The 72,089-nt window shown below is 36.9% G+C and overlaps 1 long non-coding RNA gene and 1 other non-coding gene across 2 annotated transcripts; one reads left to right on the top strand and one right to left on the bottom strand.

Annotated features, from left to right (window-relative positions):
* Positions 1-40,417: 40,417 nt before the first annotated feature.
* Positions 40,418-54,371, bottom strand: LOC130706512 (uncharacterized). The gene is made up of 4 exons (XR_009006742.1): positions 54,330-54,371; positions 49,711-49,807; positions 41,874-41,989; positions 40,418-40,473 (listed from the first exon to the last, which is right to left on the bottom strand). It is a non-coding gene; the product is annotated as an uncharacterized LOC130706512 (long non-coding RNA).
* A 17,567-nt stretch (positions 54,372-71,938) lies between these two features.
* Positions 71,939-72,045, top strand: LOC114237613 (U6 spliceosomal RNA). The gene has a single exon (XR_003623139.1). It is a non-coding gene; the product is annotated as a U6 spliceosomal RNA (small nuclear RNA).
* The last annotated feature ends 44 nt before the right edge of the window (positions 72,046-72,089 follow it).

The following is a 72,089-nucleotide window of genomic DNA, read 5'->3' as shown; positions in this document are numbered from 1 at the left end:
GTAGAAGCGTGCAGTACCACTCTGAAAGATGATATTCTCAGTAGGGTAGGCTAAAAATCAATTTATTCTTGAGAAGTTAAATCGTTTTTTAAAGGGTATCAGACTGAGACCATAAACCAGAGTCCTCAGTGATTTGTTTGGAAAGCGAATTGATTTGTTTTGGTTTTTTTGGTTTTTTAGTTAGTTGCCATCATTTAAAAATTATTGTATTTCAAACAAAAGAAAAGTCTGACATATTTTTAAAACTTTTAAGCTGTGGCCTATAGGACCCACAGTCACTGCCATTTATGGCTGGGGTACACATTCTCCAGTTCACCATGGTTTTTACCGTTTCATATTGACCTTTCAACATGGCCGACCTCAAGCATTTATTGACCTGCCTTCAAATCAGAATGCAAGTAGCCCTAGGGGTAAATGGAATCTCCTATTAACTTAAAGGGAGTTTTAATGCTTTTGTCACAGAATGTGGCTTTGTTTCCTTCTGTTTAACATAAGTAATACAATTTTTATAGGAGACTTTGAAAATAGAGACTCATACAAAGAAAAAAGTATGAATGTCACCCTTAGATAACAGTTGTTAGCATTTTAGTGTATGTGCATCCAATTTAACAAAAGAGCTCAGTGTTTTTTTAATCTACATTCCAATGGGATCTTAATTATGGAAAAATTTAAAGAAACAGAAAAATACAAGTCAAAATCAAACATTCCAGTACTCTCCACTGTATGAATCAGGATTCTCCAAAGAAAAAGAACCAATAGGATATTTGCCTATATATCTATATAGATATCTATGCCCATCTATATATTTGTCTGTCTTTGTCTGTCTAGAGAGATTTTAAGGAATTAGCTCATGCAACTGTAGAGGCGGGCAAGTCCAAAATCTGTAGGTTGGGCCAGGAGGCAAGAGACCCAAGGAAGAGCTGATGATGCAGTTCAAGTCTAAAGGCAGTGTGCTGGCAGAATTCCCTCTTCTTAGGGGAAGGTCAGTCTTTTTCTATTAAGGCCTTCAACTGATTACATGAGGCCCCCCACATTATTGTGGGTAATCTGCTTTATTCAAAGTCTGCTGGTTTAGATGTTAATCTAGCACAAAACTACTTTCACAGAAACATTTAGAATAATGTTTGCTCAAGTATCTGGGTACCATGGCCTAGCCAAGTTGATGCATAAAATTAACCATCATACCCACTGAATATTAATAAAAGCCATGTGAGATATTCCATAGTTTGTATATGTGTAAGTACTATGGGCTTCCCGTAAAACAAAATTTAATTTTGCCTTGGGTGTGAGAGTAGTGAGTTAGAAGCTGATATTGTACTTGATGCTTGAAGATTTTGGCAGAAACCAGGAAGTAGGGAGGTTGTAATTGATGAAAAAAATATAGAATGAGGGACCAAAGTAAGCAAGATTTACTAGGTATGAAAGTATATAAGATATAAGATGCTTAGAAACTATGATGGAACAAAAAGAAGGGTGTTCTGGTGTTGAGGCTGAAATGGTCCTAGGCTTGAGGTCTACCTCTGATTTGTGTTTTAGAAAAGCATTGGTAAAAACTTTTACAAACAGTAAAGTTTTCTACTAAAATAAGAAATTACTACGTATTTGGAGTGTTTCAATGGAACTTGTCTGCTTTTGCATTTTTATTGTTTGCTTTAGTTGGTGGTCTTTTGATGGTCCTTATCAACCAAGTGTGAAGATAACTATATCTCCTTTTTTCAAAGTAAGTGCAGTTAAGGGTTTTGCACTCTGTAGCATATTGTAAAATGGAATATTTTCCCCAAGAGACAAGGCATGGAAGTATTTAAAATTCTCTTTTATTTATACTCACACTATTTGAGGAATCAGATTCATAGTGAACAAATCTGAGGATCACTTTAAGACAAGATTTTCATCCCCAAGGGAGAATCAGTGAAGATCCATTTATTCTTACAACATATAATATATAAGCTCCTTGTTAACTAATACTTTTATGTTATGATTGAATGACAGTTAATTTGACCAAATATTCTATATTTCTTTCAAAAAGTTATCTGTCAGAAACTCTCAGAACATAGGGCTCAATCTAGCATTTAAAAATTCAGTAGCGGGCTTCCCTGGTGGCGCAGTGGTTGAGAATCTGCCTGCCAATGCAGGGGACACGGGTTCGAGCCCTGGTCTGGGAAGATCCCACGTGCGGCGGAGCAACTAGGCCCGTGAGCCACAATTACTGAGCCTGCGCATCTGGAGCCTGTGCTCCGCAACAAGAGAGGCCGCGATAGTGAGAGGCCCGCGCACCGTGATGAAGAGTGGCCCCCGCTCGCCGCAACTGGAGAAAGCCCTCACCCAGAAACGAAGACCCAACACAGCCAAAAAATAAAATAAATAAATTAAAAAAAAAAATTCAGTAGCGTAAAAAAGTGAGAATTTTAAATTTTTATTATTTTAAAAGTAGACAAGGATTTGGAGGGTTGGGAGCATGTGTGTGTCTCTTTTAACCTTAGGATCTATATATTCCTGGAGACAGTATGTCATGGGTTTCTTGGAGGTCATAATTAGGAGATTTTCAAGAATATGAGACTTAAAATGAGGTAGAAGACACATTAAGATTAGTATATTGACAGTCTAAATCATCCAGGGATCAGAGTCCAATACCTCATGGGCTTTTCAGTATACTCAGGGCTGACTAAGAAATGACCAATGAAGCTGGGAGTTAGAGTTGACAAGGATGATAGCTGGGAGGAAAACTGTATTGACTGAATATCATCAGACCCTAACTTTCTAATGTTGCTTGGAGAAGCCAAATCAACTTACAGAATATAACAGGGTTTTAAATGATGGATATGGCTTATAGAGAGGTAATCAATCAAAGCCGATTTTGCATAAAGCAAATATAGGAAACGTCATTGCCAATATTGTATTCATATCTTCTAAAATGCTACTGCATGTCCAATACTTCAAAAATGAACAAATTGGCTCTTGGCAGCCAATGAATCCACGTACAATTTGATAGGGGGTTAAAGCCTGCAAAATTTGTTTCATAAAAAGAGTGGCTTGGGATGAATTTTTTTTCTGATGTATTTGAGAGTTGCAAAAGTAATATCTCTTTACCTCTAATTAGTTCCTTAAAAAAAGACATTCTCTTACATCACCACAGTACAATTATTTAAATCAAGAAATTAACTCTGATATAATACTATCAGCTAATTCACAGATCTGATTCAAATTTTGCCAATTGTCCCAACAATATCTTTTTCAGAAGATAAAAGTTTCTCCCTGGTCCATTATCCAATCCAGGATCACATGCATTAAGCTGTCATATTTCTTTAGTCTTCTTTAATCTGGGACAGTTTCTTAGATTTATTTGCCTTTCATGACTATGACATTTTGGAAGAGTACTGGGCAGTTACTTTGTAGAATGCCCCTCAGTTTAAGTTAGTCCAGTGTTTCTTCATGATTAGTTTCAGGTTATGCATTTTTGTCTGGAATACCCCAGAAGTGATTTTGTATGATATACATTTTAGAAGAAGCAATTACTAGATACACTGTTGTTTCGGGTTTTCAGAAAATGTTGTCAAATGATGGCCCCTACTTATTTTTGAAGAAGTGATATAAGGATAAATAATATTGTGAAAATGCATTTCTGCAACTTACTGGTCTTTTAGTTCGCTAAGTAGTTGGATTTTTTTTCCTTTAAACATGAGAGGTTTTTTCCTGTGGTTATATATAACAGCACAGAGTTTTCCATCTAAAAGGGTATTGTGCTCACACTTTGGGTAAATTTAGGTCTACATAATCCAACATGATGCTCAAGTGAGTGGATGGTCTTAAAATTCTATTTTTTTAAACATCTTTATTGGAGTATAATTGCTTTACAAAGGTGTGTTAGTTTCTGCTTTATAACAAACTGAATCAGCTATACATATACATAAATCCTCATATCTCCTCCCTATCCCACCCCTCGAGGTGAACAAAAAGCACCGAGCTGGTCTCCCTGTGCTATGCGGCTGCTTCCCACTAACTATCTATTTTACATTTGGTAGTGTATATATGTGCATGCCACTCTCTCACTTCGTCCCAGCTTACCCTTCCCCCTCCCTGTGTCCTCAAGTCCATTCTCTACGTCTACGTCTTTATTCCTGTCCTGGCCCTAGGTTCTTCAGGACGATTTTTTTTTTCTTTTTGATTCCATATATATATGTGTTAGCATACGGTATTTGTTTTTCTCTTTCTGACTTACTTCACTCTGCATGACAGTCTCTAGGTCCAACCACCTCACTACAAATAACTCAGTTTCGTTTCTTTTTATGGCTGAGTAATATTCCATTGTATATATGTGCCACATCTTCTTTATCCATTCATCTGTCGATGGACGCTTAGGTTGCTTTCATGTCCTGGCTATTGTAAATAGTGCTGCAATGAACATTGTGGTACATGACTCTTTTAGAATTATGGTTTTCTCAGGGTATATGCCCAGTAGTGGGATTGCTGGGTCATATGGTAGTTCTAGTTTTAGTGTTTTAAGGACCTCCATACTGTTCTCCATAGTGGCTGTATCAATTTACATTCCCACCAACAGTGCACGAGCCTTCCCTTTTCTCCACACCCTCTCCAGCATTTGTTGTTTGTAGATTTTTTTTTTTTTTTAATGGCTGTGTTGGGTCTTCGTTTCTGTGCGAGGGCTTTCTCTAGTTGTGGCAAGCGGGGGCCACTCTTCATCGCGGTGCGCGGGCCTCTCACTATCGCGGCCTCTCTTGTTGCGGAGCACAGGCTCCAGACGCGCAGGCTCAGTAATTATGGCTCACGGGCCCAGCCGCTCCGCGGCATGTGGGATCTTCCCAGACCAGGGCTCGAGCCCATGTCCCCTGCATTGGCAGGCGGATTCTCAACCACTGCGCCACCAGCGAAGCCCTAGATTTTTGATGATGGCCGTTCTGACTGGTGTGAGATGATACCTCATTATAGTTTTGATTTGCATTTCTCTAATGATTAGTGATGTTGAGCATCCTTTCAGGTGTTTGTTGGCGATCTGTATATCTTCTTTGGAGAAATGTCTATTTAGGTCTTCTGCCCATTTTTGGATTGGGTTGTATGTTTTTTTGATATTGAGCTGCATGAGCTGCTTGTAAATTTTGGAGATTAATGGTTTGTCAGTTGCTTTGTTTGCAAATATTTTCTCCCATTCTGAGGGTTGCCTTTTAGTCTTGTTTATGGTTTCCTTTGCTGTGCAAAAGCTTTTAAGTTTCATTAGGTCCCATTTGTTTATTTTTGTTTTTATTTCCATTTCTCTAGGAGGTGGGTCAAAAAGGATCTTGCTGTGATTTATGTCAAAGATTGTTCATCCTATGTTTTCCTCTAAGAATTTTATAGTGTCTGGCCTTACATTTAGGTCTTTAATCCATTTTGAGTTTATTTTTGTGTATGGTGTTCGGGAGTGATCTAATTTCATTCTTTTACATGTAGCTGTCCAGTTTTCCCAGCACCATTTATTGAAGAGGCTGTCTTTTTTCCATTGTATATTCTTGCTTCCTTTATCAAAAATAAGGTGAGCATATGTGCATGGGTTTATCTCTGGGCTTTCTATCCTGTTCCATTGTTCTATATTTCTGTTTTTTGCCAGTATCATTCTCTCTCAATTGCTGTAGCTTTGAAGTATAGTCTGAAGTCTGGGAGCCTGATTCTTCCAGCTCCGTTTTTCTTTCTCAAGATTGCTTTGGCTATTCGGGGTCTTTTGTGTTTCCATACAAATTGTGAAATTTTCTGTTCTAGTTCTGTGAAAAATCCCATTGGTAGTTTGATAAGGATTGCATTGAATCTGTAGATTGCTTTTGGTAGTATAGTCATTTTCACATTGTTGATTCTTCCAGTCCAAGAATTTGGTATATATCTCCATCTGTTTGTATCGTCTTTAATTTCTTTCATCAGTGCCTTATAGTTTTCTGCATACAGGTCTTTCGTCTCCTTAGGTAGGTTTATTCCTAGATATTTTATTCTTTTTGTTGCAGTGGTAAATGGGGGTGTTTCCTTAATTCCTCTTTCAGATTTTTCATCGTTAGTGTATAGGATTGCAAGAGATTTCTGTGCATTAGTTTTGTATCCTACTACTTTACCAAATTCATTGATTAGCTCTAGTAGTTTTCTGGTGGCATCTTTAGGATTCTCTATATATAGCATCATGTCATCTGCAAACAGTGACACTTCTACATCTTTTTTTCTGATTTGCATTCCTTTTATTTCTTTTTCTTCTCTTATTGCTGTGTCTAAAACTTCCAAAACTATGTTGAATAATAGTGTTGAGAGTGGGCAACCTGGTATTGTTCCTGATCTTAGTGGAAGTGGTTTCAGTTTTTCACCATTGCGAACGATGTTGGCTGTGGGTTTGTCATATATGGCCTTTATTATGTTGAGGTAAGTTCCCACTCTGCCTACTTTCTGGAGGGTTTTTATCATACATGGGTGTTGAATTTTGTTGAAAGCTTTTTCTGCATCTATTGCGATGATCATACGGTTTTTCTTCTTCAGTTTGTTAATATGGTGTATCATGTTGACTGATTTGCGTATGTTGAAGAATCCTTGCATTCCTGGGATAAATCCCACTTGATCATGGTGTATGATCCTTTTAATGTGCTGCTGGATTTTGTTTGCTAGTATTTTGTTGAGGATTTTTGCGTCTATGTTCATCAGTGATATTGACCTGTAGTTTTGTTTTTTTGTGACATCTTTGTTTGGTTTTGGTATCAGGGTGACGGTAGCCTTGTAGAATGAGTTTGGGAGTGTTCCTCCCTCTGCTACATTTTGGAAGAGTTTGGGAAAGATAGGTGTTAGCTCTTCTCTAAACGTTTGATAGAATTTGCCTGTGAAGCCATCTGGTCCTGGGCTTTTGTTTTTTGGAAGATTTTTAATCACAGTTTCAACTTCATTGCCTGTGATTGGTCTGTTTATATTTTCTGTTTCTTCCTGGTTCAGTCTCAGAAGGTTGTGCTTTTCTAAGAATTTGTCCATTTCTTCCAGGTTGTCCATTTTATTGGCATATAGTTGCTTGTAGTAATCTCTCATGATCCTTTGTATTTCTGCAGTGTCAGTTGTTACTTCTCCTTTTTCATTTCTAATTCTATTGATTTGAATCTTCTGCCTTTTTTTCTTGATGAGTCTGGCTAATGGTTTATCGATTTTGTTTATCTTCTCAAAGAACCAGCTTTTAGTTTTATTGATCTTTGATATCATTTCCTTCATTTCTTTTTCATTTATTTCTGATGTGATCTTTATGATTTCTTTCCTTCTGCTAACTTTGGGTTCTTTTGGTTCTTCTTTCTCTAATTGCTTTAGGTGTAAGGTTAGGTTGTTTATTTGACATTTTTCTTCTTTCTTGAGGTAGGATTGTATTGCTATAAACTTCCCTCTTAAAACTGCCTTTGCTGCATCCCGTAGGTTTTGGGTCGTCATGTTTTCATTGTCATTTGTTTCTAGGTATTTTTTGATTTCCTCTTTGATTTCTTCAGTGATCTCTCAGTTACTTAGTAGTGCATTGTTTAGCCTCCATGTTTTTGTATTTTTTACATATTTTTTTCCTGTAATTGATATCTAGTCTCATAGCATTGTGGTTGGAAAAGATACTTGATATGATTTCAATTTTCTTAAATTTACCAAGGCTTGATTTGTGACCCAAGATATGATCTGTCCTGGAGAATGTTCCATGAGCACTTGAGAGGAATGTGTATTCTGTTGTTTTTGGATGGAATGTCCTATAAATATCAATTAAGTCCATGTTGTTTAATGTGTCATTTAAAGATTGTGTTTCCTTATTTACTTTCATGTTGGATGATCTGTCCATGGGTGAAAGTGGGGTGTGAAAGTCCCCTACTGTGATTGTGTTACTGTCGATTTCCCCTTTTATGGGTGTTAGCATTTGCCTTATGTATTGAGGTGCTCCTATGTTGGGTGCATATAAATATTTACAATTGTTATATCATCTTCTTGGATTGATCCCTTGATCATTATGTAGTGTCCTTCTTTGTCTCTTGTAATAGTCTTTATTTTAAAGTCTATTTTGTCTGATATGAGAATTGCTACTCCAGCTTTCTTTTGATTTCCATTTGCATGGAATATCTTTTTCCATTCCCTCACTTTCAGTTTGTATGTGTCCCCAGGTCTGAAGTCAGTCTCTTGTAGACAGCATATATACGGGTCTTGTTTTTGTATCCATTCAACCAGTCGCTGTCTTTTGGTTGGAGCATTTAATCCATTTACATTTAAGGTAGTTATCGATATATATGTTCCTATTACCATTTTCTTAATTGCTTTGCATTTGTTAATGTTGGTCTTTTCCTTCTCTTGTGTTTCCTGCCTAGAGAAGCTCCTTTAGCATTTATTGTAAAGCTGGTTTGGTGGTGCTGAATTCTCTTAGCTTTTGCTTGTCTGTAAAGGTTTTAATTTCTCCATCGAATCTGAATTAGATCCTTGCTGGGTAGAGTAATCTTGGTTGTAGGTTTTTCCCTTTCATCACTTTAAATATGTCCTGCCCCTCCCTTCTGGCTTGCAGAGTTTCTGCTGAAAGATCAGCTGTCAACCTTATGGGGATTCCCTTGTATGTTATTTGTTGCTTTTCCCATGCTGCTTTTAATATTTTTTCTTTGCATTTAATTTTTGATAGTTTGATTAATATGTGTCTCAGCATGTTTCTCCTTGGATTTATCCTGTATGGGACTCTCTGTGGTTCCTGGACTTGATTGACTATTTCCTTTCCCATATTAAGGAAGTTTTCAACTATAATCTCTTCAAATATTTTCTCAGTGCTTTTTTTTCCTCTTCTTCTTCTGGGACCCCTACACTTCAAATGTTGGTGCGTTTAATGTTGTCCCAGAGGTCTCTGAGACTGTCCTCAATTCTTTTCATTCTCTTTTGTTTATTCTGCTCTGCAGTAGTTATTTCCACTATTTTATCTTCCAGGTCACTTATGTGTTCTGCCTCAGTTATTCTGCTATTGATTCCTTTTAGAGATTTTAAATTTCATTTATTGTGTTGTTCATCATTGTTTGCTCTTTGGTTCTTCTAGGTCCTTGTTAAACATTTCTTGTTTTTTCTCCATTCTATTTTCAAGATTTTGGATCATCTTTACTATCATTACTCCGTATTCTTTTTCAGGTAGACTGCCTATTTCCTCTTCATTTGTTTGGTCTGGTGGGTTTTTATCTTGCTCCTTCATCTGCTGCATATTTCTCTGTTTTCTCATTTTGCTTAACTTACAGTGTTTGGGGTTTCCTTTTAGCAGGCTGCAGGTTCATAGTTCCCGTTGTTTTTGGTGTCTTCCCCCTGTGGGTAAGGTTGGTTCAGTGGGTTGTGTAGGCTTCCTGGTGGAGGGGACTGGTGCCTGTGTTCTGGCAGATGAGGCTGGATCTTGCCTTTCTGGTGGGCAGGACCACATCCGGTGGTGTGTTTTGGGGTATCTGTGAGCTTATTATGATTTTAGGCAGCCTCTCTGCTAATGGGTGGGTTTGTGTTCCCATCTTGCTAGTTGTTTGGCATGGGTTGTCCAGCGCTGTAGCTTGCTGGAAGTTGAGTGCAGCTGAGTCTTACCCTTGAGATGGAGATCTCTGGGAGAGCTTTCGCCATTTGATATTACATGGAGATGGGAGGTCTCTGGTGGACCAATGTCCTGAACTCAGCTCTCCCACCTCTGAGGCTCAGGCCTGACACCCGGCTGGAGCACCATGACCCTGTCAGCCACACGGCTCAGTAGAAAAGGGGGAAAAAGAAATAAAGAAAGAAAGAAACATAAAATAAAATAAAGGTATTAAAATTAAAAAAATAAAAATATAAACAAAATAAAAAATAGAAAGACAGAAGAGAGCAACCAAACCAAAAAACAAATCCCCCAATGATAACAAGCGCTAAACATATCCAAAAAACAAAAAAACACACAAAAAAAATGGACAGACAGAACCCTTGGACAAATGGTAAAAGCATAGCTCTACAGACAAAATCACACAAAGAAACATACACATACACACTCACAAACAGAGAAAAAGGAGAAAAAGTATATATCCATTAAAAAAAGAAAGAGAGCAACCAAATCAATAAACAAATCTACCAATGATAATAAGCTCTAAATACTAAACTAAAATAAACCTAAAACCAGAGACCAATTGGACGCAGAAAGTAAACCCCAAGTCTACAGTTACTTCCAAAGTCCACCACCTCAATTTCGGGATGATTCGTTGTCTATTTAGGTATTCCAGAGATGCAGGGTAGATCAAGTTGATTGTGGAGATTTAATCCGCTGCTCCTGAGGCTGCTGGGAGAGATTTCCCTTGCTTTTCTTTGTTCACACAGCTCCTGGGATTCAGCTTTGGACTTGGCCCTGCCTCTGCATGTAGGTCGCCTGAGGGCGTCTGTTCTTTGCCCAGATAGGACGGGGTTAAAGTAGCAGCTGATTAGGGGGCTCTGGCTCACTCAGGCTGGGGGGAGGGAGGGGTACAAAATGCGGGCCGAGCCTGCGAAGGCAGAGGCCAGCGTGACATTGCAACAGCTTGAGGCGTGCTGTGTGTCCTCTCAGGGAAGTTGTCCCTGGATCATGGGACCCTGGCAGTGGCAGGGTGCATAGGCTCCTAGGAAGGGAGATGTGGTTAGTGACCTGTGCTTGCACACTGGTTTCTTGGTGGCGGCAGCAGCAGCCTTAGCGTCTCATGCCCATCTCTGGTGTCTGCGCTGATGGCTGTGGCTCGTGCTCATGTCCGAAGCTTGTTTAGGTGGTGCTCTGAATCCCCTCTCCTCACACACCCTGAAACAATGGTCTCTTGCCTCTTAGGCAGTTCCAGACTTTTTCCCAGACTCCCTCCCGGCTAGCCATTGTGCACTAGCTCCCTTCAGGCTGTGTTCATGCAGCCAACCCCAGTCCTCTCCCTGGGATCTGACCTCCAAAGCCCGAGCCTCAGCTCCCAGCCCCCACCCGCCCCAGCAGGTGAGCAGACAAGCCTCTCGGGCTGGTGAGTGCTGGTCGGCACTGATCCTCTGTGTGGAAATCCCTCCACTTTGCCCTCTGCACCCCTGTTGCTGCGCTCTCCTCCGTGGCTCCGAAGCTTCCCCCCTCCGCCACCCGCCGTCTCCGCCAGTGAAGGGGCTTCCTACTGTGTGGAAACTCTTCCTCCTTCACAGCTCCCTCCCAGAGGTGCAGGTCCCGTCCCTATTCTTTTGTCTCTGTTTTTTCTTTTTTCTTTGTGCCCTACCCAGGTATGTGGGGAGTTTCTTGACTTTTGGGATGAGGTCTTCTGCCAGCGTTCAGTAGGTGTTCTGTAGGAGTTGTTCCACATGTAGATGTATTTTTGATGTATTTGTGGGGAGGAAGGTGATCTCCACATCTTACTCCTCTGCCATCTTAAATGCCCCCCTAAAATTCTTAATGTGTACCACGTTCCTAAAAAGTAACTCAATACAAATGAAAAGGATAATAAAGTTTGAAGAATTGGAAGGATTTATGTTCCTGCATTGTAATCAAGGATAAGATGATCATAACAGTTCTATGCACAAGTCATTTTAAGTACCTCTTTTACTTTGCAAGAGTAGTAGAATGCCGGAATTAAACACATTAACTATGGAGACAGACTGCCGGGGGGAAAATCCCAGATCTGTGATATCCTAACAGGGAGACTTTGGATCTCACTAATATCAGTTTGCCCATCTGGAAAGAGGATCATAATGGTACTAAATTAATGAGGGTATAAAGGATTAAATGGAACACTATAAGCAAATTCCTTACCATGGTTCCTACCATACTGCCATCATGTGCAGCTGTGATCTAATTCTGAATGAATTAGTTCAGATCCAGGCTTCTCCACTTTTGTTATCTTGGGCAAGTACTTCAATCTCTCTAAATCTCAAGTTCTTGTTTGAAATGAAGATAATGATAATATCTACCTTATAGAGTTCTTATGAGGATTAGTAATTGTTTAATATATTGTTATTATCTTTCTTATTAATATCTTTATTAATATTGTTAATATAGTACCATCTTTCTTAGAAATGTCTTTCCAGACTCAGTGGAAAATGCAGTGCTTTTAAACCAATTTGCAAGTTTTAAAGTGCCATTTAAAACTAGAGAAAATACTGGGACATATACCTCTAGGAATATTTGCTTTTCTTCCAAAATATAGTTGCTGAAGAAATTTCTTCTTCAGGGACTTCCCTGGTGGTGCAGTGGTTAAGAATATACCTGCCAATGCAGGGGACACAGGTTTCAGCCCTGGTCCAGGAGGATCCCACATACTGCAGAGCAACTAAGCCCGTGTGCCACAACTACTGAGCCTGTGCTCTGGAGCCCAGAAGCCGCAACTACAGAGCCCGAGTGCCACAACTACTGAAGCCTGTGCGCCTAGAGCCCATGCTCCACAACAAAGAGAAGCCACAGCAATGAGAAGACTGTACACCACAATGAAGAGTAGCCCCCACTTGCTGCAACTAGAGAAGGCCTGCGTGCCTCAACAAAGACCCAATGCAGCCAAAAAGAAAAAAATAAAAATAAAATTTATTAAAAAAAAAATTTCTTCTTCCGTGAACATGAGCATTTTATAGGTAACCTCAGGTCTGTTTCACTGTTTGGATTATGCACAGATATAGGAATTTAAATTTTATTATTAATTATAGACAGACATATTGACATTGAAGTGTATACAATTTAATGTTTTAAATATGGTAGAATAGGAATCATTATTACCTTGGCAAAATATCAGAGTTGTGTGTGTGTGTGTGTGTGTGTGTGCGCACACATGTGTGTTTGTTATGTTGACCTTAAGTCTGCTGGTAGTGCATCTAACCAGGATTTTACCAGGCTTGGTTAATGTTCCAGAGCAGTAGCTACTTATTTCATCTTCTTAAACTGGACACTAGAATGATCACTGCCATTGTCACTGGGACAGAAAGTGTTCATATATCACATCCAGAGGATTGGTGCAATACATCGTTTCTTACTATCCAGTAGAAAAATCCAGTTTGTGCAAGCCCCCTCTCTGTCTCCCACAGATATCTGTCCCTGTAGATATTATAAGCCCCATTTTATAGGAGAATCACTAGGCCCTAGGGGTCTTTAGCATTTTTTGTGACATGGACCCCTTTTGTCAGCCTGGGTTTCATTTAATATTCATTTATCTCCTTCCTTTCAATGCAGGAATAATTCTTCTTATAATATCTACAGAAGTGGAATTCATTACGTTAGAAGACAGATTACTCTGTTTTCTGGGCAGCTTAAATTGTTGAGAAAAGTCTTCTTTACACAGAAGATAGGTTGATGACTATGTTATGAATTAGGTTTTTAACTTGGGCAACCACTTTTTCAGTATCTTTTTTAGAAAATTAGGAGTATTTTCCTTATATAATTCATAGGGTGGTTTCAATAATAAAATGATAAATGACAAAAATAATACAAATAAAATGATAAAATATATCTTAAATTTGTAAAACATTATAAGCTTTAAAAATTTTAGATAACTTCATAAATAATTTTTCCTTCGTTATTGCCCATTTCCTCTTTTTGTTCTATTTACTATTACCAAATGTTTTATATAATTTATATAATTTGATACACCTAAAAGCCCTCTTAGATAGGCAGTGCAGGAATGATTTCCCCTGTGTATAAACAAGGAAATTGAGCCACTAGATGCTGAGTTACTTATAGGGCTCCCATAACTGTTACTACCATAACAAAGAGCTGTCTCCTGACTCCTGGGCCATTATTCTTCTTAACACGCCAACCTGTCGTTTGGTGTGACTTCAAACCTTATAGCCTGCCAAGTCAGTTCCATGAGTCAATTAGGATATGTATTTCAGTGTTGAGAACAGTCAGTTCTCTAGCTAGAAATTGACTTGGCTGTGGTTAACTTGAGTTTCACTTTCCCCAGGAGACTGCTGTGGACTTTTTGGTAGTTCTTTAAGATGCGCAGAGCACCAGGAAACAGAATAATAGTTCTCAGATGTGTTAAAATTTTAAAGACAACAATTAAGAACCTAGACAAGGCTGGAATTTACAGAAATATATAGCTTTAAAACTGCACAATTCCTTAATTAGTCTCCATAGGATCATTTGAAATTCTTTTGTTTGTTTATTTGCTTTACCTCCTCTGTATTTCTATTTGCTTTAGCAGCTGCTAAAATATATTTGAACAATTTATCTTGCCTGTTTGAAGGTATATGATAATATCTTTTATCTGCCATCTGTTGCCTAGCATTGAAACAGGTTTTGCTCATCTCCCTCTAGATCTACCTACCAATGTAGAAATTTTAAAGTAAACACTATGTTAAAAATGTTTAATGGAAATTTAAGAAAGAATTTTTTTTTTGGACTTACCAAAACTCCCATTGAGTTGTCGTGAGATTTTTACTTTATTCAGTAATTCGTGAACTTCTGTAAAATGCCTGGTTACTGATATTGATATAAAACCCGAGAATTTCAGTTTTATAAGAAACTTGATGATTGTAACAGCCATATTTTACACCATTCATGAATACCATCGAAAGTATTAACCAAGAGTTGGCAAACAGTTTGACAATTTTCAGTGACTGGAAACTAAAATCTAGACTTCTAGTAATGTTCAAGAATTAAAATCTTCTAGTCCCAATTCCTCTTCACATATCTGAGGAAAATAAAGGTCAGAAAAGGAAAAAGATGGATAGTGATCATAATTCAGGTTTCAGTTATTCACCCTATTTTGTTGTTTTCAGTTATGTTATTAATAGTAGCCTCTTATTAACCCTAAAGAATATTCTTAGTTCTGAAATCTACTTTTTATGGTATCAATATAACTGCTATGGCCTTCTTTTGATTAGTGTTAGTGTGGTATATTTTTTCTCATTCTTTTAGGTTTAACCTATTTTTGTCTTCATATTCAAAATGAGTTTCTTGGTTTGGCCTGTGGTTTGGTCTTCCTTTTTATATTATTCCATCTGACAATTTCTACCTTTTATTGGGGTATTTAGACCACTTAAATTTAATGTGTTTATTGATGTGGTTGGGTTTAAGTCTACCATCTGGCTATTTGTGTTCTAATAAATATATCAATTACATCTTTCCTTTTTTGCCCTCCTATTCTGCCTTTTTTTTTTTTTTGCATGGGTATTTTTTAAAAATTTATTGAAGTATAGTTGATTTACAATGTTGTGTTAATTTCTGCTGTACAGCAAAGTGACTCAGTTATACACATATATATTCTTTTTCATATTCTTTTCCATTATGGTTTATCACCGGATATTGAATATAGTTCCCTGTGCTATACAGTAGGACCTTGTTGTTTATCCATCCTATATATAATAGTTTGCATCTGCTAATCCCAAACTCCCAATCCTTCCCTCCCCCACCCCCTTCCCCCTTCCCCAACACAAATCTGTACTCTATATCTGTGAGTCTGTTTCTGATTTGTAAATATGTTTATTTGTGTCGTATTTTAGATTCCACATATAAGTGATATCCTATGGTATTTGTCTTTCTCTTTATGACTGACTTTGCTTAGTAGGATAATCTCTCGGTCCATCCATGTTGCTGCAAATGGCATTATTTCATTTTCTTTTATGGCTGAGTAATATTCCATTGTGTGTATGTATTTATATATATATATATATACATATATATATATATATATATATACACACACCACATCTTCTTTATCCATTCATCTGTTGATAGACATTGAGGTTGTTTCCATGTCTTAGCTATTGTGAATAGTGCTGCTATGACCATAGGGGTGCATGTATCTTTTTGAATTATAGTTTTGTCTGGATATATGCCCAGGAGTGGGATTGCTGGATCATATTGCAATTCTGTTTTTTGAGGAACCTACATAATTGTTTTCCATAGTGGCTGCACCAATTTACATTCCCACCAACACTATAGGAGGGTTCCCTTTTCTCCACACCCCCTCTAGCATTTGTTATTTGTAGACTTTTTAATGATGGCCATTCTGACCATAGTTTTGATTTGCATTTCTCAAATAATTAGTGATGATGAGCATCTTCTCATATGCTTATTGGCCATCTGGATATCTTCTTTGGAGAAATGTGTATTTAGGTCTTCTGCCCATTTTTTTTTTAATTTAATTAATTAATTAATTAATTTATGGCTGTGTTGGGTCTTCGTTTCTGTGTGAGGGCTTTCTCTAGTTGCGGCAAGCGGGGGCCACTCTTCATCGCGGTGCATGGGCCTCTCACTATCGCGGCCTCTCTTGTTGCGGAGCACAGGCTCCAGACGCGCAGGCTCAGTAGTTGTGCCTCACGGGCCCAGTTGCTCTGCGGAATGTGGGATCTTCCCAGACCAGGGCTCGAACCCGTGTCCCCTGCATTGGCAGGCAGACTCTCAACCACTGCGCCACCAGGGAAGCCCCTTCTGCCCATTTCTTGATTGAGTTGTTTTTGTTGTTGTTGAGTTGTATGAGCTGTTTGTATATTTTGGAAATTAATACCTTGTTGGTCACATAATTTGCAAATATTTTCTCCCAGTCCATAGGTTAAATTTTCATATTGTTTATGGTTTTCTTTGCTGTGCAAAAGCTTATAAGTTTGATTAGGTCCCATTTGTTTATTTTTGCTTTTATTTCTATTGCCTTGGGAGGCTGACCTAAGAAAACATTGGTATGATTTATGTCAGAGAATGATTTGCCTATGTTCTCTTCTAGGAGTTTTATGGTGTCATGTCTTATATCTAAATTTTTAAGCCATTTTGAGTTTATTTTTGTGTATTGTGTGAGACTGTGTTCTAACTTCATTGATTTGCATGCAGCTGTCCAACTTTCCCAACACCACTTGCTGAAGAGACTGTCTTTTTCCATATTGTATATTCTTGCCTCCTTTGTTGAAGATTAATTAACCATAGGTGTGTGGGTTTACTTCTGGGCTCTCTATTCTGTTCCATTGATCCATATGTCTGTTTTTGTGCCAATACCACACTGTTTTGATTACTGTAACTTTGTAGTATTGTCTGAAGTCTGGGAGGGTTATGCCTCCTGCTTTGTTCTTTTTCTTCAGAATTGCTTTGACAATTCTGGGTCTTTTATGATTCCATATAAATTTTAGGAGTATTTGTTCTAGTTCTGTGAAAAATGTCATGGGTAATTTGATAGGGATTGCATTAAATCAGTAGATTGCTTTGGGTAGCATGTCCATTTTAACAATATTAATTCTTCCAACCCAAGAGCATGGGATAGCTTTCCATTTCTTTGAATCATCTTCAGTTTCCTTTATTAATGTTTTGTAGTTCTCAGTAGATGTATTTCATCTCCTTGGTGAGGTTTATTTTATTCCTAAGTTGTTTGGTTTTTTTTTTTTTTTTGCTGTGATTTTAAGAGATTGTTTATATTCTCTTTCTGATAGTTCATTGTTAGTGTAAAGAAATGCAACCAATTTCTGAATGTTAATCTGGTATCCTGCTACCTTGCTGAATTTGTTTATCAATTCTAGTAGTTTTTGTGTGCAATATTTAGGGTTTTCTATATATAGTATCATGACATCTGCATAAAATCACAATTTTACCTCTTCCCTACTGATTTGAATACATTTTCTTTTTCTTGTCTTATTGATGTGGCTAGGACTTCCAATACCATGTTGAATAGAAGTGGTGAGAGTAAGCATCCTTGTCTTGTTCCAGATTTTACCAGGAAGGCTTTCAGCTTTTCACTGTTGAGTATTATATTGGCTGTGGGTTTGTCATAAATAGCTTTTATTATATTGAGATATGTTCCCTCTATACCCACTTTCATAAGGGTTTTTATCATGAATGGATGATTAATTTTATCAAATGCTTTTTCTGCATCTATTGAGATGATCATGTGGTTTTTGTCTTTTCTTTTGTTGATGTGGTGTGTCACATTGATGGATTTGCATATGTTGAACCATCCTTGTGACCCTGGGATAAGTCCCACTTGGTTGTGGTGTATGATCTTTTTTATGTGTTGCTGGATTCGGTTTGCCAATATTTTGTTGAGGATTTTTGCATTTATATTCATCAAAGATATTGGCCTGTAATTTTTTTTTTTCGTAGTGTCTTTGTCTGGTTTTGGTATCAGGGTAAATGAGTATTTTTCATGGTTTAATTTTATTTCCCTTTTTGGCTAATTAGGTATAATTTGTCTTTCTAAGTGGTTGCTTTAGGATTTATAGGACACTCATTTAACTTAATAAGTGTCCTTAAGTTAACATTATACTACTTCAACTATGGTAAAAGAAACTTAGAACCATTTTCCCTGTCTCAGCTGCTGTGCTATGGTCATTGTGCATTTTACTTCTATATATGCTATTGGCTTTAAACTGATAATTATATTTAAAAGAGACTTAAAAGTAAGTTTAAAAGTCTTTGTATTTACCATTTCTGGTGCTCTTCATTCCTTTATGAAAACCCAGATTTTCATCTAGTATCATTTTCATACTACTTGAAGAATTCTTTTAATATTCTTTTGTAATGCACATCTTGGTGAGGAATTATTTTAGCTTTTGTCAGTATGAAAAAGTCTTTTTTTTATTTTTGTTTTTCCCTGGGTATATAATTCAACCATTGCTTTAAAAATGCTGCTCCAGTGTCCTCTCACTTGCAATGAATCTGGTGGAAAATCTACTGTAATTCTTATCTCTGTTCCCCTGTATATAATGTGTCTTTTTGTCTCTGGCTCCTTTTAAGATTTTTCTCTTTATTACTGGTTTTAACAATTTGAACGTGATATGCATGGTGTATTTTTCTTCCTGTTTCTTGTGCTTGTGGGTTGTTAAGCTTTGCGGATCTTGGGTTTATAGTTTTCATCAAATGTAGGAAAATTTTGCTCATTATTTTTTCGAATTATTTTTTCTTTTCATGTCCACCCCCTTACTTTTCAGGACCCCAATTACATATATATTAGATAACTAGATATTGTCCCACAGCTCACTGATACTCTTCAGGTTTTGTTCAGTCTTTTTCTCTTTTTTATTTTGGATAGTTCCTTTTGGTATGTCATCAAGTTTACTACTGTTTTTCTTTTGTTTTCTTCTCTGCAGTGGCTAATAGCCTGTTAACACAATGCAATGTATTTTTTTGTCTCAGACGTTGTATTTTTAATTTATATGAGTTTGTCTCTGCTTAATATGCTCAATTTTCCTCTACTTTCTGGAACATATGGAATATAGTTATGATAACTGTTTTAAAGTCCTTATTTACTGATTCTAACATTTATGTAATTTCTGGATCTTTTCCCATGTATTTGTTTTTCTCCTTATTATGGGTAGTATTTTCTTGCATCTTTGAAAGCCTAGTCATTTTTCTTAATTGAATGCCAAAAATGCCAACTATTACCATGTTAGGCCCTGGATATTTTTGAACTTTAAAAAAATTTTTATTTATTTATTTTAACATCTTTATTGAAGTATAATTGCTTTACAATGTTGTGTTAGTTTCTGCTGTATGACAAACTGAATCAGCTATATGTATACATCGATCCCCATATCCCCTCCTTCTTGCACCTCCCTCCCACCCTTCCTATCCCACCCCTCTAGGTGGTCACAAATCACTGAGCTGATCTCCCTGTGCTATGCGGCTGCTTCCCACTAGCTATCTATTTTACATTTGGTAGTGTATCTATGTCAATACTACTCTTTCACTTCATCCTAGCTTACCCTCCCCCCATGTCCTCAAGTCCATTCTCTACATCTGCGTCTTTATTCCTGTCCTGCCCCTAGGTTCATCAGAACCATTTTTTTTAGATTCCAAATATATGTGTTAGCATACGGTATTTGTTTTTCTCTTTCTGACTTACTTCACTCTGTATGACAGACTCTAGGTCCATCCACCTCACTACAAATAACTCAATTTCATTTCTTTCTATGGATGAGTGATATTCCACTGTATATATGTGCCACATCTTCTTTATCCATTCATCTGTTGATGGACACTTAGGTTGCTTCCCTGTCCTGGCTATTGTAAATAGTGCTGCAATGAACATTGTGGTACATGTCTCTTTTTGAATTATGGTTTTCTCAGGGTGTGTGCCCAGTAGTGGGATTGCTGGGTCATATGGTAGTTCTATTTTTAGTTTTTTAAGGAACCTCCATACTGTTCTCCATAATAGTACCCATTTACATTCCCACCAACAGTGCAAGAGGGTTCCCTTTTCTCCACACCCTCTCCAGCATTTATTGTTTCTAGATTTTTTGATGATGGCCATTCTGACCAGTGTGAGGTGATACCTCACTGTAGTTTTGATTTGCATTTCTCTAATGATTAGTGATGTTGAGCATCCTTTCAGGTGTTTGTTGGTGATCTGTATATTTTCATTGGAGAAATGTCTATTTAGGTCTTCTGCCCATTTTTGGATTGGGTTGTTTTTTTTTTTGATATTGAGCTGCATGAGCTGCTTGTATATTTTGGAGATTAATCCTTTGTCTGTTGCTTCATTTGCAAATATTTTCTCCCATTCTGAGGGTTCTGTTTTCGTCTTGTTTATGGTTTCCTTTGTTGTGCAAAAGCTTTTAAGTTTCATTAGGTCCCATTTGTTTATTTTTGTTTTTATTTCCATTTCTCTAGGAGGTGGGTCAAAAAGGATCTTGTTGTGATTTATGTCATAGAGTGTTCTGCCTATGTTTTCCTCTAAGAGTTTTATAGTGTCTGGCCATACATTTAGGTCTTTAATCCATTTTGAGTTTATTTTTGTGTATGGTGTTAGGAAGTGTTGAACTTTCTTCTGAGTTGCAGTTAAGTTACTTTGAAATACTTTGATCCTTTCAAAGCTTGCTTTTAAGTTTTGTTAGATAGAACTAGCACAGCCTTTAATATAGGGCTAAATTTTCTCCATTACTGTAGCAATATCATTCTGAGCCCTCTCCCCATACCCTGTACAGGGTTTTCCATTTTGACTGGTGGGACCATGAACTATTGGTGGTCCTGTGGGAGATATGGTGATCTAATTCTTTTGGGTGGTACTTTTGAAAATCTGTGAAAGGGCTCAGCTTTGCCCTACTTGCTAGTTAACAGCTTAACTGCCACAGTGTCAGGAATGCTGACAGAAGTCACAAGACCCTGGACAAAGTTCATCAGTTCTGTGAGTCCCAATTCTCACAGGATAGTGGGAAGAGGACCAGATGACTTCTGCACATGCAGAAGGTTACATTATAGGAAGGAAACCCTAAGCTTAGTGAATCTAGTTCTTTTTTTACTAAACAGTAAGCAAGATTGTTCTTTGCTTCCAAAGGAGACATTATATTTATACTCTAAGAGAGTTCACTATAAAAATTCTTGAAAAGATATACTAGAACAAAGGCAGTTAGTGAATCTGTTTGTAAGACATGTAGAAACGAAAGAGACTGTTATGGACTGAATTATGACCCCCCCCCCCCAGTTAGTATGTCGAGGCTCTAATCCCCAATGTAAGTTTATTTAGAGATAGCACCTTTAAAAAGGTAATAAAGATCAAATGAGGTCATAAGGTTGGAGCTCTAATTCCATATGACTCATCTCCTTATAAGAAGAGGAAGAGACACCAAGGATATACACTCACAGGAAAAGACCATGGAGGGACACAACAATAAGGTCTGCAAGTCAAGAGAGAGGCCTCAGGAGAAACCAATCTTGCTAGCACCTTGATCTTGGACTTCCAGCTGCCAGAGCTGTGAGAAAATAAATATCTGTTGTTTAAACTAATACTGAGACCCATGGAGAATTGCCTCTGAACAGTTCTTTCTCTGACATCAGTTAATTTCCTCACATATATGCATTGGTCTATACTTAGAAGAAGACTTGGGGACCCTCTGCAGATCTCTGGACTTCTCTCTTTGTGCAGTTCTTTTCTCCCTGGTATATTTCCCTGAAAACTCTAGCTGCCTTGGTATATCCAGACTCTAGCTGCATCTTCTCAACTCAGTGTGACCTCCAGGTTCTGCCGAGGCTCTCCATCACTGTGCTGGGGCCTAGGAACACTCTCTAGACAGTAAGCTGATGCAGTCACAGGCTCACCCCATTGAATTTCCTGATCTCAGGGATGATTGTCCTTTGATACCTGATGTATAGTGTCTAAACGAGTTTTTAATACATAATTTGTCTTGTTTTTAGTTGTGTCACACAGGAAGGTAAATCCAGTCATGGATAGAAGTTTCTTACCCTAAAGAATAATGGTTTACTTTTAACATAGGAAAGAGTCAAAGCTGAATTGATAGTTTGGAACTTAAGAAATAGATGCATTGTAGTTTTGACACAACAACTTCTCAGACTTATGAATGCATATCAGATATCCTGAGTCTTTATGTCTCATTTTCTTGTTTGTTATTGGGAATAAAATAAATAACTAAGCCTTCCAAGTAGAATATTGGCATGGTTAGAGGAAATGTTATAAAGGAGATTTTAACTCTCCAAAAGGAAGTTTATATACAAATATGAGGTTTCTGCATTATTAACAAGGCCTGAGAAATTCAAACTATATTATACAGTTTGGTGAAATATCAAAAAAAAAGTCATAGTAAACATGACACCCTTCTTCTGCTACTGTGGGTATTGCAGTAAAACTCCAGGACACTGTTTATTTTCTTTACTTTTAATTGTTGAGTACTTAAAGCAACTCCATTTTTAATCTTTATATCTCTTCTTACAACCATGAAGATTTGAGCTTTTTATGTTTCTTTTATTGAAAAGAAAAGAAAACCAGGCTGAAATGGTTAACTAAAACATGTATGGGAAATTAAATCCAGAAAAAAATTGAGTCCTGTTACCTAGAATATTTTTCTTTTTGATTTCAAAATGAATGGCACCACAGAATTAAGTACTTCATTTGGTCCAGCCCACTAAATAAAATATTGGGAAATTGTATCAGTAGTGCTGAAAGACTTGAAAAATAATGAAGAAGGGCAAAGAGCTGAAAAGACATTAGAATGAGGTACCTTTGCCTTGGGGAGAACAACTATTTAAAAACTACTTTTTTTAAAAGTCACTCCTCTGCATCAAAGGAAAGTTGTCATCCAGGAGAGTACACTGTGAAACTGTTTTTAAATGCTTTTTCAAAATCTGTAGCTAGAAAAAATTATTTAGAAGTCTTTCAGTAAAACAGTTTCTCTTCCCACACACTCACACTGGCAAAAGAAATGCTAAGGAAGAAACTGACTTTTAAGGGACCTAAGTTGCTTTTTAAATAAAACTTTTTATTTTTACTTTTTAAAAGTCTTTATTTTTTAGAGAAGTTTTAAGTTTATAATAAAATTGTAAAAAAGTAGAGATTTCTCATATACCCCCTGACTATACATATGTATAACCTCCTCCATTAACGACATCACTTACCAGGATGGTACTTTTTTTTTTTTTTTTTTTTTTTTACCATGGATGGACATACATTGATACATCATAATCACTCAAAGTCCACAGTTTGCCTTAGGGTTCACTCTTGGTGTTGTATATTCTATGAGTTTGGATGAATGTATAATGGCATATATCCATCAATTTAATATCATACAGAGTATTTTCACTGCTCTGAAAATCCTCCGTGCTCTGCTTTTTCATCTCGTCCCCACCTCCTGGCAAACACTGATATTTTTATTGTTTTCACAGTTTTGCCTCTTTCAGAATGTCATATAGTTGGAATCATACAGTATGTAGTCTTCTCAGATTGGCTTCTTTCACTTGGTAATATGAATATAATGTTTCTCCATGTCTTTTCATAGCTGGACAGCTCATTTCTTTTTAACGCTGAAAATATTCCATTATCTGGATGTATCACAGTTTAGTTATCCATTCACCTACTGAAGTACATCTTGGGTGTTTCCAAGTTTTGGCAATTATGAAGAAAGCTGCTATTAATGTCTATGTGCAGATTTTTGTGTGGATATAAGTTCTCAACTCCTTCTGCTAAATACCAAGGAGTGCAGTTGCTAGATCATATAGTAAGAGGATGTTTAACTTTGTAAGAAACTGCTAAACTGTCTTCCAAAGTGGCTGAACGATTCTGCATTCCCACCAGCAATGTACAAGAGTTTGTGATGCTCCACATCCTTGCTAGCATTTGGCGTTGTCCATGTTTCAAATTTTGGCCATTCTAATAGGTACATAATGATATTACATTGTTTTATGTTGCATTCCCCTCATGACATATGATGTGGGACATCTTTTCATATGCTTATTTTCCATCTTTTATCATATCTTTGGTGAGGTGTCTTGTCTTTGGCCTATTTTTTTACTTGGGTTTGTTTTCTTATTGTTGAGTTTTAAAAGTTCTTTGCATATTTTGGATAATGATTCTTTATCACATGTGTCTTTTGCAAATATTTTCTCCCAATCTGAGGCTTGTTTTCCTATTCTCTTGATACTGTCTTTCATGGGACAAAAATTTTTTAATTTTAATGAATTCTAGCTTATCAGTTATTTTTTCATGGATTATGTCTTTGGTGTTATATCAAAAAAGGTATCACTACACCCAAGGTCATCTAGGTTTTCTCCTATGTTATCTTCTAGGAGTTTAATACTTTTACATGTTACATTTTAAGTCTGTGATCCATTTTTGAGTTAATTATTGTGAGGTGTGTAAGGTTTCTGTCTAGATTCTTTTTTTATTTTTGCTTGTGCATGTCCAGTTGTCCCAGAAACATTTGTTGAACAGACTGTCTTTGCTGCATTGCATTGCCTTTGCTCCTTTGTCATATATTTATGTGGGTCTACTTCTGGGTTCTCTCTTCTGTTCCACTGATCTATTTGTCCATTCTTTTTTTTTTTTTTTTTTTTTTAAACAGGATTCAACAGTACTAACAGCCTTTTTCTTTACCAATTATCTTCCTTTTTCTTTTTTTTTTTTTTTTAAGGATTTTCTTTTTAATTAACTAATTTTTATTTATTTTTGTCTGTATTGGGTCTTCGGTTCGTGCGAGGGCTTTCTCCAGTTGCGGCAAGCGGGGGCCACTCTTCATCGCGGTGCGGGGACCGCTCTTCATCGCGGTGCGCGGGCCTTTCTCCATCGCGGCCCCTCCCGTTGCGGGGCACAGGCTCCAGACGCGCAGGCTCAGCAATTGTGGCTCACGGGCCCAGCTGCTCCGTGGCATGTGGGATCTTCCCAGACCAGGGCTCGAACCCGTGTCCCCTGCATTAGCAGGCAGATTCTCAACCACTGCGCCACCAGGGAAGCCCAATATTTGTCCATTCTTTGCACCAATACCACATGTCTTGGTTATTGTAGCTTTATAGTAAGTCTTCAAGTCAGGTAGCATCAGTCCTCCAATACTGTTCTTCTCCTTTAATAATGTGTTGGCTTTTTGGGGGGTTTTTTGCCTCTGCATATAAACTTTAGAATCAATTTGTCAATATGCATAAAGTAACTTGGTGGAATTTTGATTGCCATTGCATTGAATCTATAGATCAAATTGGGAAGAACTGACATCTTGACAATTGTGAGTCCTCCTATCTATGAACATGGAATATCTCTCCCTTTATTTTTTGATTTTGTTTGCCAGGGTTTTTTAGTTTTCCTTGTATAGATCTTATGCATATTTTTAAGATTTATACCTAAGTATTTCATTTTGGGGGCACTAATAATAATCCAGGAAAATCACACTATTCTAAGCTAAGCTGATTAACAACCTTTCTGCAACCTTAACTTCCCTTTGCCATGTAATAGAACATGTTCAAAGTTTCTGGGGATTAGGACATGTACATCTTTGGGGGCCCATTAATCTTTCTAGTCTAGCACAGTACCTAACACATGAAAGGCTTTCAAATAATAGTTGTTGCATGAATGAGTGCATGGGTGAATGAATAAACAAATAAACATTAAATGAAAGGCACTGTAATATTGGAGAGACTTGGGATGATGTCCGGGAAATAGACTATTTACCAGCCTCAAGTAAAAACAAAGTAAACAAAACCTTGAATAAACTTAACAGAAACAGTGTTTAAAGTTCAGGGCTGTCTTTGGGGCTCACAGGACCCAATTTCGAAGAGGAACAGTATCTAAAGCTGGATCAAAGATATTATCTGTTTCTTTTCACTGGAAAAAAAATATACCATAGGACAGACAGTCTCAAAATTTAGCATGGTTCAGAAACATTTGAAGGACTTGTTAAAATACAGATTTCTGGGCCTAATTCTGGCACTATCTAGGTAAGTAAGTCTGGAATCAGGTACAAGAATTTGGACTTCCAACAAGTTGTGAGGTGATGCCAATTTTGCCAGTCCAGGGACCATACTTTGAGAAAAGCTGGTGTAATAGAAGGGCACAAACTTTAAAAGACCAGTCTTTGGGTTCAAATATCTGTCCAGTCATTTATTATTTGTGAGACTTCTGGGAAGTTATTTAGCTTCTTTTAACTCGAGTTTCTTTTGGCTGTTGAAAGAGAATAAATATTTGATAGGCTTATTTTAAAAGATCACAGATGTGAAAATTTACTACTTCATTAATACATGTGTAGATTTCCTGCTTTCTAAAAGATACTAAACAAATATTGATACCCTCCACTTTCCCCTTGCAATGAAATTACTATTGCTTTCAATAATGAGTGGAAGTAAGAACAGTGGAGTGGAACAGTGTTCAGTGTGTCATTAGAAACTGAAGCACGAAGCTCCCAGATCCTACATTACATGGTATGGAAGGATGGCCACTCTCATTTACATGTGGCATAAGGAAGAGAAAGATGCTAAGAGGTAAGGTCCTTGGATTAAGACTGGGTAGTGAGGGACCTTCAAGATGGCAGAGGAGTAAGTCGTGGAGATCACCTTCCTCCCCACAAATACATCAAAAATACATCTACATGTAGAACAACTCGTACAGAACACCTACTGAACACTGGCAGAAGACCTCAGACTTCCCAAAAGGCAAGAAACTCCCCACGTACCTGGTAGGGCAAAAGAAAAAAGAAAAAACAGAGACAAAAGAATAGGGATGGGACCTACCCCTCTGAGAGGGAGCTGTGAAGGAGGAAAAGTTTCCACACACTAGGAAGCCCCTTCACTGGCGGAGACGGGGGGTGGGCAGAGGGGGGAAGCTTCGGAGCCACAGAGGAAAATGCAGCAACAGGGGTGCAGAGGGCAAAGAGCAGAGAGATTCCTGCAGAGAGGATCAGTGCCGACGAGCACTCACCAGCCTGAGACACTTGTCTGCTCACCCGCTGGGGTGGGTGGGGCCTGGGAGCTGAGGCTCGGGCTTTGGAGGTCAGATCCCAGGGAGAGGACTGGGGTTGGCTGCATCAACACAGCCTGAAGGGGGCTAGTGCGCCACAGCTAGCCAGGAGGGAGTCTGGGAAAAAGTCTGGACCTGCCGAACAGATGAGACCATTGCTTCGGGGTGTGCAAGGAGAGGGGATTCAGAGAACCACCTAAATGAGCTTCAGAGATGGGTGCAAGCCGCGGCTATCAGCTCAGACCCCAGAGACGGGCATGAAACACCAACGCTACTGCTGCAGCCACCAAGAATCCTGTGTGCAAGTACAGGTCACTATCCACAACCCCTCTGGGAGCCTGTGCAGCATGCAACTGCCAGAGCCCCATGATCCAGGGACAAGTTCCTTGGGAGAACACACGGTGTGCCTCAGGCTGTTGCAGTGTCATGGTGGTCTCTGCAGCCACAGGGTTGCCCCGCATTCCAATTATGACTACTGTGCCCCTCCCTCTCCCCAGCTTGAATGAGCAAGAGCCCCCTAATCAGCTGCTGCTTTAACCCTGTCCTGTCTGGGTGGGAACAGTTGCCTTGGGGTGACCAACATGCAGAGGTAGGTCTAAAACCAAAGCTGAACCCCTGGAGATGTGCGAACAAATAAGAGAAAGGGAAATTTCTCTGTTCAGCCTCAGGAGCAGTGGATTAAATCCCCACAATCAATTTGAGGTGCCCTGCATGTGTGGAATACCTGAATAAACATCGAATCATCTTAAAACTGAGGTGGTGGACTTTGGGAGCAACTGTAGACTTGGGGTTTGCTGTCTGTAACTGATTTGTATCTGATTTTTATGTTTATCTTAGTTTAGTTTCTAGCGCTTGTTATTGGTGGATTTGTTTATTGGTTTGGTTGCTCTCTTTTACTATTATATTTTTATTCTAATAATTTCTATTTATTATTTTTTAGAATTTATTTTTCATTCTTTTTTTTTCTCCCTTTTCTTCTGAGCCATGTGGCTGACAGGGTCTTGGTGCTCTGGCCGGGTGTCAGGCTTGAGACTCTGAGGTGGGAGAGCCAAGTTCAGGACATTGGTCCACCAGAGACCTCCCAGCCCCATGTGATAGCAGTCAGTGAGAGCTCTTCCAGAGATCTCTGTCTCAACTCTAAGACCCAGCTCCATCCAACGGCCAGCAAGCTCCAGTGCTGGACATCCCATGCCAAACAACTAGCAAGACAGGAACACAAACACACCCATTAGTAGAGAGGATGCCTAAAATCATAATAAGGTCACAGACACCACAAAACACACCACCAGACGTGGCCCTGCCCACCAGAAAGACAAGATCTAGCCCCAACCACCAGAACACAGGCACCAGTCCCCTCCACCAGGAAGCCTACACAACCCACTGAACCAACCTCACCCACTGGGGGCAGACACCAAAAACAACAGGAACTACGAACTTGCAGCCTGTGGAAAGGAGACCCCAAACACAGTAAGTTAAACAAAAGGAGAAGACAGAGAAATATGCAGCAGATGAAGGAGCAAGGTAAAAACCCACCAGACCAAACAAATGAAGAGGAAATAGGCAGTCTACCTGAAAAAGAATTCAGAGTAATGATAGTAAAGATGAACCAAAATCATGGAAATAGAATGGAGAAAATACAAAAAACGTTTAACAAGGACCTAGAAGAACTAAAGAGCAAACAAACAATGATGAACAACACAATAAATGAAATTTAAAATTCTCTAGAAGGAATCAATAGCAGAATAACTGAGGCAGAAGGACGGATAAGTGACCTGGAAGATAAAACAGTGGAAATAACTACCACAGAGCAGAATAAACAAAAAAGAAGGAAAAGAATTGAGGAGAGTCTCAGAGACCTCTGGGACAACATTAAATGCATAAGGATTCAAATCATAGGGGCCCCAGAAGAAGAAGAGAAAAAGAAAGGGTCTGACAAAATATTTGAAGAGATTATAGTTGAAAACTTCCCTAACATTGGAAAAGGAATAGTCAATCAAGTCCAGGAAGTGCAGAGAGTCCCATACAGGATAAATCCAAGGAGAAACATGCTGAGACACATATTAAGCAAACTATCAAAAATTTAACAAAAAAAAAATTAAAAGCAGCAAAGGAAAAGTAACAAACAACATACAAGGGAATCCCCATAAGGTTAAAAGCTGATCTTTCTGCAGACTCTGCAAGCCACATGGGAGTGGCAGGACATATTAAAAGTGATGAAAGGGAAAAAACTACAACCAAGATTACTCTACCCAGCAAGGATCTCATTCAGATTTGACAGAGAAATTAAAACCTTTACAGACAAGCAAAAGTTAAGAGAATTCAGCACCACCAATCCAGCTTCACAACAAATGCTAAAGGAACTTCTCTAGGCAGGAAACACAAGAGAAGGAAAAGACCTACAAAAAAATCCCCCAAAACAATTAAGAAAATGGAAATAGGAACATACATATTGATAATTACCTTAAATGTAAATGGATTAAATGCTCCAACCAAAAGACATACACTGGCTGAATGGATACAAAAACAAGACCCGTCTATATGCTATCTACAAGAGACCCACTTCAGACCTAGCGACACATAGAGACTGAAAGTGAGGGGATGGAAGAAGATATTTCATGCAAATAGAAATCAAAAGAAAGCTGGAGTAGCAATTCTCATATCAGACAAAAGAAGCTTTAAAATAAAGACTATTACAAGAGACAAAGAAGGACACTACATTAATGATCAAGGGATCAATCCAAGAAGATATAACAATTGTAAATATTTATGCACCCAACATAGGAGCACCTCAATACATAAGGCAAATGCTAACACCCATAAAAGGGGAAATGGACAGTGACACAATCATAGTAGGGGACTTTCACACCCCACTTTCACCAATGGACAGATCATCCAAAATGAAAATAAATAAGGAAACAGAAGCTTTGAATGACACATTAAACAAGATGGACTTAATTGATATTTATAGGACATTCCATCCAAAAACAACAGAATACACTTTCTTCTCAAGTGCTCGTGGAACATTCTCTAGGATAGATCATATCTTGGGTCACAAATCAAGCCTTGGTAAATTTAAGAAAATTGAAATTATATTAAGTATCTTTTCTGACCACAATACTATGAGACTAGATATCAATTACAGGAAGAAAACTGTAAAAAATACAAACACATGGAGGCTAAACAATACGCTACTAAATAACCAAGAGATCACTGAAGAAATCAAAGGGGAAATCAAAAAATACCTAGAAACAAATGACAATGAAAACATGACAACTCAAAACCTATGGGACGCAGCAAAAGAAGTTCTAAGAGGGAAGTTTATAGCAATACAATCCTACCTCAATAAAGAAGATAAATGTCAAATAAACAACTAACCTTACACCTAAAGCAATTAGAGAAAGAAGAACAAAAAACCCCCAAAGTTAGCAGAAGGAAAGAAATCACAAAGATCAGATCTGAAAAAAATGAAAAAGAAACGAAGGAAACAATGGTAAAGATCAATGAAATGAAAAGCTGGTTCTTTGAGAAGATAAACAAAATCGATAAACCATTAGCCAGACTCATCAAGAAAAAAAGGGAGAAGACTCAAATCAATAGAATTAGTAATGAAAAAGGAGAAGTAACAACTGACACTGAAGAAATACAAAGGATCATGAGAGATTACTACAAGCAACTATATACCAATAAAATGGACAACCTGGAAGAAATGGACAAATTCTTAGAAATGCACAACCTTCCGAGACTGAACCAGGAAGAAATAGAAAATATAAACAGACCAATCACAAGCACTGAAATTGAAACTGTGATTAAAAATCTTCAAACAAAAGCCCAGGACCAGATGGCTTCACAGGCGAATGCTCTCACACATTTAGAGAAGAACTAACACAACTTGAGCTATAGAATCAATGCAATTCCAATAAAAACCCCAGCAAGTTGTTTTATGGCTATCAACAAACTGATTCTGAAGTTTACATGGAGAGGCAAAAGGCTCAGAATAACCAAAATAATACTGACGGAGAAGAACAAAGTCTTAACTTTGATGCTCTGATTGATGCTTCCTGACTTCAAGACTTACAGTAATAAAGACAGTGTGGTATTGGTGAGAGAACAGACAAACAGATCAATGAAACAGAATAAACAGCCCAGAAATAGACCCACGTAAATATAATGAACTGATATTGCAAAGGAGCAAAGGCAATACAAGGGAGCAAAGACAGTCTCTTCAACGAATGGTGCTAGAACACTAGACATCCGTGTGCAAAAAAATGAACCAAGACACAGCCCTTACACCGTTCACAAAGATTAACTCAAAATAGATCATAGACCTAAATGTAAAACACAAAATTATAAAACTCCTAGAAGGGAGGCACAATAAAAATGGCAGAGTAGTAGGACATGAAGCTCACCTTCTCCCACAAATATATCAAAAATACATCTACGTGTGGAATGATTCTCACAGAATATCTACTGAACGCTGGCATAAGACCTCAGGCTGCTGAAAGGGCAAGAAAATCACCATGTAACCTGGTAGGAAAAAAGAAAAAAAAGAAAGTGAGAAAGGAATCGGGATGGGACCTGAGCCCCTGAGAGGGAGCTGTGAAAGAGGAAATGTTCCTGCACCCTGGGAAGCCCCCTCAGCAGTGGGGAGATCGGCCCAGATAGAAGGGGAGCTTCAGAGCCTTGGAGGAGAACACAGCAGCTGGCTTGCGACAGCCAGAGTGGAGGGAGAACTGCACAGACAGTCAGTGCTGCCGCCCTGCACTCCCCAGTCTGAGGTGTGGGTCCGCTGGTGCAGGTGGGGGCTGGGTGCTGGAACTTGGGCTTCAGAGATCAGACCCGGGGACAGGACTGGGGTTGGCTGTGCAGAAACAACCACCACCGCCCACCTGAATGCCAGGATTGGTTGCGATCCACCACTGCCACCTGCCTGGACTCCAGAAGTGGTTGCGAGCTGCCTCCACTCCCATCATGTGCTCTGGGGGCACGCCTGAGCTGCCACCACTGCTGAGAACCCCAGGACCAGGAACTAACTGCTGCCTCTGTACACCTTCTATTGAAGGGATAACGACCAGCACATGCTGAAGAAACAGGCAACAGTCATCCATACTAAAAACAGTCCTTGCATCAAATATTTTAAACCCACACAAGCTACACAGGGATGCCCCCCCACATATAAATAGTCCTCCAAGACCACAGTAGATAATTGTTTCTCCTAAACTCACAGAGTAAGAGAAATATAAGTAAAATGAAGAAGCAGATGAACCACTCCCAGCTAAAAGACCAAGAGAATTCCCCTGAAAGAACAAAAAATGAAACAGATCACTTCAGTCTAACAGACACTGATTTCAAAAAGGAGATAATGAAAATACTGAAGGCATTAAGAAAGGCTATCAACAGAAATGGAGAGTACTGTAAAAAGAAACTAGAAATTATAAAGAGGAACCAAGAAAATTAGAAAACTCATTGCAGAGAGAAAAGCTGAGCTAAAGGCAATGAATAGCAGAATGAGTAATACAGAAGAAAGAATAAGTGACCTGGAAGATAGAATAAAAGAAATCACCAAATCAGGAGAGCAGACAGAAAGCCAAATGAAAAAAAAAAAAGAAAGCTATATAAAAGACCTATGGGATAATATAAAGCATGCCAATCTATGCATAATAGGGATTCCAGAAGGGGAAGATAGAGAAAAGGGGATTGAAAATGTATTTGAAGAAATTATGGCTGAAAACTTCCCAAAACTAAAGAAGGAAACAGATATCCAAGTACAAGAAACACAGAGGGTCCCAAATAAGGTAAACCCAAACAGACCTACACCAAGACATATTATAATAAAAATGGCAAAAGTTAAAGAGAGGATTCTAAAGGCAGCAAGAGAAAAACTAAGAGTTAATTACAAAGGAACCCCCATAAGGCTATCAGCTGATTTCTCTACAGAAACATTGCAGGCCAGAAGGGAGTGGCAAGATACACTCAAAGTCCTGAAAGGGAAAAATGTGTAACCTAGGATACTCTACCCAGCAAGATTATCATTTAGAATAGAAGGAGAGAGAAAGAATTTCTCAGAGAAGCAAAAACTAAAAGAATACAGCAGTACTAAACCTATCCTAAAGGAAATATCGAAAGGTTTTCTCTAAAAAGAAGTAAGAATCTACAGGAAATAGAAAAATCACAATTGCAAAGTAAATCACTTAAATAAGCCAGTACACAGATTAAAAAGAAAAATCAAAAAATTTCTGTGCAAGTGATAATAACCACAATGAACAGCAAAAGTATGAACATGAAGCTGTAAAAGAGGACATCAAAATCATAAAATGTGGGGGATGAGAGTACAAAAATGTAGTTTTTTTTTTTTCTCTAGAATGTGTTTGAGCCTATATGACTACCAGTCTAAGGCAAGTAGATACAGGAAGGGGTTAACATACTTGAAAAACAGGGTAACCACAAATCAAAAACATACAATAGATTCACAAAAACCAAAAAGAAGAGAACATAAGTATAATACAAAAGAAAATCATCAAACCACAAAAGGAAAAACAAAAAAAGGGACAATGAAGAAATATAAAATCAATGGGAAAACAAGGTTTAAGATGGCAATAAATACATATCTATCAATAATTACATTAAATGTCAATGGACTAAATGCTCCAATCGAAAGACACAGAGTGGCAGACTGGATAAAAAAACAAGAGTCTACAGTATGCTGCCTACAGGAGACCCATTTTAGGGAAAAGGACACACATAGACTGAAAGTGAGGGGATGGAAAAAGATATTTCATGCAAATGGAAATGACAAGAAAACGGGGGTTGCAATACTCATATCAGACAAAATAGACTTCAAAACAAAGGCCAGAAAGAAAGATAAAGAAGGACACTATATAATGATAAAAGGATCAATACAAGAAGAGGATTTTACACTCATCAACATACATGCAGTTAATATAGGAGCACCCAAATACATAAAACAAATACTAACGGACATAAAGGGAGAAATTGACAGGACACCACACTCACATCAATGGACAGATCTTCTAGACATAGAATCAGTAAGGCAACAGAGACCCTAAATGATATGATAGAACAGTTAGACTTAACTGATAATTTCAGGACATTACATCAAAAAAAACTAGAATACACATTCTTTTCAAGTGCACATGGAACATTCTCTAGGACTGACCACATACTAAGGCACAAAACAAGCCTCAACAAATTTAAGAATACAGAAATTATCTCAAGCATCTTTTCTGACCACAATGACATGAAAGTAGAAATTAACCAGAGAAAAATGAGAAAAAAACGATTACATGGAGACTAAACCACATGCTACTAAAAAACCAATGGGCCAAAGATGAAATCAAAGAGGAAATTAAAAAATACCTTGAGACAATGACAATGAAAACACAACCATACAAAATCTATGGGATGCAGCAAAAACAGTTCTTAGAGAGAAGGTCATAGTAATACAAGCCTTCCTCAAAAAACAAGAAAAATCTCAAACAACCTAACCTACCACTTAGAAGAATTAGAAAAAGAAGAACAAACAAAACCTAAAGTCAGCAGAAGGAAGGAAATAAAAAAGATCAGAGAGGAAATAAATAAAATAGAGATTTAAAAAAAACTATAGAAAAAAATCAAGAAAACCAAGAGCTGGTTCTTTGAAAGGATAAACAAGATTGACAAACCTCTGGCCAGGCTCACCACTTATATGTGGAATCTAAAATATGACACAAATGAACCTATCTATGAAACAGAAATAGAATCACATACATAGAGAACAGACTAGTGGTTGCCCAGGGGGAGGGGGTTGGGGGCAGGATGGAGCAGGATATTGGGGTTAGCAGATGTAAGCTTTTATATATAGAATGGATAAACAACAAGGTCCTACTGTATAGCACAGAGAACTATATTCAATATCCTATGATAAACCATAATGGAAAAGAATATTTTAAAAAACTGTATGTGTATATATATACATATATATATATATATATATATATATACACACTTTTTAAAAATATTCTTTTCCATGATGGGGTGTGTGTGTGTGTGTGTATAAAAAACAATCACTTTGCTATACAGCAGAAATTAACACAACATTGTAAATCAACTGCACTTCAGTAAAAACAAAAACCCTAAAAAACTCCTAGAAGACAACATAGGAGAAAACCTAGATGGCCTTGGGTATGGTGATGCTTTTTTAGATAGAAAACCAAAGACATGACCCATGAAAAAAATAACTAATCAACTGGACTTTATTAAAATTAAAAACTTCTGTTCTACCAAAGATGATATGAAGAGAATTAGAAAACAAGCTGCAGACTGGAAGAAAATATTTGCAGGACACATCTGATAAAATACTGTTATCCAAAATATGCAAAGAACTCTTAAAACTCAACAATAACAAAACAAACAACCCAAGTAAAAAATGGGCCAAAGACTTTAACACCTCACCAAAGAAGATAGACAGATGGCTAATAAGCATATGAAAAGATATTCCACCTCATATATCATGAAAACAATGCAACACAAAACAATGAGATTATCACTATGCACCTATTAGAAGGACTATAATCTGAAACACAGACAACGCCAAATGCTGGCGAGGCTGTGGAGTATCAGAAACTCTCGTACATTGCTGGTGGGAATGCATAATGGCTTAGCCACCTTGTAAGAAATTGCCAACCTATCTTCCAAAGTTAAACATTCTCTTACCATACGATCTAGCAATTGCACTCCTTGGCATTTACCCAAAGGAGCGGAAAACTTACAGAGAAACAAAAACCCACATGTGGATGCCTATATCAGCTTTATTTATAATTGTCAAAACTTGGAAGCAAACAAAATGTCCTTTAGTAGGTGAATGGAAAAACTAAGTGTGGTACATCCAGACGATGGATTATTCTTCATCACTAAAAAGAAATGAGCTATCCAGCCATGAAATGACAGGAAAGAACCTTAAATGCTTACTAAGTAAAAGAAGCCAATCCGAAAAGGCTATATACTGTATGATGAAATTCATTTCTAGTACATGACATTCTGGAAAAGGCAAAACTATGGAAACAAGAAAGATCAGTGGTTTCTAGGGGAGGGAGAAGAGAGAACAGGGAAAGCACAAAGGATTTTTAGGGCAGTGATATTATAATGATGCATATATGTCATTATACTTTTGTCCAAACCCATAGAATGTACATCAAGGGTTCACCCTGAGGTGAACTATGGACTTTGGATGACTATGACATTTCAATGTAGGTACATCCTTAGTTAAGAACAAATGCTACCACTCTGGTAAGTGATACTGATAACAGGAGAGGCTATGCATGTGCAGGGGCAGGGGGTATAGGAGATATCTCTATACCTTCCTCATTTTTGCTGTAACTTAAACTGCTCTAAAAAATTAAGTCTTCAAATGCTAAAGGAATTTCTCTAGGCAGGAAACACAAGAGAAGGAAAACACTTACAATAATAAACCCAAAACAATTAAGAAAATGGTAATAGGAACATACATATCAATAATTACCTTAAATGTAAATGGATTAAATGCTCCAACCAAAAGACATAGACTGGCTGAATGGATACAAAAACAAGACCCATATATATATGCTGTCTACAAGAGACCCACTTCAGACCTAGGGACACATAGAGACTGAAAGTGAGGGGATGGAAAAATATTCCAAGCAAATGGAAATCAAAAGAAAGCTGGAGTAGCAATTCTCATATCAGACAAAATAGACTTTAAAACAAAGACTACTACAAGAGACAAAGAAGGATACTACATAATGATCAAGGGATCAATCCAAGAAGAAGATATAACAATTGTAAATATTTATGCACCCAACATAGGAGCACCTCAATACATAAGGCAAATGCTAACAGACATGAAAGGGGAAATCGACAGTAACACAATCATAGTAGGGGACTTTAGCACCCCACTTTCACCAATGGACAGATCATCCAAAATGAAAATAAATAAGGAAACACAAGCTTTAAATGATACGTTAAACAAGATGGACTTAATTGATATTTATAGGACACTCCATCCAAAAACAACAGAATACACATTTTTCTCAAGTGCTCATGGAACATTCTCCAGGATAGATCGTATCTTGGGTCACAAATCAAGCCTTGGTAAATTTAAGAAAACTGAAATCGTATCAAGTATCTTTTCCAACCACAATGCTATGAGACTAGATATCAATTACAGGAAAAAATCTGTAAGAAATACAAACACATGGAGGCTAAACAACACACTTAATAACCAAGAGATCACTGAAGAAATCAAAGAGGAAATCAAAAAATACCTAGACACAAATGACAATGAAAACACAATGACCCAAAACCTATGGGATGCAGCAAAAGCAGTTCTAAGAGGGACGTTTTAGCTATACAAGCCTACCTTAAGAAACAAGAAACATCTCAAATAAACAACCTAACCTTACACCTAAAGCAGTTAGAGAACGAAGGAAAAAAAACCCCCGAAGTTAGCAGAAGGAAAGAAATCATAAAGATTATATCTGAAATAAATGAAAAAGAAATGAAGAAAACAATAGCAAAGATCAATGGGGAGGGGGAAGAGTAAGATGTGACAAAGTGGGAGAGTGGCATGGACATATATACACTACCAAACGTAAAATAGATAGCTAGTGGGAAGCAACCGCATAGCACAGGGAGACCAGCTCTGTGCTTTGTGACCACCTAGAGGGGTGGGATAGGGAGGGTGGGAGGGAGGGAGAGGCAAGAGGGAAGAGATATGGGGACATATGTATATGTATAACCAATTCACTTTGTTATAAAGCAGAAACTAACACACCATAAAAAAAAACAAATAAAATAAATAAAATTAAAAGCTGGTTCTTTGAGAAGATAAACAAAATTGATAAACCATTAACCAGACTTATCAAGAAAAAAAGAGAGAAGACTCAAATCAATAGAATTAGAAATGAAAAAGGAGAAGTAACAACTGACACTGCAGAAATACAAAGGATCATGAGAGATTACTACAAGCAACTCTATGCCAATAAAATGGACAACCTGGAAGAAATGGACAAATTCTTAGAAATGCACAACCTTCCGAGACTGAACCAGGAAGAAATAGGAAATATGAACAGACCAATCACAAGCACTGAAATTGAAAATGTGATTAAAAATCTTCCAACAAACAAAAGCCCAGGACCAGATGGCTTCAGAGGCGAATTCTATCAAACATTTAGAGAAGAGCTAACACCTATCCTTCTCAAACTCTTCCAAAATATTGCAGAGGGAGGAACACTCCCAAACTCATTCTACGAGGCCACCATCACCCTGATACCAAAACCAGACAAAGATGTCATAAAGAAAGAAAACTACAGGCCAATATCACTGATAAACACAGATGCAAAAATCCTCAACAAAATACTAGCAAACAGAATCCAACAGCACATTAAAAGGATCATACACCATGATCAAGTGGGGTTTATCCCAGGAATGCAAGGATTCTTCAATATACGCAAATCAATCAACGTGATACATCATATTGACAAACTGAAGGAGAAAAACCATATGATCATCTCAATAGATGCAGAGAAAGCTTTTGACAAAATTCAACACCCATTTATGATAAAAAACCCTCCAGAAAATAGGCATAGAGGGAACTTTCCTCAACATAATAAAGGCCATATATGACAAACCCACAGCCAACATCGTCCTCAATGGTGAAAAACTGAAACCATTTCCACTAAGATCAGGAACAAGACAGGGTTGCTCACTCTCACCACTATTATTCAACATAGTCTTGGAAGTTTTAGCCATAGCAGTCAGAGAAGAAAAAGAAATAAAAGGAATCCAAATTGGAAAAGAAGAAGTAAAGCTGTCACTGTTTGCAGATGACATGATACTATACATAGAGAATCCTAAAGATGCTACCAGAAAACTACTAGAGCTAATCAATGAATTTGGTAAAGTAGCAGGATACAAAATTAATGCACAGAAATCTCTTGCATTCCTATACACTAATGATGAAAAATCTGAAAGTGAATTTAAGAAAACACTCCCATTTACCATTGCAACAAAAAGAATAAAATATCTAGGAATAAACCTACCTAAGGAGACAAAAGACCTGTATGCAGAAAATTATAAGACACTGATGAAAGAAATTAAAGATGATACCAACAGATGGAGAGATATACCATGTTCTTGGATTGGAAGAATCAACATTGTGAAAATGACTCTACTACCCAAAGCAATCTACAGGTTCAATGCAATCCCTATCAAACTGCCACTGGCATTTTTCACAGAATTAGAACAAAAAATTTCACAATTTGTATAGAAACAGCAAAGACCCTGAATAGCCAAAGCAATCTTGAGAAAGGACAACAGAGCTGGAGGAATCAGGCTCCCTGACTTCAGACTATACTAGAAAGCTACAATAATCAAGAAAGTATGGTACTGGCACAGAAACAGAGATATAGATCAATGGAACAGGATAGAAAGCCCAGAGATAAACCCGCGGACATATGGTCGCCTTATCTTTGATAAAGGAGGCAAGAATATACAGTGGAGAAAAGACAGCCTCTTCAATAAGTGGTGCTGGGAAAACTGGACAGGTACATGTAAAAGTATGAAATTAGAATACTCCCTGACACCATACACAAAAATAAACTCAAAATGGATTAAAGACCTAAATGTAAGGCCAGACACTATCAAACTCTTAGAGGAAAACATAGGCAGAACACTCTATGACATAAATCACAGCAAGATCCTTTAGACCCACCTCCTAGAGAAATGGAAATAAAAACACAAATAAACAAATGGGACCTAATGAAACTTAAAAGCTTTTGCACAGCAAAGGAAACCATAAACAAGACCAAAAGACAACCCTCAGAATGGGAGAAAATATTTGCAAATGACGCAACTGACAAAGGATTAATCTCCAAGATTTACAAGCAGCTCATGCAGCTCAATAACAAAAAAACGAACAACCCAATCTAAAAATGGGCAGAAGACCTAAATAGGCATTTCTCCAAAGAAGATATACAGATTGCCAACAGACACATGAAAGAATGCTCAACATCATTAATCATTAGAGAAATGCAAATCAAAACTACAATGAGATATCATCTCACACCAGTCAGAATGGCCATCATCAAAAAATCTAGAAACAATAAGTGCTGAGAGGGTGTGGAGAAAAGGGAACACTCTTGCACTGCTGGTGGGAATGTAAATTGATATAGCCACTAGGGAGAACGGTATAGATGCACAGTATTTCTAATAGATGGCAGTAAGAGTCTAAATTGCTACAACTACTTTGAAAAACATACGGCACTCTCTCATAAAATTGTACACACAGACATTATCTATGACTCAACAATTCCACTCCCAGGAGAAACTCATATACTTACATTCAGAGACATATGTAGGAACATCCATAGTGACACCATTTTTAGACAGCAAAAACCTGGAAACAACCCAGTATGCATCAAGAGGAGATTAGATGAATGAACTATTTATGTTCCCACAAAGAAATATTGTACAACAGTTAAAATGAATAAATTACATCAAGATATGACAATATATGTCAAACTCAGAATTTTTAAGTTAAAAAATCCTAAAAGATAACATAAATATGCATATTTATAAAATACATATAAATATCTATAAAAATCTAAAACTCTATATATCTTTGCATACAATTTTTAGGAATACATGTAGTTTAAAACTATGCAATTTAACCTAAAGAAATGATGAAATGATGAACACAGGATTCAGATGGCAATTCCATCATGTGAGTGGCGGGCAGGAGAATGGTTTGTATAAGATCACATACGTAAATTTAAGTTATCATCCACGTTCTGTTTTTCACAGAGTGATGATTTCCCAGGTTCTTATTATATTATAAAACATAGATAAATTAAAAAACAGACAAATACAAACATATGCATATCTAACTAAGTGAATAATAAAAGAAGGTCATGCCTGGGCCAACAATGATTGTATGTTAGGAACCAAGGATGAAGATTAATCCTTAATCCTGTGCCTCTGCGATTAGGTGGTATGATAAGCATTTGCTGTGTGAAGCCCATATGCATTGCTATTAGCAACAGGCAGTAGGAATATGGAGAAAGTCCGATGGCAAACTTTAAAGAACACTGGGGGTGAATTAAGTAGTTCTTTGTCTTTACTGTGTACCTCCTTAAATACTTTATTGATACTTTGCTCTTTATTAATTCCATAAGGTTCACTGAATATCACTTTGCCTCAAACTTCTGCAAAAATCTACTGGCTGTGTGGGTTGATCTATTCCTGGGAGTATCAACACTCTAATAAACCTGGATGTTTTGAGCTGTTTGTAAGAGCAATTGGGCACGGTTTGAAAACCCTGGAGGAGGAAAGAGCAAATTAAGTTTAGAAGGTATTATTACCTTTTTTCTCCAAGTACAACTCCTAGACTAAGAAGGAGTCAGATACTTCATCTTCCTTCCCACTTTCCTGGGTGATGAGGAAAATTTAAAGTGTGTGTCTCAAAACAAAGCTTTTTCTTTTAAAAAGTTTAGGTAATTCTCTGGGAGGTAACATACAAAGGTAGATGTATTTCTATAGAATAACAAGCATTCCTAAAACTATTCGTGAAATAAAACTATTTGTGCAATAATTATCATTGTAGATAGCAATTAGAAAGGTGATTTTATTCTGGAAAATTTTCACATTTTAAAATCCAGAGAGATAAATAAAAGATACATGCTTTTATTCATACCATTCCTCCAATCTACTTGTTGGATGATTATTCATCTTTTTGAGTGTAATGCTCACAGGTGCAAGGTCAACTGTGGGCTGGCTAGACGGCTGTGTTGAACTTACCTGTGTTTAGTCACGTCTGGAATCAGCTGACTCTTCACTGGGGCGACTACTCTCATCCACATTTCTCATCCTGCAACAGGCTGGCCAGGGCATGTTCCCATGGTGACAACAGAGGCCTAAGAGGAAAAGCAGAAATACAGAAGACTCAGTGGTGGCACGCCAACAGCTGGCAAGTCACATGGCCAAATGCAGCCTTAATGGAGAACAGCATTACAATGTATAGATACAGGAAGAGGAAATAATTGGGGCTAGTTTTGCAATCTACCACTGGCACTTATGTCTGTAACCTTAATCAGTGGTCTTTGAATAATAAGGCCAACTTTTGCCACCTCACATCCCTTCCCACTTCATCATAGTATTTTAGGTTCTCTCACCTAATCCCCATGAAGGTTGTTTCACCCTCAAGGCCTGAGGGAAAGAATTTTAGCAGTGTGTTGGCTAGGTTGGTAAATACTGGCATCTATTTCTAACTTGACAAGCATCACTTAATTTTTGTATTATGGGTGGTCATTATTTCAGATAAATATGTCTTCTTCAGAAATGATATGTCTTGAGGTTAATAACATGTTTTAAATATCTGAATTTTTCTCATAGAATTTAACCTGCTCATAGTAGGTGCTCAATAATCAGCACTTGTTTAATGGATATGTCACTTCTGAGGTGAACAAAGAATCTTTTATTTCAAGGATAAAAGTCCAGGCTAAAGATAGAGTATTCAAATATGGACTTTCTAGAGGCAGTACAGAAACATATTGGCTAAGAAAAAAGGCTAAAGCATTTAATTAAATATTAATTTCTTTTTTTCTCGATGGAACACTTTTTTAATTGACCTAGCAGAAGCTTATTATGAAGTGTAGAAAAAGCAACTGCTGTTATTTTAAAACAGTGGTATTCTATGCTGGCTTCAAACTAAACTCACCTGGGGAGATTTTTAAACAATACCAATGCCGGGGATTCACCCTAGATCAATTAAATCAGTATTTCTGGAGGTGAAGTCTAAGGATGGATATATTTAAAAGCTCCCTAGATGATTCTAATGTGAAGCCAAGGTTGAGGACAGATGCTTTAAACTCTTCTAAAAATACCAACAAGAAAGTTTGGAAATTGAGCAATACACCTGGAAGCAACACATAGCTGTTAACTTGGATACTGCTAAACAATCCTGGCAGATTAAACAGTATCCTAATTAATTGGTCTTCCTAAGTCCATTATGGGCCTTCACCTGGCAGCATTTTCAAAACACAGAATTTGGAAATGCTGAATTTCAGTTATTATAAAGTAGTTCATAGACGCTGGCCAAGCAAACTTACAATTTGACTTGTATTGTGATATAAAATTGATTTGATATCACTGGGATGTAGATCTCCAGATGAGAGCTGACAAAGACCAGCTGAGGCTTTAGCTAAATGATGTGTGAGAGCACTGGAAGACAACTGGAAACTAATGAGATGATAAAAGCTTTCAGGTATGTGAGTTTATCAGCTACCTGCTGAGACCCTCTCACTGTAGAAGAGAACTCCCTGGCTCAAGGCCTTCTTTTCCATCTTAGGTGCAATCAAGGCTAGTGATATTCTGTTAAGTATTGTCTCTGCTTATTTTTGGAGGTGAAGTTGGAGAAAAGTGGGAGCCAGTAGGTATATCTTCCATCCCACATTTATATATACTCTGGTCTAAGAAGTATTCTTATTCTCACTTGCATACAGTGGCACAGGCATGATTTATTAAGGGAGTGTGGGCCATAACTTGAAACCCTGTGGCCACATGGGATTGTACTCACTGCTCCATAAACTGCTGACCCTGACTGAAATTCCCTGACCCCATCTCTGGCCACATTCTACCTTTTACACAGAGCAGAGTGGCTGTGGTAGGAGAAACGAGGTATGAGGCTATACTTTAAAGTCAAGGTAAAATCAGGTTTTAAATTCTAAAAAATTCAATTGCATTTGGCAGTTCCAACTTCAGGGAATTCAAAATAACTCATGATGAGATGGTATCAGACTGGAATGGAATATATTGGCAAAATATAAGTGCGTAAATCAAACAATCAAGGGTTATTGAGCTATTGAAAAGTGTGAACAAATTAAAAATTCCACTAAGACTGGACTAGAGAAGCGATTCTCCATATCAGCCTCAAGAAATTCTCCAGAGAACAAGTGTCCCAATGTCATATACATATAGAAAATGCTGCAAACCACACCCCCTTCTTAGAGTGTCACCGTATAGATGATCAGAGTAAAGGCCCAGAGATATAATACAGTAAATAAGAAGGTTTGAGCTTGCTTATTCCGGAGTTTAAAGTGAGAGCACTTTGTCATATGCCGATTACATCTTGGGGAGCACTGAACTGGTACTGTTCATGTAATTAATCACAGAGAGGTATATAAATTAAATGAACTACAAAGCCGCACACTATGAGTAAAATTGGATAATTTACCCTTTTTTGAAATTTGCCAACAAATTTTAGGTGTGGAGATTATTTCATTCTTTTAATTTTCACCATCCACAAGAATATAGCTACTACGCTACACTGCTAGATTTAAATCTAGGTAAAGTTCTCAGGCAACTTAGGGCAGAAATTCAAGAGTATGATATACAGGTCACTCACCTTTGAATGTAATCCAGGTTTTCAGTGTCTCTTGGCAAATAGGGCACTTAGAATTTTACAATACTCTTTGTGCAGTTAAGCCAGAACAGGGCATCTATAATACAACTACAGTTGTCTGGTATCCGCAGGAGACTGGTTTCAGGACCCACTGTGGATACCAAAATCCACATATGCTCAAGTCCCATAGTCGACCGTCCATCTGTGAATTCCACATCCACGAATTAGACCAACCACAGATTGTATATTAAGTCTGTGATCTGCGGCTAGTTGAATACATGGTTGTGCAACCATGGATATGGAGAGCCGACTGTGTATCAAAAAAAAAAAAAAATCCACACATAGGTGGACTCATGCAGTTCAAACCCATGTTGTTCAAGCGTCAACTGTATTTCTTTCTATAAGATAGTTTTCTCTCTCTCTCTATCCCTTCCTTTTTTCTTTCATTCTTGTACCCCTTCTGGTTTCCTTTCTTTCATTATTTTATGTCTTCTTTCTTTCTAAAAATAACCTATTTTACAACATCCTAATTCAAATCCTTTAGGCTCAAATCCTTTAGAAATAGGTTCATTTAGATTCTGTTTTACTTGAAACCCGTTATTTCAAAATACAACTGTTGATACTAAAGTGGATTATTATAGTGTTTCTGTAACAGCTTACTCCACGTGTTACCACTAGAAAGAATTACTTAATATTGATGTAGTTTCATTAATAGCATTTGAATATGAATGTGTAGTAAATTATTTTATCTTGCAGATAAAGAATGAGGTTCCAGCTCAAGATGGTGACTAGGAAGATCCTGAACTCGCCTCCATCCCTGGACAAACTGGGTCTACAGCTACCTATAAAACAATTTCCTCCTTAAAAAACCTAAAGGCTGGCTGAGTGATGACAATACACCAGGTAGATGAAGATGAACAACATATCAAAGTAGGTAGGAGAGGCTGGAACCCAATCTCACCATAAACCCCACCCCCTGGCATGGTGACCCACAACCAGGAGGGAACTCAAAACCCAGAGTTTCTCCCCGAGGAGGGAAAGGTTTGAACCTCACATGGGGCACCTCAACTTTTAAGACCTGCACCTGAGAGACAAGCCCCAGAGTTTTAAAACCAATGGGACTTATGTCCCAAGACACATAAGACTCTAGTGATCTCAGAAGCTGCTCTTACAGTGTTTGCATGCTCAGACTCACTGACCCCAGAGCCCAGCTCAGAAGCAGCTGATCGTGCCCAGACCTAAAATGAAGGAGGCTCATGTGCTCATATTAAAGTGTCGGCCTCAGGAGCACACATCTAATTAAACAGACACATCTAGGAGTCTGCTGGAACACTGTACAGGACAGAGACTGGCAGGTGCCATCTTTGCACTCTCCCTTTGCTGTATCTCCTGGTAGGGAGCTTTCACACATCTGGTGTAATGATTTTTGTGGCTGCCACCCAGGGGACGCCTCTAGACCATCTGATCCTGGAGGTCAGGGAGCTTGCATTCCTGGTCTCATGGGATTGTAATAATCAGTATCACAGAGAAAGGAGTTCATACCCCTGTCTGGTGCCCCGATTTTTGCGGTTGCTGCCAGGGGACACCTCTACATTGCCTGGCTCTGGTGGCCAGTGGGGCTTACGCTTGTGGGTCCAGTAGGACTGCAACCAATGGAGAAAAGGTTCTTAAACAGCTACCACCCCCAGGCCACAACAAGAGGAAAGAGACCCAAGAGCTCTGTCTTTCTGTGAGAAAGGCCTATTAGGTAATCATGGCTGTTGCCTGAGGGTCAGGCTTCAGTTTTGGCACACACTGGTAAAGCCGCTGTGGAAAACAGTATGGAGGTTCCTCACAGAATTAAAAATAGAACTACCATATGATCCAGAAGTTCCACTTCTGGGTATCTATCCAAAGAAAACAAAAACACTAACTCAAATAGATATCTGTAGCCCCATGTTCACTGTATCATTATTTATAATAGTCAAGATGTGGAAACAATCTGAGCGACCATTGATGGATAAAGTAATTATATTATACACACACACACACACACAGGGGAATATTATTCAGCCATAAAAAGAATGAAACTTGCCATTTGTGACCACATGGATGGTCAGTGAGGGGATTATGGCTAAGTGAAGTAAGTCAGGCAGAAATAGACAAATACCATATGATGTTTATGTGTAGAATTTAGGGGAAAAAAACCCCAACCTCATAGATACAGACTGGTGGTTGCCAACATCAGGGGTGGTGGGTGGGGAAAAAAAAAGAATCCTGTAAGTCTCACTCATTTCATTTCTAGCACTCCATCCTAGGGAAAAAGATGATGAGAAATGTTTTTACACTAGACTATCTATTATACATATCTACATATCACCTCAACAGGGCAGTTTTGATAATAAACCACTCTTTGGATGTTATTTAGAGGAAGGGGTATTATAAAAGGCCATGGGATGACTTTTTAATGTCAGACAGAGTGGCATCAGTCAACAGGCAGAGCATAAATGAGTCTTTCTAAATGAATGTTAGGCAAAGGTAAAAATATAAGATGTGTATATAACATCATAGTAGTATACACACACACATATCATTGATAAAAGTGATTTCTGATTTAATATGTTTCTAATAAACAATATTCCTTTGGTAAAAGGTATATGATAGCATCGAGAACTAATACACTTGTACGAACTACAAGCCTGACACTGTTTCAGATGCTCTGCATGTATTAGTTTAATATCCAAAATGCTTTTATGAGCTATAAAGAATATCAGTCCCCTGGCATCGTACCACTAGTCTACGCCAGTAGTGGTAGCAAAGATTTTTGGTGTGACCCCCTAGGTGGGACCTGAATGCAGACATAATAAATCCATAGACCATAAACTCACCCACTACACTATACTAGCTTTTGCTTTGAAAGTATACGAAGGATACAGACCTACCATTAAACACCCCAGCCATTGCTTCCATAACTATACTGGTACTTGTAATCACATCTCAAATTCTGTTTCCAAAATGTCACAATATGCCAAGAAATGTTTCTCTGCCTGCAGCTTTTACTGAAAGCTATATTTATATTGGTGCTTAGTCATGGTGACACTGCAACCAACAACTTTATATAGGTACAAAACACTGAAATATTCTGAAATATATTTCGGCTGAAATCTCAAGAAATATGGGACTTAAATTACTTGAGTGGAAGATATGTTACATTTCATGATCAAACCCAGAAATGTTACATACAGAAATTACATTAGTTTTTAGGAAAAGGGAATTTTTGATTTCTATAAATATCTAGAAACTTATAAAACTCTGGGTTGTAAAACTGCAATTTTATGAAACAAATGTGATTTAATTCACAAAGACAAAACAATAGGAAAATTCATTTTAGTTGCTTGTAAATGTGGTAATTGAGAGAAATTTTGGCATGAATGATAAAAATCCCTTGGTAGCAAGGTATTTAAGTCACTGGTATGTGAAACAAAAAGATTCTCTTTGGACTTTAAGGCTCTTTAATCAGAAGGCAGGTAATATAATACAATTAATGAAAAAATTTGGTAGGAAAATGTATTTGAATCAAAATTAAAGGAATTGACTGAAACATTTCACATAAAAAAGTAGAATTCACTAGTTTGAAAATGTATATGTTAAAGAATATGTTGCTTATACTTTAAACATTCTATGATTCTAGGAATGGGAACATTTAAAAAATCTGTGTGGTAATAAAGTTTTTAAAAATCCAAAACATGCTTTCCTACTGATAACGAGAGTTATTTAAAGAAGAATTCATGGAAATACATTTGTCCTAGCATAAAATGAAACTTAGAACTATTAATGCACAGATCATTTATAAACAAATGCCTATAGATTTTGAAAAATCCTAATTTTCTGATTATAATGATTCTTTATTCTGCAATGACTTGATGAATTCCACTACTGAATTAGTGAAACACAAATAATTTAGGTAAGCAAAGTTTTTGTCTCAATATATTTTCTTATCTGTCCCAATTTCCAAATTCCCTATAAATTCAATGCTGAAAGACTTTCCTCCAGACTCTACCTTCTTAATTTCAATTAAGATACTTTGATTTATATATAAAAACAAACATTTATACAGTGAACCTACTTTTTAAAAAAGTTTCCTAAATAGTACAGTTTTAAAAATTATAAAATGATAAATGCCATCCTTCATTGTTTCCAAAAAAAATATGAGAAAAAGAAAATCAAAGTAGTCAATAAAATATTGACCATCATTTCTCAAATCTACCAAATTGATGAAATAATTTGAGGAAGACTGAATCATTTTATTAAATGACATATCCTTTCATAATTTAATGAAAGACTACTACTATAACATGAAAAATGAATACTGATGGAAATCCTGTCAATGCAGCTCCAAGAAACTATGGTTTGTTTTTACAAAATACAAAATAATGCAATTATCTTTAAAAACTAGTCATGGAGGGATAAAGAAAGATAGAATTTTCCAGAAAATGGCATGGTCCCCAAACTTTTCTAAGGTCCCTAGCCTGTCAGAAAGTGACCTTTCTTACTACCTGTGAGACTGGGACCTTATAAACCAGATACCAAGTCAGTTTTCTTAGGAGGGCTTTGTAGTCATTTGGTCAGTATATGAAGTCAATACTTGTTCTTTAAGAGTGGGCTTATTATGCCTGATTTGATGAGAATCACTTGCAAATATGATGTTCTAAGTATGCCCATGATTGCACAAGCAATTTGTTCAATTATATATCTGGGAATAAAGGAGGACAAATTCTTATTGAACCTGTACAAATAAATAAATAACACTGCTATGAAAGGTAAGGGCACTCAAGTAAAAAGTACTATTTGTTTCTGAACTGTAAGAGGCCAGTGAGAATCAAATAACATTAAAACGTTTCATTTTGCTTTACAGAAGCACAGTCTACTAGATTAAGTGTTAGGAATAGCTTAAGAAAAAATGCATGAGACTTCCTTCCATAACATTAAAAATGAAACATTAAAAAAATAATTCCAATAATGTTCCAAACAAATAACTATAATAAGATTGTTTTCCTCAGTCCTAAATGATGAATTTTGTTTCATCGGGACTCAAGTCAGCAATCTGCTTTCACAAAGTCTGTTTGCTTCTGGACTAAAAAGGGTCCTAGAAATCCTGACTTACTCCATAGCATAAACTCAAAGTTGTTAAGCAATGCCAACTGGGCAGCTTGTAGCCAAAAGTCTATTCTTTGATGTATCAATAGTTCAGAGTACCTGTTAGAATCCTTTCCAAGAGGCTCTAAGACTGTCCTTCTTTGTTGAAGACACAAATTTTAGCTTCTAGATTATACCAGAGACTTGAGGCAAACACCTAGGAGCAGAAAAGCATTTGATGAGACTGAGAGGCTGTGGTTAATTTATCACAATGCTAATAATATCATAGTTTTCTATTGGGGTACAGTAAATAACTATTTCATAAAGATTTAATCAATAGTTCCTCTAAGCATAAGAATGCATTATGGCAGCATAGGCATTGGCAAATCTCTAAGCCTTCCCATAAAATGTAAAATCTCCATAGTATTTACATTGATAATATTTTAACTATAAAAATTTAACCTTAGGAAAACCAAGTATCTCTTCTGATTTGACAATTTTGTTCACACAATTCTTACAATAATGTTAATTAAAATGGAGTTATCAAACAAACCTATTTATAGCATCTTTTCTTTTATAAGGTAAATAATAAATCCTTGTGATTTTCCAAGGGCCTCCTGGAGGATCTAAGATCTCTTTAAATATGAATGTTAGACTCGAAGTTTTATTTTTTTTCTCAACTTAGATCCTATCTTGGGCAAGTAAGATCAAAGGAATTGTCAAGATCTGATCAATTGTTTAAGATAGGATGATGGATGCATGAGAGACAATACCTGGTTACCTATTTAATCAAAGTGACAGTAAAATATTTTTAAATAATTATTTAAGAAGGTAGCACAGTTGTAAGGAACTTTATCTTTCTGACAATTGAAGAATCTGTGCTGCTTTCGTTGTTAATTAAATAATAAAGCAAAACTGAAAACTATTTTGGTGAGACAGGGATTACCTACAGAAGGTAAATAATAACCTTTATCACTTCCTGTTAAGATCTCTAAGACACCTTAATCATTTTAACAAAGGTAAAAGTCACAGTATACTCTTGCATTTATATTTTGGGCAGTAAAAGTTTCAATGTTCTTTTTTTGTATAAATAACCTCATCTAAAACGAGCCAACTTTGGCAAAATTTTAATACATTTCATTGTTCCTTTTCATGCTGAATTATTATAAACTAAGTTGAGTAAAAACTACCTTTCTTTAAACCTTCTACAATTTTCTGTATCTCTTAAGATTTTGTCACTCACTAAACCGTTTGACATTCTGGAACAACTGGAACCTTTAAAACAAAATGACCCTCTTTTTCTCTTGATAAACAAAACCACATCCTATTACCGTACATACTAAGTATATTTATCTTGGTACTCTTCCTCCTAATATAGTCTCAACCAACCATAATAATCGTAACTTTTAATAAAGAAAATGAACTTCTATTTCACAGAAAAATACTGAGAGGTCTATTATTTGAGAACTCTCCATCAAATACTTTAGCAGACTAAGAAAACTCATTCCCTGCAGCCACACATAGCACTGTTACACCTTCATAAAGTACCTTAAATGAACATGTTCATTAACATTACCCAAAGATATAGCCACTGTAAGGCATATAAAAATAGTAAGTAAAAGAATATAAACTTAAAATTATGTTTAGTCATCAATGTTTGAGTATTCACTTTTACTTAGAAATTATCTAGGCATCTAATCATTATCTATTAATTAACTCAATTTAATGTTAATCCAAATTTGTAAATTATATTTAAACTGAAACACTACAACACATAATCACTGTTGATGTAAAAAAGTGTCAGAATAATGATTCAATTTAGCCACACACAAACTAATCTCTTTCATAATTGTAAATGTTTTCCAGGAGTAATATTAACTTATTTGATCAGTAAACCAATATAAGAAGCCTAGAAGTTCAGATCAACTTGTCACTTCAAGAGAAAGCAAACCCAAACAAAAACAAAAACAAAATGCTTGGATTATAAAGCATACTGATAGATTCAAGGAAAAGACAAGAGAGTTACTATTTATTATTTTAGCCAAAACTACTAACCCAGTCTAATTTGTCTAAAGATTCATCTTAATTATGTAAACTTAGATTAAAAATGTTAAGCCAGCAATTTCTGTATTTTTCTGGTGTGCATTGCACATTTAGAGTTATTAGGTCAGGTGTTTTTTTTTCCCCTATGATTTTAAGGAAGAATATTAGATTTATATAAGGGCTCTTTTACCTCTATAAACAAATCAGAATAGGATTCCTTTAAGTTTAAGGGACATAATAATAGAACTTATTAATTCTCTATTGAAGTAGGAAAACATTTCCCACTGACTTCATGAAAGATAAAGTCCTTTTATCAAGTACAGGTGCATAGACACAGAGAGTACCTATAGCTTCTGTTCCATAACTTCAGCCACAGGGGAACATTAAACACTAAAACTCCCCAGTTAAAATCTCAGAGAGATGTTTTTCCTTCTAATTGGTTCAAAATTCTTAATTGACATAAGCTCACAAACAGACAAACAAAAACCCAAAAAGATTAACAAACTATATTCTCCATTATCTCTCTCACATCAGAGAATAGATCTCTATCATTCATCTAACCTATATCACCAAATGATCAGACCATAAGACCAAATTTCCAATCGTTGCTGTCACCAAGAGAAAATAACTTATCAGTTGAGTGCACAACAGAAACAAATATAAAAACACAAAATCAACAGAAAGGAAAAAAAAGCAACTTAGGAAAAATTGAGAGTCAGCAAAGTGGAAGTACTATTGTTATTTGGAATTCAATCCAGGAGTCAGGAGAAGACAGGGCTGGAACTAACCAGTCCACATGGTTTGGTTTACTTGTCTCCATCAGGTCAGTCCACTGGGGCATCTCAGTGAAACCTCCAACATGGTTCAGGTATAATTTTCAAAAAGATAAAATCATTAATCTAAGGCAAATAGCCCAAAGATCATTTGAAAAGTTAGGCAGATAGGCAGTTTACCAAAGAAATGGTAGAATTAGATTCTTGGGTGAGATACGAAGCTTGTTAATGTCTAACACAGCCATAAACCATTAGGAATTATCTGTTCCAACAGACGGAAATGACTTTCATCTCTACCAGTTAACCTCTGCTCTACAAAACTATAAAATAGCCCAGATAACAGAAAGGCAAGCCCAGTAATACCTTTTCCCCATTTTCAAATTTCAGAGAATTTTCCTGACAGATTTCACCTATGTTTACCTCCACTGGTTGAGAAGAGAGTTAATATAATTTCAGGAAAGAAGTCGATGAAGCATGGGCTATGAGAACTTAGGGTAATTGTCTCTATCTAAAGCCAAGTTACCAAGGCTCCACCTGGATTTGAAGGAACAATTTACAGAATGTGAGGAATACCCTCACACAATTCTTAGAGCTAACGATCGGCTGAGCTAATTAAAAGAAGACTAAGACATTTTACAAACTAACTTACTCTCTTTAAAGAAAGTTAAGGAAAAAAATAATGTCTATAGAAGTCGTAGAAGATATATCAAGTCTACCATCTTTGGACCTATAACAAAAATAATATACCCCCATATATTATATTTCTTCAGAAATTTTATGCATTGAAATATTAACCTCCTCACAACCCCCAACACCACCACTACTTGCTAAGGTCATCTAGAAAATTATGATACACTCAAGACCTATACCAATTCCTGGAAGCTTCTGTCCCTCTTTCTCTGGCCACCACCAGATCTGAAAGGTAACTGGATTAGAAAAAAAAATGTGAACATTATACTTAGTATATAGCTCTCATATAGAAACTCTGAGACAAGCATGTCTCAGATATATTGGGAAAGAATCAAAGATCATTCACACACATTAAACTAGAGCAAATAGATGGTATTCATGGAACTTCCCACTACCTTACTTGTGGATAAGGTGAAATGAAATATATATGCAAAAATTTAAAAACTTGGAAATTCAGGAGCATAATTTGAAAAAGAGGGGAAAAAGAGAAATAAAAATTATGACATAACCAACCAGCCAACCCAACAAAATCCCCAGAATAAATGATCTGCACTACAGAATAATTTTTACCAGCTTTACTGAGGCATAATTAACAAAAAAGGTATATATTTAAAGTGTATAACAAGATTTGACATACACAGACCTTGTGAAATATTTACTACAATCAAGTAAATTAACACATACATTACCTCACAGTTCCCATTTTTGTGTGTGTGATTATAACACTTACGATCTACTTTTTTAGCAAATTTCAATTATACACTATTATTAACTATAGTCACCATACTGTACATTAGATCCTTAGAACTTATTCATATTCTAGTTTCAGGTTTGTACCATTTGATCAACACTTCCCAAGTTCCCCCAACCCTCAGCCCCTGGAAACCACCATCCACCATTCTACTGTTTCTCATAGAAAAAGAGATGAGATTTGTGGTTATCAGAGGTGGGGGGTTGGAGGAGGGGGAATTGGGGGAAGGTAGTCAAAAAGTACAAACTTCCAGTTATAAGATAAAGAAGTACTAAGGATGTAATGCAGAACATGATGACTATAGTTAATACTGCTGTATGATATACAGGATAGTTGTTAAGAGAGTAGATCCCAAGAGCTCGCATCAAAAGGAGACTTTTTTTTTTCTTTTTATTGTATCTATACAAGATGATGAGTGTTAACTAAACTTATTGTGATAATCATTTCACAATATATGTAAATCAAACCATCATGCTGCATACCTTAAACTTACACAGTGATGTACATCAATTACTTCTCAATATACCTAGAAAGAAAATAAAAATAAATAAAATATTTAAAAAATCAAGATCACAGTACAGAGTTTAACAAATGCTTAGTGAAGACTGAAGATAAATGAGGGATCGGGAGGTTAAGGCCTAAGGATAATATGAAGAATAGAGAGGGAGAAATTTATCTCAGAAACAATAAAGTATAATTAGAGTTGCATTTGTTTACATTTTGGGAAAAGAATAAGTCCCAGTTTCTCCTAAATATCTGAGTGACCTATTTAAAACTGTAGAAACATTTTCTATGTGTTATCTCAAGTCTCTAACTTAAATACTGTATTGGAAGTCACCCATATTATAATCATGATTCCTTTAATTTTTATTTGATTTGTCTATCAATTCTCTGATTTCCACTGCTACCACTTATCTTCCATGTGATTGATCTAAAATAATTACAGCTTAGCAGATTTTATGTTGTTACTGAATATGTATATAACTTTTATTGCAATTTATTTTTTTAAAACCTTGCTTCACCGTTTTACAAAGAATTTTAACTTTTAAGCATGCCTCAATGTTTCATTTGCTTTCACTTACATTAAGATATACTAATGTCAGGTATATCTTTTGTAGATCAAAAGCAAAGCTAGAGGGGCTTCCCTGGTGGCGCAGTGGTTGAGAATCTGCCTGCCAATGCAGGGGACACGGGTTCGAGCCCTGGTCCCGGAAGATCCCACATGCCGCGGAGCAACTAGGCCCATGAGCCACAACTACTGAGCCTGCGCGTCTGGAGCCTGTGCTCCGCAACAAGAGAGGCCGCGATAGTGAGAGGCCCGCGCATAGCGATGAAGAGTGGCCCCCGCTTGCCGCAACTGGAGAAAGCCCTCGCACAAAAACGAAGACCCAACACAGCCATAAATAAATAAATAAATAAATAAATTTTAAAAAAAAGCAAAGCTAGATAATTAATGCATCCATCACCTCATTCAACAATGTCTATCAAATCATCACATTATACACTTTAAATATATACAATTATATTGGTCAATTATTTCTCAATAAAGAAAAAAGGGGGAAAAAAACCCATTCCAGACACAAAGAAGCTAATTAAAAATAACAATTTAAAAAGCATCTCACGGGAATGGACTTGAGGATATGGGGAGGGGGTGGGGTGAGATGTGACAGGGTGAGAGAGTGTCATGGACATATATACACTACCAAATGTAAAATAGATAGCTAGTGGGAAGCAGCCGCATAGCACAGGGAGATCAGCTCGGTGCTTTGTGACCACCTAGAGGGGTGGGATGGGGAGGGTGGGAGGGAGGGAGATGCAAGAGGGAAGAGATATGGGAACATATTGTATATGTATAACTGATTCACTTTGTTATAAAGCAGAAGCTAACACACCATTGTAAGGCAATTATACTTCAATAAAGATGTTTAAAAAAAAAAAACCACACACACACAAAAAAAAACAGTATGGTAATAGAAAAAAACAAACAGATATATAGACCAACGGAACAGAATCAAAATCGTAGAAATAAACTGACACGTGTATAGTCAACTAATATTTGACAAGAGAGTCAAGAGTACACAATGGGTAAAGGACAGTCTCTTCAATAAATTGTGTTGGTCATATATACAATGGAATATTACTCAGCCATAAAAAGAAACGAAATTGAGGCATTTGTAGTGAGGTGGATGGACCTAGAGTCTGTCATACAAAGTGAAGTAAGTCAGAAAGAGAAAAACAAATACCATATGCTAACACATATATATGGAATCTAAAAAAAGAAAAATCTTTCTGAAGAACCTAAGGTCGCAGACGTAGAGAATGGACTTGAGGACACGGGGAGGGGGAAGGGTAAGCTGGGACGAAGTGAGAGAGTGGCATGGACCTATATACACTACTAAATGTAAAATAGCTAGCTAGTGGGAAGCAGCCGCATAGCACAGAGAGATCAGCTCGGTGCTTTGTGACCACCTAGAGGGGTGGGATAGGGAGGGTGGGAGGGAGACGCAAGAGGGAGGAGATATGGGGATATATGTATATGTATAGCTGATTCACTTTGTTATAAAGCAGAAACTAACACACCATTGTAAAGCAATTATACTCCAATAAAGATGTTAAAAAAAAAAAAAAAAAAAAAGCATCTCACGGGACTTCCCTGGCAGTCCAGTGGTTAAGACTCCACACTTCCAATGCAGGGGACACGGGTTCGATCCCTGGTCAGGGAACTAAAGATCCCACATGCCACATGCATGGCTAAAAAAATTTAAAAATTAAAAAAAATAAAAAATAAAAAGCACCTCTGACACTATAGCCTACCAAACACTGTATCTTACCATGCAGTGCTTTTTCCAAATTTGGTACCTTGGGTTTTATCTAAATTATGAGTTGCCTGAATGCATTAATAAGCACAAAAATCATGAATAGTTCCTATCTAACATTAGGCACAATTCAGATGTGTTTCTTTTTTTTTTTTTTCACACACACGCACTGTATTTTATTTTTACAAGAGATAAATAGACTGACACCAAGCATTGTACATGGATGACCACAACAAAAGCAACGATTGCAATTACCAAACATGAAACACACTCATACTATGTCATAATATTGACATTCAGTCCAGTAATCCTCCACTGCAACAGCTCCTTTACTTTGCAGTGAAAATTGATTTGTATATTCTTTGCCTCTGAGTCCTTGTGGGATTTTTTTTTTTTTTAATTCAGACAGAAAGTCACAAAAATTATACTCATCCTCATCAGTTCACTCAGGTTTCTGGTAACTGACTGTACTGCTGAACTGAATGAATAAGCATTTTCAGAACTCTAATGAAAAACTGATGAACTCATAAAAGTGCTAACAAAAGATCAAGATGAAAAAATTAATTACAGATGTGTTTCTTTTAATGGTAGTGTCAAATGTATAGCAATACTAATCTTACTTTTTACCTTTATTTGTTAAATAAAGACCTACAGAAACAAATCCCAAATAATTAATGAAATGGCAATAAGAACACACATATTGATAATTACCATAAACATAAATGGATTAAATGCTCCAACCACAACACACAGACTGCTCAAATGGATACAAAATCAAGACCCATATATATGCTGTCTACAAGAGACCCACTACAGATCTAGGGACCCATACAGACTGAAACTGAGGGGATGGAAAAAGGTATTCCATGCAAATGGAAATCAAAACAAAGCTGGAGTAGCAACACTCATATAAGACAAAATAGACTTTAAAATAAAGACTGTTACAAGAGACAAAGAAGTACACTACATAATGATCAAGGGAACAATCCAGGAAGAAGATATAACAATTGTTAATATATATGCATCCAACATAGGAGCACCTTAAAATATAAGGCAAATACTAACAGCCTTAAAAGGAGAAATTGACAGTAACACAATAATAGTAGGGGACTTTAACACCCCACTTTCGTCAATGGACAGATCATCCAGACACAAAATCAATAGGAAACACAGACCTTAAATGACACATTAGACCTGTTGGACTTAATTGATATTTATAGAGCATTCCATCCAAAACCAGCAGAATACACATTCCTGTCAAGTGCACATGGAACATTCTCCAGGACTGATCACATGCTGGGCCACAAAGTGATCCTCGGTAAATTTAAGAAAACTGAAATCATATCAAGGATCTTTTCTGACCACAACCCTATGAGATTAGAAATCAACTACAAGAAAAAAACTAAAAAAAACACAAAAATGTGGAGGCTAAACAGTATGGTACTAAACAACCAATGGATCAATGAAGAAATCAAAGCGGAAATCAAAAAATACCTAGAGACAAATGCAAATGACAGTATGATGATCCAAAACCTATGAGACACAGCAAAAGCAGTTCTAAGAGGAAAGTTTATAGCAATACAATCTCACCTCAGGAAACAAAAAAAAAATCTCAAATAAACAACCTAAACTTATACCTAAAGCAACTAGAGAAAGAACAACAAACAAAACCCAAAGTTAGTGGAAGAAAAGAAATCACAGAGATCAGAGCAGAAATAAATGAAATAGAGACAAAGAAAACAATAGAAAAGATCAATGAAACTAAAAGCTGGTTCTTTGAAAAGATAAACAAAATTGATAAACCTTTAGCCAGACTCATCAAGAGGGAGAGGGCTCAAATCAATAAAATTAGAAATGAAAAAGGAGGAAGTTATAATGGACACCACAGAAATACAAAGGATCATAAGAGACTACTACAAGCAACTATATGCCAATAAAATGGACAACCTAGAAGAAACAGACAAATTCTTAGAAAGGCACAGTCTCCTAAGACTGAAGACATGGAAAATATGAACAGACCAATCACAAAAGTATTGAAATTGGGGGGCTTCCCTGGTGGCGCAGTGGTTGAGAGTCTGCCTGCCAATGCAGGGGACACGGGTTTGAGCCCTGGTCTGGGAAGATCCCACATGCCACAGAGCAACTGGGCCCGTGAGCCACAACTACTGAGCCTGCGCATCTGGAGCCTGTGCTCCACAACATGAGAGGCCACGATAGTGAGAGGCCCGTGCACCGCGATGAAGAGTGGCCCCCACTTGCCACAACTAGAGAAAGCCCTCGTACAGAAGCGAAGACCCAACACAGCCAAAAATGAATAAATAAATAAGTAAAAATTTTTTTAAAAAGTATTGAAATTGAAACTGTTATTTAAAAACTTCCAACAAACAAAAGCCCAGGAACAGACGGCTTCACAGTCAAATTCTATTAAACATTTAGAGGAGAATTAACACCTATCCTTCTGAAACTATTCCAAAAAATTGCAGAGGGAGAAACACTCCCAAATTCATTCTATGAGGCCACCATCACCCTGATACCAAAACCAGACAAAGATATAACAAAAAAAGAAAATTACAGACCAATATGACTGATGAATATCGACACAAAAATCCTCAACAAAATACTTGCAAACAGAATCCAACAACACATTAAAAGGATCATACACCATGACCAAGTGGGGTTTATCCCAGGGATGCAAGGATTTTTCAATATCCACAAATCAATCAGTGTGATTCACCACATCAACAAATTGAAGAATAAAAACCATATGATCATCTCAATAGATTCAGAAAAAGCTTTTGACAAATTTTAACACCCATGTATGATGAAAACTCTCCAGAAAGTGGGTGTAGAGGGAACCTACCTCAACATAATAAAGGCCATATATGACAAACCTACAGCTAACATCATACTGAATGGTGAAAAGCTGAAAGCATTTCCTCTAAAATCAGGAACAAGACAAGGATGTCCACTCTCACCACTCTTATTCAACATAGTTTTGGAAGTCCCAGCACCCACAATCACAGAAGAAAAAGAAATAAAGGGAATCCAAATTGGAAAAGAAGGAGTAAGACTGTCACTGTTTGCAGATGACATGATACTAACTATACATAGAAAATCCTAAAGATGCTACCAGAAAACTACTAGAACTCATCAATGAATTTGGTAAAGTTGCAGGATACAAAATAAATACAAAGAAATCCATTGCATTTCTATACACTAACAACAAAAGATCAGAAAGAGAAATTAAAGAAACAACCCCATTTACCACTGCATCAAAAAGAATAAACTACCTAGGAATAAACCTACCTAAGGAGGCAGAAACCTGTACTCTGAGAACTATAAGACCCTGATGGAAGAAATCAAAGATGACACAAACAGATGGAAAGATATACCATATTCTTGAATTGGAAGAATCAATATTGTCACAGTGACTATACTGCCCAGGGCAATCTACAGATTCAGTGCAATCCCTATCAAATTAACAATGGCATTTTTCACAGAACTAGAACAAAAATTCTTAAAATTTGTATGAAGATACAAATGACCCCAAATAGCCAAAGCAATCTTGAGAAAGAAAAATGGCGCCAGAGGAATCAGGCTCCCTGTCTTCAGACTATACTACAAAGCTACAGTCATCAAAACAGTATGGTACTGGGACAAAAACAGAAATATAGAGCAATGGAACAGGACAGAAAGCCAGAAATAAACCCACGCACCTGTGATCAATTAATCTATGACAAAGGAGGCCAGACTATACAATGGAGAAAAGACAGTCACTTCGATAAATGGTGCTTGGAAAACTGGACAGCTACATGTAAAAATATGAAATGAGAACATTCCTTAACACCATACACAAAAATAAACTCAAAATGGATTAAAGACCTAAATATAAGGTGGGATACTATAAAACACTTAGAGGAAAATATAGGCAGAACATATTTGCTATAAATTGAAGCAATATCTTTTTTGATCCACCTCCTAGAGTAATGAAAATAAAAACAAAAATAAACAAATGGGACCTAATTAAAGTTAAAAGCTTTTGCACAGCAAAGGAAACCATAAACAAAACGAAAAGATAACCCACACAACGGGAGAAAATATTTGCAAACTAAGCAACCAACAAGGGTTTAATCTCCAAAATTTACAAACAGCTCATGCAGCTCGATATCAAAAAAACAATCCAATCAAAAAATGGGCAGAAGACCTAAATAGACATTTCTCCAAAGAAAACATACAGATGCCCAAGAGGCACAAGATGCTCAACATTGCTAATTATTAGAGAAATGCAAATCAAAACTACGATGAGATATCACCTCGTATCAGTCAGAATTGTCTGACTGATATGTAGGCCATTGTCAAAAAGCCTACAAACAATAAATGCTGGAGAGGGTGTGGAAAAAAGGGCAACCTCTTACACTGTTGGTGGGAATGTAAATTGGTACAGCCACTATGGAGAACAGTATGGAGGTTCCTTAAAAAACTAAAAAATAGGGCTTCCCTGGTGGGGCAGTGGTTGAGAATCTGCCTGCCAATGCAGGGGACACGGGTTCGAGCCCTGGTCTGGGAAGATCCCACATGCCGCGGAGCAACTAGGCCCGTGAGCCACAACTACTGAGCCTGCGCGTCTGGAGCCTGTGCTCCGCAACAAGAGAGGCCGCGATAGTGAGAGGCCCGTGCACCACGATGAAGAGTGGCCCCCGCTTGCCGCAACTAGAGAAAGCCCTCGCACAGAAACGAAGACCCAAAACAGCCATAAATAAATAAATAAATAAATAAATAAATAAACCCAAAGTTTAAAAAAAAAAAATACCTGGATTGAATTTAGTACAATTCAGGTTTAAAAAAAAAAAAAAAAAAAAACTAAAAAATAGAGCTACCATATGATCCAGCAATCCCACTCCTGGGCATATATACGGAGAAACCCATGGTTCGAAAGGATACGTGCACCTCAATACTCACCGCAGCTCTGTTTACAATAGTCAACATGGAAACAACCTAAATATCCATCAAAAGATGAATGGATAAAGAAGATGTGGTACATATATACAATGGAATATTACTCAGCCATTAAAAAGAATGAAATAATGCCATTTGCAGCAACATGGATGGACCTGGAGACTATCATACTAAGTGAAGTAAGTTAGATAGGGAAAGACAAATATCATATGATATCACGTATATGTAGAATCTAAAAAGAATGCTACAAATGAACTTATTTACAAAACAGAAACAGACTCACAGACCTAGAGAACAAACTTAGGGTTACTGGGGGGAACGGTGGGGGGCGAGGGATACATTGGGAGTTTGGGATTGACATGTACACACTGCTATATTTAAAACAGATAACCAACAAGGACCTACTGTACAGCACAGGGAACTCTGCTCAATACTCCTTAATAACTTAAATGGGAAAAGAATTTGCAAAAGAATAGATACATGTATATGTATAACTGAAACACTCTGCTATACACCTGAAACTAACACAACATTGTTAATCAACTATACTCCAATGTGAAATAAAAATTTAAAAAATAAATAAATTTTTTTAAAAAGTCCTAAAACCGACATTTGGGAGATCTATTAATAAAAGCTGGACTTGACATCTGGAAGCCCTAGAGTTAAGGCAACCAAAAGACAGGCTTTTGTAGTGTCTCACTCTTAATTTAAAACAACTGTCCCAAATTAGTAGGCATTTGATGAGTCTCAATCTTGGAAAAAAAAAAAAAAAGAGAAAATCGGAGGAAACAGAGACAACATATACAGTAAAAGAAAATTGAATATATTAATATCCACAGAGCACAAGATATTTCATCCAAAAATTAAAAACAGAATTCTATTAAAATAGGAAAAAAGTTAGAGAACTTGATAATTACAAAGAGTTCTTGATAATAACAATAAGATATTAAGAATTAAAAATTAAACAGAAGGGCTGAAATATAAAGTTGAGAAAAATCTCACAAAAAGTAGAATGAGACAGAGATGGAAAATAAGATACTAAAAATAAAAAAATAGGTAAACAACTGACTCATTCTAACATATGACTAATTGCAGTACCAGAAAGAGAGAATAGAGAAAACAGATGGAGGTAAATTATCAAAGAGTGAAATTTCCAAAACTGAATGATAAATCTCCAGATTTAAATGGCTCTCCAAGAGCCTAGAACATGAATGAAAGGGACTTGTGTCATGTCGAATCATTAGGAATGTTCAGGATTCCAGGAAAAAGAGAAAACCCTAAAAGCCTGCAGTAGAGGTCACATGTAAATTAATTGTAAATAAGTAAATATATTAAGAATATGAAACAAGAACAACAATCATGAATTCAGTAGAATTATTAGGGCATAAAATCTATGATCATTGAAATATGGAACACAATAGGTGTGTTTATGCGGTAGAACAACAAATAGAATTACCTTTCCTGAAAACAAAGACTAGAGAGCATGTGTAAAAGAAAAGTTTAAAAATACAGAATATAGAATAGTAGCAACACATACCAGGAGAAGCAGAGGAAAACTTTTAGAGAGAGAGAAAAGAGAGGAAGGGACGAGGGTAGGAGGAGGAGAGAAGCGGGAAGAAGTAAGGTAGAAAGGGAGAGAGAGATTTGAAGAAATAATAAAGATAAAATTGCCAAATTAAAGGTGAAATCATCCACAGATTATAAATACTACACTTAGATTGTAAAGGTACATAAAAGGCCAAAGGAAAAAAGATAAATTCCAGGAAAAATGAAGATGAACTTCAAAGAACCAAGAACCAGATTGATATCTTAGTGTATTTGGATGTACGAGGAGAATGATGTGATATTTTTACGGTACTGAAGAAAAAGATTTTTTCATCTAGATATATATAACCAGTCAAATTGAAATTCATATGTAAGAGTATAATAAATACATCATTAGGCATTTTTTTTAATTAATTTTTTTTATATTTATTTTTGGCTGCGCTGGGTCTTCGTTGCAGTGCGCAGTCTTTCTCTAGTCATGGTGAGCTGGGGCTACTCTTCGTTGCAGTGCGTGGGCTTCTTTGTTGTGGAGCACAGGCTCTAAGCACGTGGGCTTCAGTAGTTGTGGCACGCAGTCTTCAGTAGTTGTGGCTTGCGGGCTCTAGAGTGCAGGCTCAGTAGTTGTGGCGCACGGGCTTAGTTGCTCCGTGGCATGTGGGATCTTCCCGAACCAGGGCTCAAACCCATGTCTCCTGCATTGGCAGGCGGATTCTTAGCCACTGCGCCACCAGAGAAGTCCTCATTAGGCATTTTTAAAAAGCTATAGAAGGTTTGTTACAAAAAGACCCACATTAAAGGGGGAAAAAAAAGTTTGGGAGATGCTAAAAGCCATATGGGACTTATCACAGTCCCTGACAAGAATAGGTTCTCTGTAAATGTTAGCTTAACTGATGTAAACTGAGGTGGTAAGTGTTAATGGAGAAAGTGTCCTGAGCAATTGGAAAGCTCTGGAGTTGAAAGCATAGGGACAAAATAAAAAGTCCAGTCTAAAGGAGGCATCTTTGCAGGTTCTTTAAGGTCTTCTCATCCTCTAGTCCAATATGACTTTCTTTATTGATATACACAATGATTTACATTCCAGCCAGGGAAAATGTCTGTGAGATTTACAGAGAGGAATAAAAGGATATCAAATGCCCAAGACACCAAAATCCCTTTTGCATCAAACACACAAAAACTGCTAACATATCAAAGGCACATGTTTCTATTAGTTCATAGGTGGAAAGCCATTCATGGAAAGGAAATCTGCTTTTAAAAGGGATTGATAAAGGTCTGCATACATTCTCAAAGAACTAATCACTTGTGCAAGAGCTACTACTCAAATGAATACAAAGATAAATCCCTGAACAGAAGAGAAAGGGTCTAATTATCTCATCTGCCTACAGCTTATATTCATTCCTTCATATTATAACAATGTGTCTTCAGCTTTCTGAGGTCTGGAATCAATTAAGATAAATCTGGACTCTTTTTATAATGGGTTCTAGGGAATAATAGCTTATTTCCTTTCCTCCTAATGGTGAATATATGAAGAAACGTAAATTTTCCCAACCATCTTAATGAGTAATCTTTTTATTATTTTATTTTTATAAACCTTGAAGATACAGTATTCATTGATCAGATTCCTTTCTTATATATGCATAAACTCAACTTGAATTAACTTAAGCAAAAAGGCTAATGCACAGGTTCAATTATCCACTATGATAAAAATTAAAAATAGAACTATCATATGATCCAGCAATTTCCTTTGGGACTATATCCAAAGGAAACAAAAACATTAACTTGAAAAGATATCTGTACCCCCATGTTCATGCCAGCATTATTTACAATAGCCAAGACATGGAAGCAACCTAATTGTCCATTAATGGATGAATGGATATGAAGTTCTGGTATGTGTGTGTATACACACACACACACACATATACATACTATGGAATATTATACAGCCATAAAAATGAAGAAATTCTACCATTTGCAACAACATGGATGGACTTTGAAGGCATTATGTTAAGTGAAATAAGTCAGACAAAGACAAATACTGAATGATCTCAACTTATATGTGGCATCTAAAAAAAAACAAAAATAAAAACAACCAAACTTATACAAAAAGAGACCAGACTTCTTGTTACCAGAGGTGGAGGGTAGGGGAGGAGGGGGAATAGGAGGAAAGTGGTCAAAAGGTACAAAATTCCAGTTATAAGATAAATACTAGGGATGTAATGTACAACAGGATGACTATAGCTAACACTGATGTATGATATATGGGAAAGTTGTTCAGAGAGTAAATCCTAAGGGTTCTTGTCACAAGGAGAAAAAATTCATTTTTTCTTTTGTTTTCTTTTTATTCTATATGAGAAGATGGATATTAGCTGAACCTACTGTGGTAATCATTTCACAATATGTGTAAATCAAACCATCAGGCTGTATGCCTTAAAATTATAAACTGACTATGTCAATTATTTTTCCATAAAACTGGCAAAATATTTTACAAAATTAAAGTTGCATTTAATGTAAAGTTTTATTTAAAATAAGGTTCAAGACTGTGATAACAGAGAATTAACCCAAGTATGGGGCCCTGATAAGTGAAGTGCCCTGTGCAACTGCACAGGCTGTACACCCAAGAAGCTGGCTCTGCTTCTCCTTGAGGCAAAGGTGCTTCAAGGAGATGTGATATCACTGAAATCTACTGTCCATGCCTGGCTTCCCTGGATCCATGGAGGAGGGCAATTACCTTAACCTTCTCCCCTTCCTGTAATAGCATCATTATTTAGTAAAATTTGCAGGCAATCCAGTTCAATTCTGTGCTTGCCTGAATATGTTCTAAAAAGGCCAGATTCAGGATTTCTGACTCTGAAGTTTCCAAAGGCCACTGTCTTATGAGACAGTCTTCCATTTTTGTATGATTGTACCCTTGCCTCCTGAAAAATCTTTACCAAATTTACTAAGTATGTTATGTTTAATATAATTCATAGTTCCTGTAGCACTTTTTGCTTTGAGATTACTAATGTCCACTAACCGCAAATATTTGGATGTCACAGTACCTATTTGGCACCATCAATTTTACTGTTTCAAACAAAATTCAAATGTGTCTTCTTCTGGAGAAAGAGGCTTATAGTCAGTTAAAAAAAAACACCTTTAAATTTTCATGCATCATCATTTTGGTCCATGTCTTGGCTTATTAAAGTTGTTATTGTTTTTAAGAGTTTTAAAAATTTATTTATTTTCTTTGGCCGAGCCACGTGGCTTGGGGGATCTTAGCTCCCCAACCAGGGATTGAACCTGGGCCCTTGGCAGTGAAAGCACGGAGTCCTATCTAACCACTGGACTGCCAGGGAATTCCCTTAAGGTTGTTTTGATGTCCTAGTACTACCATGGTAGTATTGTCCACTCTGTGACTCTCCAACTCTAGAAAGAGATCTTGTCTTTTTTGTTTGGTTTTGTTTTTTATTAGTTTGAAATAGGCATCTTAAGTTTCACCACTCAGGTGCCTCCATCTCTAGGTTTTCCTCTGGGAAGCATAGAGAAATGAGTCTCTTCAGATTCAAACAAAGCTACATTTGCCCTCTCTCTTCCTTCTGACAACCACATTATATGCTCTCAGAGGTTCTAAAGCAATATTTACTACTCTTCCAAATTCATTCTCATCAGAGTCCACTTTATCCTATATATTTGAAAGGACTTCTGAGAGTTTACAGTTATTTCTGTGTACCATTTTAAAAATATGATCATAATTGTTGTCTCAAAATGAGTAACTGCCAATACCAGGAGTTGAAATTGGTCCAAGATGCATAAAAATGCAATATAAGAACTCTTAATAAGCCTGAATGAGGTCCTCATACATGATGTACAAGAGCCTCCAATCCACAAACTCAGAAGCATCAAAAAATAGCAAATTCCTTAATATCTCTTGTATCAACAAAATTGTAACTCTTAGTTAAGACTCAATCTCATCACTGTTGAGAGAAATATTCAGCCTCTGTCATTATTACTCACTTTCTCTAAGTGAAATGTTCAATAGCCCTGGGGTCTTGTACAGCAACAAGGTATAGTCAGCCTCTTCTTTCCACATAGCTTACCTTTGAGATGCTCATTTCCCAACTCCGTAAGCTGCCTCAGGTCCAAAAGTTCTGCAGCTTTCCTGCCATGTTTGGTACACATCTTTCCCCAAGACTATATGCGTAAAATTTAGAAAGCATGGTTCAACTTCTTCAACAAACATGAGAAAACCATATCAATATGATGGGGAAGAATACATTACTGTTATTTTGCCTTCAATAGCATTACTGTTTCCCCTGACTCTTCATAGCAGAATCCAACTAAAATGAGCCACTGCACACTAACTTTTACAACACCCTTTTCACCTGAACTCTAACCCCATGCTTGCTATTTCCTCATTATCCTGATACTCTGAATATACTGCTTTTATTTGCTAAAATAGAACACTTGGATACCTCAGGAACCTTAAGAGCCCACACAAGGCACATCAACTTATGACTCCTGCTATCCATCTTCCATTACTCCGTTCTTTCCACAGGCCAACTTTGGTCATTGGTTCGCATGGAACAATCATGAGAACCACCTGAAATGTGCTAACATGTGGCAGGGCCTTACACTGGGCAAACCTGAGAAAACACTTAATCTAGCTCAAAGGAGAGGATAAGCCCTTCTAGTCTAGGCTTCTTTGACTGAGACTCCGTGTTGAGATAGGTCTATGGTAGAAGGGACTTTAAATGGATTAATTTTTCATCTCCTCCTCCTCTTCTTCCTTACTCTAACAAACTTTTTTGAACACTTATTCTTTGCCAGATACCACTGAACATGACTTTAGTTGGATTATCTTATCTCAAAATGATATCAAATCTATGCAAAAGGCATTATAATTTCCTCCATTTTTCAGATGAAGAAGAAAGGCACTGATAGGTCAAGTAGCTTATATAGGAAAAGGTGGGTCTGAGATTCACTTAAACCCCAAAGTCAAGGACAAGTTGATGTTGTCTGTCTGCACAGCTTTTTAAATGATAAATCTAATTACATATATATACGCTTATTGTAAAAATCCAAACAATGTACTAAAGAGTAAAGAGGCAGGTGAAAATTCCCCCAACTCTGACAGTCCAACAGAAAACTGTTAGCACTAGGATGAATATCATTCTTGATGTGCTCATGCATATATATATGCATAGAAATAGTTATCTAAAATGTATTTGTATAATTCATATACATATATAGTAGATATATTGCTATCAACATCATATGATATCAAAATCATATTCTGTTCTATTATCTCCCTTTTCACTCTCTAATATGTGTAGCTGCGTAGTAATTCAATGTATGGGTATACTATAATTCTTATCATATTGCATTATAATTTTATGACGTATGTGCCCTCCTCACAAGACTGAGTATTTATTGAGAACAGAGAATCCTAGAGGTATTTGTTTTTAATAGATCTGTTTTTTTAATAGAACCCCCAAAGTGAACACAGCACCTAGTAGATGGAAAAATATTTGAATGGATGGATGGATGGATGGATGGATGAATGGATGGATGGACAGAAAGAAAGATGAGCAGTATGGTGGATGTCTAAAGAAACAAAGAACTATTGGGTTATTATTGACACAGTTCATGTGAGAAGAGTAAAGTAATAAGAGCCTAAAGTAGGGTATAAACATAGTAATGGAAGGAGGTGAAGGGTCAATAAAGCTATTTTGAATAGCTATTTTTTGCTTTTAAAAACATTTATCTCAAATTTTTAATAACATGGCTTTTAATAACACGGCTTTAAAGTAACTAAATAGTACACTGGTTTCCTGTGGGTTATTGACTTTTATATTTTATCTTCAAAATTTGACTTACTATTGCATTTTGTCAGGGTTTCATTTGTATATTGGATAATTATATTACGTATTCCTTTGACTACCTTTCCCACCATGATTCTAAGTTTAATTGTGTGGTGACTCACCAACATTGATTCTTGCAGGAGTTTCTGTTCATCATCCAGCACAATGTCCCTCATAGGTTCTAGAAATAATTGCTAGAGAAAAATAATTTGTTTGAGCAAAACCTTTACTCCATTTCTTATTCCAAAGAAATATTCTATGATTGAAGAATAATAATGATAATAATTTATTGAGTGTCTACAATGTCATACACAGCGATAAGTGATATATACAAGTATTATTTTAAAAGTAATTTAATCCTCACAACTATGAGGAAGTTAATAAAGTGACAAAGTGGCCAGGTCATTGTATAAAACCAGTTCAATATGACCTCAAAGCTTATTCCTTCCTTCCCTGGGAGGAAACATTACTCTATAGCCTCTTTTTATGACCATCTTCCTCAAATCCGTAGGTTTCTGACCTTCATTTAAAACTTTAGCTTAGTTCTGTTTCCCTGGTCAGGTAACTTGTAGAGTGGCAATGATCAGACAAAACATAAAAGGTCTTTCCTCTACTTAAGTCTACTTCACTGTGTGGGTTCACTGCTCTCCTGCTTCCCTGTAAGGGGGCCTAATGCTGTCTCATTTCTTGAACAAATATGTGCTTACTGGCCAGAGTATTGAGTCTCTATACATCCCTCACTTTTTCCTTCAGACTGTCCTTAGGCTGCTTTGGGATTGAGTTCACAGTGTTTGGTAACTGAACTAGCAAGGATGTCCCTAATTCCCTTACTTTAACAAACATCTGGAAAGTAAATCTGATTTTATCTTCCACCATATCCATCAGTATCGTGTCCACTTTCTGTGGGGTGACTGAAAGGCCCACTAAAATGTAGTCACTACCAACCTCTCACCTTTTTCTCCACTCGTACAGTCCTCCTGCATAGTAGCTGAATTTCCTAATCAGACAACACCCTTTCTGAAGTCTGATTTGCACATGTGGCTCCCCCCAACTTGATTTTCTTTCACCTACAAAGTGTCTCCTTGGTGAATGCCAACTTATTTCAAAATATTTCATCTTTGGGAATGTTGTCTGACATGATTAGGTAGAGTTGAATACCTCAGGGAACAAACCTCTACTTCACGTTAGACTTCAGTTGACATGAGTCACATTTGAAGATTGCTACATCACCCCTTGGAATGAGTTTCCCAGCAGTCCTACCTGCTCCCCACTGTAGAGCGATGATTTTGTGCCAGCTCTATCTCTTTAAGAGAGTGATTGTCAAACCTTGCCCCAAATACTGGAAACCATCAAGGCCAGAAGGCAATGGGATTACGTATTCAAAGTGCTAAAAGAAAAAGACTGTCAACCAAGAGTCCTATATTTGGCAAAACTATTCTTCAGAAATGAAGAAGAAATTACAACACTCCCAGATAAACAACAACTAAGAGAATTAGTCACTAGGAGACCTACCCTATAAGAAATACTAAAGAGAGTCCTTCAGGCTGAAATGAAAGAACACCAGAGAGTAACTCAATTCCACATGATGTGTTGATTAAAGGGTACACAGTTTTACTTACGCTCATAAAGAAAAAGAAATGACAGGGAGAAAAATTTTAGAAGTGATAGTTCAGTTTATGGTATTGTATATGGTGATGGTTTCACAGGTGTATGCTTATCTTCAGACTCATCAAGATGTATACATTAAACGTGTGCAGCCTTTGTGTATGTCAATCATACCTCAATACAAAAATAAAAAGCACAAGGTAAATCAGTAAATATAAAAGACAGTATAAATGTATTTTTCTTAATAACTCTTTTCTTCTCCTATATGGTTTAAAAGACAACAGCATAAAGCAATAATTATAAAATTGTATCAATGAGTTTGTAAGGTATAGTAAATATAGTGTATAACATACGCATAGTATATAATGCATAATAAAGGTGTAATTTGTATGACAATAACAGCATGAAGGAGGAGGTGGGAAAGGAGCTATATTGGAGCAAAGTATACTATTGAAATTAAGTTAGTATTAATCTGAATTAGGTTGTTTTAAATTATGATGCTAATTTTAATCCCCAGGGCAACCAGCAAGAAAATAACTCAAAGCAATATTGTACTGCTAAAGGCTAGATTGTACTATCTGGAGAATAAAAAAGATTATTGACTACAGCTGAAAGCAGAAAGAGAACTATTCTTTCTATACATGTAATTTCTCAATTTGTAAAAGATTGTGGCTTTAACTCTGTACATGAATTAGGTAGCATCTACACAGTAGAAAAACATCTAGGTTAATTGTTAATTTAGTCAAATAACACTTAAAAACCACAGTATAGTGCCCCAAAGTAACAGAGTCCTTTTATTTCACAGACCTATTCTGTTGTTTAAGCATATACAGTTGACCATTGAATGACATGGATTTGAAATGTGCAGGTCCATTACATGCAGATTTTCTTCAGTAAATACAGTCAGCCCTCCATATCTGCTGGTTCTGCACCTGGGCAGATGCGGAATCCATGGATACAGAGGGCTGACTATGGAACTTGAGCATCCAGGGATTTGGTATCTGTAGTGGGTCCTGGAACCAGTACCCTGCAGACTAATTGACAACTGTAGTCACATTCCTGATCAATTATGTCCCTAATGATTTATTTTGTTTAGCATTTCCAGTGGCTGCAAATTACCTCTTAGTCTAGAATATATATCTGTATTACAAAAAGACAGTACTTGACTCTGATGATGTAATCTCTTTCTGAAGTGTTCTATAAGATTAATAGAAGAGAATACTGAGCCATATGTGGGCTATATTGATAAGGTTCATGTGCAAATGAAATAATGTTAAGGCAAAAAATTAAAAAGCTGGACATACAGACTGGCTATCATGAAAAAGTCTACAACTAGCGCTTGCTTCAGCAGCACATATACTAAAATTGGAATGATACAGAGAAGATTAGCATGGCCTCTGTGCAAGGATGACACACAAATTCGTGAAGCGTTCCGTATTTTTAGACCTAAATTTAAGACCAGACACTATAAACCTCTTAGAGGAAA

The sequence above is a fragment of the Balaenoptera acutorostrata genome, chromosome X (assembly GCF_949987535.1).
Source record: "Balaenoptera acutorostrata chromosome X, mBalAcu1.1, whole genome shotgun sequence".
In the NCBI taxonomy this organism is placed as follows: domain Eukaryota; kingdom Metazoa; phylum Chordata; class Mammalia; order Artiodactyla; family Balaenopteridae; genus Balaenoptera; species Balaenoptera acutorostrata.
Note: the sequence above shows the minus strand (reverse complement) of the source record. Positions and strands in the feature narration are given on the sequence as shown.